Below are 71,754 nucleotides of genomic sequence, written 5' to 3'. Positions count from 1 at the left end.
TATAAAAGAAGAGAGAAGCAATGAAAGAGAGGGATCGAGAAACTAAGAGAAAAACATTGTATTATCAATAACTGACTTTGTAATCAAATTTGAAAGAAATATATAAGAACAGATCACCTCGGACTTTGCCGATGATGATTTTCTTCAACGTAAACCTACCTATTTACATTTTCTTGTCACCTAAGTCTACTTTAGTGTTTGTTTGATTCATTAAATCCTAGTTTTCCAACTCACTCTCTACAAATTCATTGTTTTGAGTTTTTTGGGCCTAAGTCCATCCACCTGTTGGTCTAGGGACTCAAATCTGGTCCTTACATATATATATATATATATATTTACAATTCTCTTAGGGAGCGTTTGGTTTACTGTGATATACCTTTGATGTGATGTACATTACAATAATATGACATTAAGGGTATGTTTGGTAACTATTTTTTCCCATTATTTTTATAAAAAAAATAATTTTCTATTTTTGAAACTAAAAAACTTGTTTGGCAACTCAAAATAGATAGAAAACAAAAACAATTCTCAACACTCAATTTATGAAGGAAACTGAAAACTTGTAAAATGTTGTTTTCAGTATCTAGTTTTCAAAATTCAAAGAAAATACGCATTTGATTTAATGAATCTGTCTCATAACCTAAGGTTTTTGGTTTATTTTATTTTTTATAACATCATCATAATTTTTAATTACAAAATAGTTCACATCACCTTAATTTGATCAAATTCCTAAACAGTGTAATATTGTATTCTTATATTGAGATTACATTAATGTAATATTACAATAATAAAATATTACGATTTAATGTAACATCATGCTGAACCAAACGTCTCCTTAGAGTCTTATCTATCATTTTTTTTTTTTTTGAAGGATAGAATATATAATTTTTTTTTTCATTTTAGATTAGATAGCATAAATTCTTCTTAAAAAAAAGATTAGATAGAATAAATAGTTACTATATAATTATAATTATAATAAATGTCAGTTAATAACCACTATAATTATCAAATTCCAACATTTAAAAAACATAATAATAACACATAGAATATCTTATTATTGACTAGTTAAAATGTATTATCAACGAATATCTTAGTATGATGACAAAAAGCTATTATCAGAAGCAAACGTCATAGGTTGAAACCCTCTAAAATATATATATATATATATATATTTGGGCGTTACTTGAATTGAGGAGGAATTGTTGAAATGAAAGAATAATACTTGCTGGAAAAAAAAAAAGGAAAAAAAGAAAAAAGAAAAAAAGAAGAAGAAATTTCACATGTTTTCATCAAAAACCTATCAAGAACACAAATCCAACACAAATGTATAGCACAAACCCAATTTCATCCCCCAACCCAAAGTTCCAATGAGAAAGTCAAAGAAAATGTATAGCACAAACCCAATTTCTCAAAAACTTTTTATTTTTTTATTTTTATAAATTTTCACACCACACATTAAGTAATCTACCAGCAATTTGTGAAGAAAAAAAAAAAATCAAGAACCCTAACTATCAAGAATGTACCTGTGGTTTAACTCGAGAGAAAATCTTCAAGATCCTTCGCATGGGTTTTGATTAGACTGCCAACTTCTCTTGATACTGAGAGTTTCACATGTTGATCTTGATGGAGTGGACCAAAATCTTGAAGAGAGTGTGTACGGGTAAAGGGCAGCTTTGTTTTTCTAAGGAAGGTGTTTTGATTCAATTGCTATTATGTTTTTTAGTGAAATGGTGTTAGAGTAACGACAGGTACACAAGTGGGTAACATTTTGCTAACGGATCATACCACAACGGGGAAACGTGCCATTTTTTAAATTACGCGTGGGTAAAATGTTTTTTGGACAAACTATAGGTAGATAAAGTGTAATTTTCTCAAAACTTAACTCACCTGTGATTAGGCCAGTTTTGTCACTTAAACCACCTATGGAGCCCTTTATTAGTAGCCTTAATCAACCATACTCCATTCTATTTGTAAACCTCATTTACCATATAAGTCAACATCTACAACACTCTCTTAAGACACATTTTGAGGAAATTTTTTTGGAGAAGAACCCGAGACAAAAAATTTGGCCAATATGCTATTGAAATCGCATTACGTGATCAAAATAATGTGAGATCTGGTTTTGGTTACTAATTTCAAGCAAGGAGATACAAGTTTTCACCATCATTGTCCTCTCACATTGGTAAATTGGTGTTCTAGGGTTTAAAACATTTTTTGAAAAAAAATTATAGTGATTTTTAGCACATTTTGATGTTGCTGAGCATGATTTAAAGATTCACCTTAGTTACAAAATATATCATATCACCTTAATCTCATTACCTTTCTAAACAATACAATATTGTATTCTTGTATTGAGATTACATTAATGTAAGATTATAATAATATAATATTACGGTGTAATGTAATATCACGATGAACAAAATGCCCTTTTGGAGTCTTATCTATCATATTTTCTTTGAAGGATAGAATATATATATATATATATTTTATCATTTTAGATTAGATAGAATAAATAGTTACTATATAATTAGAATTATAATAAATGTCGGTTAATAACCACTGTAATTATCAATTTCCAAAATTAAAAAAAAAAAACATAATAATAACACATAGAATATCTTATTATTGACTAGTCAAAATGTATTATCAAAGAATATTTTGGGCGTTACCTGAATTGAAGAGGAACTATTATCTCAACTAGTTGCTAACATGTGTTATGCATGGGAACCTTCCTATTTGGAGGTAGACTAAAAAAATTTTATAAAAAGATTTAAGAAACTACACTATTGCATGATTTGATCTTATATAACTTCAATTTGTGTTACAATTAATATGATGAAGAAATCATTGCTTGAATGTGCAATGACTTATAAAAAAATTGTCACAGTGTTTGAAAGACCAAAAAATATTAAAGAATTAGATAATTCATTGCTTAGAAATTATTGAAACAAAACAAAATATATATGACTAAATAATAGAGAAATATAAGAGAAAGATGAGTTACATTCAAAAGAATAAATTATCAACATTTGATTTTGAGTTTGAGTTGTTAGAGATATAGAGAAAAATAGTGATTTTAATTAGAAAAATAGTGTTTTTAATTTTTTAAATATTGTGTTGTGCTGACGTGGAAAATTGTGGTGCCAGCAGAAGCTTCGGTTTTATATAAATATATAAATGATGTAATTTCTGCTTCAGTTAATGAATAAAAATGAAAAATTCCCATAAAAGAAAGGAAAAAAAAAAATGTCCTGGGCACCCAAAGGAATACTTCCTGTTAAGCTGTTAATAGTAATAGATTTTTCAAAGACACTTTCTATGGTAATATATTAAGTGCAAAATCCATCTGATAAACTCTGATAGTACATACATAGGCTAATTCACACCCTTCGCGTTTTTCACACTAGGTAAACCGGTTTGCCTTCTCAAAAAAGAAAAGAAAAAAGGAAGGTAAACCAGTCAAAGCTCACACGTCACACCGACCATAGTGTGACGCATCAGTAATTTAGTTTAGGTAAGACAATCACTTAGCAGCTACGTTAAATTGGCTAATCTTGCAATCAGAATCAAAATCATGGGAACAACCACATTGAGCAGAGTGGGGGGCCTTCTGTCTCTGTGGCCTATAGTTGGTATGTCAATTCACATCCGGCTCCAACAAGGGATCATCTATGAAATCTTGATTTTTGGAAAAAAAAAAAAAAAAACCATAGAAGGCATGCCTCTTAAGATATGAGTATTAAATGCATTTTATCAACTCTTAATATATATTTCCCTCAAAATAAATTCAAATTTGTGCATAAATGGGGTTAAACTGCTTAAGTGATAATTCAACAGTAATGATATTCTTTGTTTGTGAGATAGGTTTACATTTGTTGTGGCAACATGATTGGCCTTTAGGAAAATTAAAATTCCTGCTCACGTGATTGATAAAAGAAATGCTATGTACACAATTTTTTCACAATAAATTTTATGTGATAAGCGTTATTAAGTATTACTAGTGGGTAAAAAAATAATTTTATTAATGAATCTATATTTGAACCTTTATCAACTTGTCACCTAGGATAATTATACACAAAAAATTTGACAATATTTTTCACACTAGTTGAGTTGCCAAGTTTATGCTGATTTTTATTTAGGTTTACCACTAATATAAGTTTTTTATCTACTACTAATGATTTGCCACATCAATAAGTATCGAATTATTTATCATAAATTTTCTCCATAAACTTCACAAGTCCAGGTGTTTTTAGTTAAAAAAATTTAATACTGTAACTTTTTTGTCACAACTTTGTTGTGACTGATTATGAGTGGTGAAGGAAAAATGATAAGTCTATGCGTAATTTTCTTTTAGAAAGTTTCAACATATGAAATCTATTTTAGATAATTACTCTTTATCATTAAATCAACACTCTAATTAATTTTGGTGCAGACGAGAATCGAACTCCGTATCTCTTATTCGACCATAATAAACTTTACCAATTGAGCTAACTAAAATTCATTGGGCTGACAGTAACAGATAATCACCCACAGTTTACCGTGTCAAAGTTGTGAAATAATTTGCGTTACTCTGCACCAGTGCCCCGATAATTTCGCCACTGCAATTACTTGAAGAAAAAAAAAAAACAAAAAAACAAACCAAGAACGGCATTTTGGAATTTGGGAAATGGGGGAGAGGAGAAAACGACGACGGATCCGATGCAATCAATGATCTTTTTGGTTGCGTTCTTACTCGTGTCATTTTCGTTCCCAAATTTCCCTTAAAACCGAACTGGGGGCTGTAACCACTTACCATAAATGCCCGAGGGCTCATAAGAATTATAAATCCCACCAGAGTGCTCTTCCCAGGAAAAGGCCTCTCACGGACTTCGCTTTCCACATTCCCAAACGGTGACACTTTCTCTCTTTTCACTTTTCCTTTTCTCTCTCTATCCCGAAATCCAAACGTGTTAGCAGATCTATTTTGATTGATATATTTATAGATCCAGATATCAGATTGAAGAGAGAGAGAGAGAGAGAGAGCGAAGATGAGTGAGAGCCAGAGGTTCCAGCTGGGGACCATTGGGGCTTTGAGCTTGTCAGTGGTGTCGTCGGTCTCTATTGTGATTTGCAACAAGGCCCTCATTAGCACGCTTAATTTCAGTTTTGGTGAGTTCTGCCACAGCCATAGAATTTACTCTTTTTGTTTTGTGATTTTGCAATTAATATAGCGTTGATCATTGCTGCTTAGATCTATGTTTTTTTTAATCAAAAAACAAATTGTTTGAATCGATGCCTTTCTTATGGAAATAAGAAATGGTGCGCAAAACTTAGGTATAGTTTCTACAATGTTGTTAGGTTCTCTAATTGAATTCGAACCATGTGGTTGTGTTGGCGAGTAGAGTGCATGGTTGAATTTTAATTGTTTGTGTTTTATTGGTCGATGCAGCCTTGTCTTTGAAAGACCCATGAGCTCTGCTTGTGGCTGAGTGGCTCAATTGACACCGCCTCTCGTTGCAAGTGCTAGGTGGAGGTTGAGGTCACAGGCTTATCAATAACAAAAAAGAAAAAAAAAGATTTGCCCCAATAAGGCTTTTGTTTATTCGAAAATGTGTTGGTGTTGCCACTTTATTTGTATTACTTATTTTTTAATTAATAATTTTGTGGTTTCAATGGTTGTCGAGGTTTCCAAAAACCGCCATGTGGATGTGGGGTCATTGAATTTGTATCGGGGAATGTGTTACAAAGTATATATTCATTTCTCAAAAATGGTGGTTGCTATCAATTTTTAGTGTTGTCGTCTGTATTTGCTTACCATTTGGGTCTTGATGTATAGTTGAGAATACTAACCTATGATATGGCTTGGTGCAGCCACAACCTTGACAAGTTGGCATCTTCTTGTCACGTTTTGTTCTCTTCATGTGGCATTATGTTTGAACTTGTTTGAACACAAACCTTTTGATGCAAGAGCTGTTATGGGTTTTGGCATACTAAATGGAATCTCCATTGGACTTTTAAATCTTAGCTTGGGTTTCAATTCTGTTGGTTTTTATCAGGTAACCTACTCTAGCTTATGGTGATTAATTCTGTCGTTTTAAGATTTAACCTCATTCTTTTATCAATGGGATGATTTCATGATTGGTTTCCCATAATGTGGTGATCCTATTCTAAATCAGTATAAAAATTTATGTGTTGGTAGTGTTTGTGTTTCAATAGATTAGTTGCATGAGATATGTCAAATTACAAAGGTTTTTATTTTTATTTTTTTTGTTTCATGGAATGTGCATATGTGCTATGTGATTCATGCAGTATAAATTAGTTGAGATCAATCTTTCTTGCGCGCAAACTTTGCCATATCTCAAAATTTGATCCTTATGGATACATACTTCTAACTCTTTGTGTCTTGATATATTATGTAGTGCAGTAGCATGATTTTGTCCTTTTTTGAAAGTTGTCCTGTCTATTACTTTACTCTGCCACACTTTTTATATTCCTAAATCTGTCACACTACTGTTTCTTCAATTTTAAATACTAATTTGGACATTGATTTCTGAATATATATCTCTCTTGGTTTTGTATATTAGATGACAAAACTGGCGATCATTCCCTGTACTGTTCTTTTGGAGATTATTTTCTTTAGGAAGATATTCAGGTAAGTTCAGCACATGATGTGATAGATTTTTTGTGCTTTGTTCAACATTCTTCAAATGTATATATGACTTCTACCTAATTTTAAAAACAATCACTTTAAGCTATCTGCTTTGGGGTGAATTTGACTTTGTTAGCCCAATGTATTCCTAATTATTTGTTTTGATATTTATACATCTGCTTTTAAAGCTCCTCTTTTTAACTTGACCTTGTAGCTCACTAGTAAAAATTTGTCTGGCAAGCGCATCATCCTACTTAATGGGGTTGTCAATTGTGTTTATTAATGCCCTATTAATTTGTTCTTGTTTCTTGAACTGTTTTTCTTTGTTTTGTATCTGGTATGTAGAGTTTCAAGTTTCTTGTGCAGCCTGATATTTAGGTGGTGTTATTACACTTGTGAACACAAGCATATAGACACACTTGCACATGTCGAAATGCATGTGCTTGATTTTCTGCATTTTTATGCAATCTCCTTGTGAAAAATGTTAAACATGCTCATATGTGAAAGAGAAAGTGTAAAGAGCTGATCGATATAATTTCATTTTCTCAATGGAAAAAAATTTGAGAAAAAGATGCCTTGTGGTTGGTTCTCTTTAGGGGTCAGAATTCTGGGTCTTGAAGCAACAGCCAAGAAAGAGCCTTGACTTTGCAAAACACGTTAGGGACGTGTATTGATTATGCTGAGAGGAAACAATTGGTGCACAGAGAAAAGGTTGAGTTTGGTACAATAGAATCTCTAATGTAGATTAAAAAACCCCAAATATTTTGTAGTAAAGAAATCGGTATTAGTGACCTTCAGCCTCTTGGAAAATACCTAATCTGACTATGAAACATTTTTTATCATTGACATATCTTGGCCCGGAGGAAATGGCATTTGCACGTTGCTAAGAGTCGGGTTTTAGTAGACCAACTGGCTTGAAGACATTTTGCTACCAATAGACAATTTTAGCTTGGGAGTGAAGAAGTCAGCCATGAAATACTTCTGTAGTACTTCTAGAATGCAGACATACACAGTTTCTTGGTCATGATATCTAATCCTCTTTGTTTTATTTCCTTCTTTTTATTTCTTTTTTCTTGGGTGAAAATCTATGTATTTCTTAGGTAGCTTGTGCATGTTTATTGGCTAATGCATGCCTGCCTGTCTTTGTGATTGTGTTCATCTGTGATGGTTTATCCATATAAAGTGGTTTTCTGCTTTCATAATTCTTGGTGGGGCTATTCTGCTCTGGATTTACTCTTTATGTATATTAATATTTATTTACAAATGTGTACTGATGCTTCTTTACCTCTATTACAGTAGGAGCATCCAGTTTTCACTTGCCATCCTTCTTCTGGGCGTTGGTATTGCAACTGTGACTGATCTTCAACTCAATGCCCTCGGCTCCTTCTTGTCTTTTCTTGCAGTTATCACGACCTGCGTTGCTCAGATTGTATCCTAAGCTGAACTGACTTTTTACTATGTTGGATTTTTTTGTACCTTTGATATGCATTCATGTAACTAGCAAAAGGAAGAAAGATATGCATGCATGTATGTATATTTGTGTGTCTGTGTTTTATGTGTAATGCTTGCTTTTGATTCTGCATTGCACAATTAATTGTCATGTGTGTTACTATAGGGCCCAATATTTTGTTGTGGTTGGTGAATCTGTCCTTGTTTTGTAAGAACTTAACCAGTTATTTACAGATGACTAATACCATCCAAAAGAAGTTCAAAGTATCTTCAACCCAACTTCTTTATCAGTCTTGCCCCTATCAGGCAATAACTTTGTTCGTCATTGGCCCATTTCTAGATGGGCTTTTGACTAATAAAAACGTTTTTGCTTTCAAGTATACCCCTCAAGTGCTGGTAAGAATTGAAACACTCACCAGAAACTCCCCACCCCCCTCCCCCCAAAAAAAAGCTTCTTCACCCCTTTTTGTAACTTTGTTTTCCTTTTTAATTTAACTATCCTACGTGTGGTCTTTATTGCAGTTCTTCATTGTTCTATCCTGCATGATTTCTGTCTCTGTAAACTTCAGTACATTTCTGGTTATTGGAAAGACATCTGCAGTCACCTATCAGGTCCTTGGACATCTGAAAACTTGCCTAGTTTTGGCCTTTGGCTATATTCTACTTCATGACCCATTTAGCTGGCGCAATATTTTAGGGATTTTGATTGCTGTAGTTGGGATGATAGTGTATTCTTACTGCTGTACCCTTGAGAGCCAGCAGAAGGCTGCTGAAGCATCTGCACCATTGACCCAGGTAACTCAACTTCTTTCCTTATCTCATAATATATATATATATATATGGCTTTCATATAATTTTTCTTTAGATAATTATTGGTTAAAGATTTTCCTGGATAAATTGGTTAAAGAATTAAGCAAAAGGTGGATCTCCCCACCTCCCCAAAGTCTTTGTTTCTACTTTTCTCAGTAATCTCCATATTTATTGGTTCCCTTATTTCATCATACATTTCTTCTCTCTCTTTGTTCTTGCGACCCTGTAATACTATTTGCATGTGTAATGAATATGCTAAACCTCTTTATTTTCTGTTGCAGGCAAAGGAAAGTGAATCTGATCCTCTTTTAACCGTAGAAAACGGAACAGGGATTTTAGCTGATGGTGTTGTTCCAAAAGCCCCTGTATGGAAATCAAACAAGGACCTACATGCGTAAAGCCTTTGCAATCATTGATTATTATTTTTCCATAGATCAAAATTGGTAGATAAAATAGTCCAGCGATGAAGATGTTGCTGGAAAGGCCATCCATGTGCTGCCTAGCGATGATTGATTTGGCTAGCTGAGGACTCTCTGTCGAATTTTCAGAGTTAAAAAGAAATTGTGCCTTCTTATATAGCAGTTTTGGTTAATAGTTCGTTATGATCAGGCTTCTCAATGGAACTCATACCAGAATTAATATGTCAATTGTATACTGTTATTTCCAAATACTAAAACTTTCTTTATTTCTTACAGTTTAAAGTTCTTATTTTATTTATTTTTAATCTCTAAAGACTATAAAAACCTTCACCAATTTTATATGCTGCCCATACCCAGCATTTTTTAAGCGTAATGGATCATACAGGTCAGTTGCCTAGTATCATTGTCTCCAGAGCAAATTGAATGGGAAGACATTTTAAGCTCTAAATACTATGGCTTTTATCATTCACTGTTTTGCACTCGTCCTAATGGTAAACGAAAGCCTGTTTGCAATCCAAATGGTATGAGAATACAGAATAGCTGTAATGTTAGTGGCAATTATTTTCTTAAAGAGTAATAATTTTCCCTGCCTGGTTTGACAGACAGAAAAGTGCCAACATCAAAGGAATATATCTATACCCTGCTCATTGTAATCTAATTGGCCACTCCATTAAGACTTGAAATCCCAATAATAACTCGAAAGCATTTGGAAGGATAATGAATACAAACACTACTTGCTCATGCATACATGTGTTCCAAGACGGTTGTTCACCTTTTTTAAGTTTGATGTAATGGTCGGTTTATGCAAATAATATGCATGGGGTCAACTGAAATAATGAGCTTAGGATACAACATTTTTAACATTAGCTGATTTTATCCCAATTGGATAGTTACAATGAGAGCGAAAGGATTTGAACTTATGTCTCCGTTGAAAATATCAAACATTAATTGATATAATTTATTTGTAATTGGTATTCCATATCACAAACTTGTAGTTATAAAAAGACAAAAAATGAAAAACTTTTATAAGTTTACATTGTATTAGTGATATAAACTTACATAGTAGACACACAAAAATGTATACAATATTGTACATATTAAAAAAAAAAGTACAATATTATAATAATAATAATAATAATTTTTTATGTTTACAATGTATGTTACATTTTACAAAGTATATTAAGAATTTTTCAAAAAAAAAAAAAAAAAAATTGTTCGTCACTTATCAAAAGTGATGAGAATCCCTCCATTGGAGTAGATAATGAAAAATGAAAAATTAGAGGGGAGGCAAATGCAATATCTTCAAAGACTCGTACGAGGTGTCACTCCACTGCTACTTCAAGTACCTCGGAGTTGGTAGTAGGTATAGTTTGTTTAGTTGTTACCCTTCACACAAGCGCGCAGAGAGAGAGAGAGAGAGATTCTGGATGGCTCTTCGGAGTGTGAGCAGAAAATCCCTATCTCTAGGGCTAGCGGTTGGCCACGTTCGTGGGTTGCAGAGCTTCTCGCTGCCAGAGCTGCCTTACGACTATGGTGCTCTGGAGCCAGTGATTAGCGGAGAGATCATGCAACTCCACCATCAGAAGCACCACCAGACCTACATCACTAACTACAACAAGGCGCTCGAGCAGCTCGATCTGGCCCTCGCCAAGGCCGATTCCTCTTCCATCGTCCAATTGCAGAGCGCCATCAAATTCAACGGCGGAGGTTTCACTCTCACTCGTTGCATTCATGTTGTTGGAACTCATTTCTTCCATTGATGATCAAATTAAGAAAGAATGTCTGATACTTTCAATTTAACTCAGGAAGCTTCTTTATAGATAAAAACAGAGCAAGTATATTAGACATTCTTTTGAGGGGACCTTCAAATTCCAAATCCAAAGTCCATTTCCTCTGCTTTTGTTTCTCTAAAATTGAATCCACTGCCAACACAATTGTTTCATGTAATTTGTGGCAATCCCCACCTCAGCCAAACGTTTGAAAAGTTTAAATATGAAAAAGTCAAGTGCCTATGAGCCCAGGCTCAAATGACACTTCTTTGTTTAACCAGTAACTAATACTTTCCTGTACCAGGTCATATAAATCACTCGATTTTTTGGAAGAATCTTGCACCCATTAGAGTAAGTGCCTTTTTTTTTCTGGGTTCCTTGTGCAAGCTCTTGATTATTTAGTTTCATTAAATGTCACCCTTTTTAGGACTTTGATCATATTCTGAATGTTATGACAGGAAGGAGGTGGTGAACCTTCAAAGGCTTCCCTAGGCTGGGCCATTGACGCACAGTTTGGCTCTCTGGAAGCATTAATTCAAAGAGTCAATGCAGAAGGTGCGGCTTTGCAAGGCTCTGGATGGGTGGTAAGTTTCCGAAGCTTCTTTGAGCTGTTGTGTTAAGTCCATGAGTTTCTTTGAATGGATATCAGAACTCAATTACTTATAGCTATACTTTTATTTGAAATCTTGACAGTGGCTTGCTCTGGATAAAGAGCTGAAGAAGCTTTCAGTTCAAACCACTGCAAATCAGGTATGGTGATCAGAGCTTTACTATTTTTAAGTCATTAGACCATTCAGCCTTCTGATTGGTGTAAACCCGCCTGATTTTTGTAACTGAAATATTCATACCGTATGTAAGATTGTTTTACCTAGACAAGGCTTTCTTTTGTCCTTGATCAAAATTGAATGCCTCTCTGGACTGGCCATAACAATGTTTGCTTCTGTTTTAAAGTAAAAAATGTTTGTTCAGGGGTGGTTGATTCTTCTTGTAGTTGAAATTTTAAGCACATTTCACTAGTGTGAAGTCACTATCAAATTACTAGTTCAATGGTTCAACCTTAATCCTTTGTTTTAGGATTTGCAATGATTATAGTAACCCAAATAAAAAAAAAAAAGGTGGTATGCAGTAGACTGGATAAAGTATAAAACATAAAAACTGATCTGTTTTCCATTATTGTTTTCAATGTGGGGAATTCCTAAACAATAAAACCAATGGTCTTTGGATCAAATTCCATCTCCTCCCTTAGAAACGAGGACTGGAGGGTGAGGTCACAAGTTTGATGCCATATGGGAGTGCGATTGCATTTACCTATATTTAGGGGGGGACGGGGGAACCTAAGGATATGTTGGGGACAGAGGAAGATGAGGTGAGAGGAGTATATTCTGAACATCTTATCCTCTCCTTTCCTCTTCTTTTCCTCGCTCCAAAATTAGGATAAAATTGCTGTGAAAAATTGATTGCTTTTATTAGCTAATTTAGGAACTTTGTCTTCTGCAGTTGCTAGTATCTTCTACAGTTTATTTAATGTGGACATTGTAGCGTATCTTGTTGATAACTGTGAGGGTGCTCTCAACTTTTTGATAAAACGATATATTTTTGTTTGTTGAAAGTCTTTCTTGATTGTAGTCTTACTTTTCAAAGACTTTAAGATGCTCTAGATTTTTTTTTTTTTTAAATCTTGTTTATTTTAGACTTTACATGTCTAAAATAATATTTTTTTTTCCCTTGATAAATGACATCTGAAATTTTTTGCTAACATAAATTTTTTTTATAGGATCCACTTGTAACTAAAGGATCAGCTTTGGTTCCATTGTTTGGCATAGATGTTTGGGAGCATGCATACTACTTACAGGTGAATTTACTGTTTTTGGTTTAATTATATGCTAGTTATAGGTTGAATTTGGTTGTTTTCATAATTACAGGATGATTCCCAAGCATCCAATTACATGGTATCTTTGAAATTTCTTAATGGCCTGTTTGGATCCCTTAGATTTAGATTTGAATTGGGATTTGAGGGGGCTTAAATCCAAATTCTTTGTTTGGGAAGTTTAAAAAAGGTCAAGAATTTGAATTTGACAAATCTACCAAGAATTTTCAGTATTTAAAATTCTTGGATTTGAAATGCATTTGGATAAATGAAACTGCCATTATGATAGGTCCACATGAAATTTCACTGTATTGTTCATGTAGTCTGACCTTATTTGACCTAGAGCTGAATAATGACACACGACTTTAGTCTGGGAATTAAACCATATGAGTATGGCAAAAGGGCACCTCATCTAGGTTTATTAGAGACCTGAGCTGCTTTGAATGGATATTCAGTTGGGTAAGGGTGCCCTGCCGCCCTGACCATCCCAATCCACCCAAACGTGGTTGCCTTTTCGTATTGTTTATTGTTTCAAATGTAGTCTTCTTTTTGCCCATATCGTGGCATTGCTGATTAATGCTTCTTCTGTCTCTCTTCCTCTGAATATATTAAGCAGCCTTCTGAAGCCATCTTGGAAGTAAAATATAAAATTATCTGCTGTTTTCTCCCTTGACATTGTTCGTAATTTGCAATTAAAATTGTTGTCCTCATGCAGTACAAAAATGTGAAAGCAGATTATCTGAAGAACATATGGAAGGTTATAAACTGGAAATATGCAAGTGAAGTTTATGAGAAAGAAAATCTTTGAGACAATAAGAGCATATTTCTGTGAATAGGTTTTTACTGAATGCAGGGTCTGACGATGTTTCTGTAAGAAAAAAATAAACGTCAGTGTAAATGGGAGTCTGGAAGTTTGTAATGAGAGTTGCTGTCTTTTGGTAATCTTTCCAAGTATCGGATGATTTTCCTGTCATAAGATTTACTATCTTTTGGTGTTGCTTGTTCTCTAATCTTCTTTTCCAAATTAGGTGGCCCTTTCTTATGATTGTTTGATATTATTGTATGAACCATTGCTAGAGAGGTATCAGACCCATGCCAAATGAAGTTCTGATACCAAAAGTCGAGGCAGCACAAAATTCTCAAATGAATTTTAGAAGAGAAAAGCCTTAAAAAAGGGGATAAACTTATAATTTTCTAGCATTTATTATGGTTTCTTGGAATCATTACCAAGCTAGAAAATAAAACAAGCCTAGAAATAAGCACTTTGGATTACTTGGAATCAAACTCAAGCTATTAGGAGAACAATAATTCTAAGACCATGCTATTGTCACAACTTGCTTGAGTGTCAATTGGTGATTGGATTGTTTTTTTTTTTTAATTAAGTATCAATAGTGGACTCCTGTGTAAATCCAATCACAAGTTTAACACTCAGGCAAATTGTGGCAGTGTGGTCCCAGAATTCTTGTTAGAAGAATGCTAGCAGAAATTTTATTAAACAATGAAGCATTAAATACTGAACTTCCTTAGATTCTATCGAAGGAAGAAAAGGAAATAAAAAAGAAATACTTCCTTACCAAACAAGTACATGGGTTATAAACCTATAGGAAGGAAATAACTTTTAATTATTTACAAAATGAATTCTTAAATTAAATAAGATCTAATATATATAAATAAGGCCCAATTGGTAGTAGGCCTGCGTGGTCCATCCATGTGAACAGGGTCTAAATATGGTGTCCACATGAGCCGTTAAATTTTGATCTTTTAAAGAAGAATTTACCGTTAACGCAAAATTTCAAGTTTAGGACTCAAATAGTTGAAATTGATTCACAAATGTAACTTATATTAACGAGGGGAGTGTCTGTTACAAACACTTGCACACATGGTACACACACTCCCCAAAAATAAGGAAAATTATGACTTCAAGTCACCATTTTGAAGTTCGAATTTTCTCTTGTTTTTGGAAAGTATAAATACTATGTGTGTATTGGGTGATATGTACTAGACATTTCCCTATTAATTAATGGCATGGTGCTTGTTAAAGTTAAAATAATGTAGGTCCTATTTAATAAAAAAATTGGATAAATGAGAGAAAAAGGGGTATACAGTTGGCAAAAATAATTTTTCTTCTTTGGACAAAATTGCCCTCTTAACACATTTTCCTTTATTTCACTTTTTATTTCCCACCAAATCTTATTTTATCAATATTTTACTATTCCATTTCTTTCACTTTACCAATATCAAACTCAATTTTTTCCCCTTTATCAATATCAAATAGAAAAAGAGATGAAGAAATGTTAATGAAGGACTGAGAAATTATTAAACAATGTACCACTATTGTATTTTATTTGATTCATAGTTATTTTTTTAAAATAGGTTAAAATTAATATAATGTTAATTTTTATTTTTAATACATATATATTGTAGCACCAATGGATGGTAATGTAGTTACAAGTGAGACTCAATACTTTGCTCCAAAAAATTGTTTTGACTTAAATGAACCACTTCAAGAAGGTATCATAATTTTATTTTATTTGTGATTTACATTTTCATTTATCATAGAATATGATGTTAATTTTTATTTCTAATACATTTATGTTATAGCATCAATGGATGGGAATGTAGTTGCAAGTGACTAGCTACTTTACTCAAAAAAATTTGTTTTGACTTAAATGAACCCATTCAAGAAGGTATTATAATTTTATTTGTAAATTTACATTTCATTTATCATAGAATTTGATGTTTATATTTTAAACTCTTGTTTTAATATAACACCAATGGATGACAATGTAGATGCAAGTGAGACTCATCAATTTGTTTCAATGAATTGTTTTGACTTAAATGAATTATCTCAATAAGGTATTATTATTTTCATTTTATTTGTAATATATAATTCATTTATCATATAATATGATGTTGATTGTTTTTTTAATTTTTGTTTTAATATAGCACAAGTTGATGATGATTTGATTGCAAGTGAGGTTCATGGAAGTGTTTCAAAGAATTGTGTTAAATTAAATGAGCTTCCAAATGATGGGAGAAAAAAAAAACTTATGGAGAGGAAATAATTGATTGGAATGAATGTCCAACAGATGAAATGGGAGTTATTGAATAGCATGAAAATATAAATTCAAAAGAAAATGAGTTTGAGCCTTTTGTTGGTCAATGTTTTCCTAGTGAAGAAGAAGTTTTCATTTTCTATAGAAATTATGCAAATCAATATGGTTTTATAATTTGAAAAGGTTGTACTGAGTAAAAAAAAAAAAAAAAAAAAGGAGAAATAGCAAGATGTAATTTCTTTTGTTATCAACAAGGTAAACAATCACTAAAAATGGCGGATTCATCTAAGGAGCAACGAAATAGGAAGTCTTTAAAATGTGAATGTAAAGCTCATCTAGGTATCATTTTACGAAAGTCATTTGATATTTTTCCTTGAGAATGGCATGTCACTAAGTTTGTTGTAAACCACAATCATGATTTGTTCTCCCCTTCAAAAGTGGGATTTCTTCCGATCAATCGAGTTATCACTATAGATGATGAAATTTCTTATTGAAAGAAGCTGGACTTTTCAAATTAAAAAGGTAATGCGTATCATGGAACTTGAGAGGCATTTGAAACATGGACAACTTCCATTTTTTCAAAGGGATGTTCATAATCTTTATGTGAAAATGAGAGGGAAGAATGCAAAGAATGATGTTATGGATCTCCTACAATTTTGCAAAGTTGCTAAAAAAGAGAATTATATGTTTCAATATGCATTTACAACTGATGAAGAAAATAGGTTGGAGTATATTTTTTGATCACCTACTAATTGTTTTGATTGGTACAAAAAATATGGAGATGTGGTTGATTTTTATACTACTTATAAGGTGAATGTTTATAATATGCCTTTTGGTATTTTTGTTGGTGTCAATAATCATGGAAAGACAATTCTTTTTAGTTGTGCACTTCTTCGAAATGAAACAACAAGTTTCTTTCGATGCTTAATGAAGTTACATTCTTTGTTTTATAAATTTGTACAATTATTTTTTAAACTTTATTTGATTAGTTAGTTGTCTTATAAATTTATGCAATTATTTTTTAAACTTTATTTGATTAATTAGTAGAATAGTATCCTATGTCCTTTGAAATATTTTCATGCTTTAGTAAATTTGTATTTGATTAGCAGACTTTTGCATGCTTAATGAAGAATTAACATAAGGAAATTTTAATGGACCAAGATCCATAGATTACAAAGACAATATCAAAAGAATTGCTGGCTACAAAACATGCCTTTTGTATATGGCATATTACTGCTAAATTTAGCATTTGGTTTATCAATTCTTCATAATCAATATTTAAATTGGTGCATGGACTTCTATAAGTTATATAAGTTAAGAGTCATGTGAAGAGTTTGACAGTTAATGGCTTCAAGTTATGACAAAATATGACATGCTTTCTAACAAACATGTAATTGGTTTATATCAAATCAAGCACTTTTGGGTATCATGTTACCTTCGTGGGCATTTTTTTGGTGGAATGACAACAACCGGAAAATTGAAAAGTATAAAATTATAAATGCATTTATTAAAGGCGAAAAGCCACTTTTAGTCCCTACATTTTCAGGCGATTTCTATTTTAGTCCCTGTCATTATTCATTTAACAGAATTATCCTAAGTGGCAAACGGTTCAACAGTAAATGCTGACGTGTTCATTAAAATAATATTAAAAAAATTATTTACATTTTTAAAAATGCCACATCAGCAATTTAATTTTTAAAAAAAAAGCCACGTCAGATAAAAATAATATAAAATTTTTTAACCTAATTACTTTTTAAAAAAAGAAAAGAAATTAGTTAAATTAATTTTTTTTCTTTTTTGGGAAGAACATGAAGAACTCAGAACTCAGAACCACCCACCAGTAACCATCAACAAAACCCACAAACTCTTTCAAAAAAAAAAAAAAAAAAAAAAAAACAAAACCAAAACAAAACCCACAAACCCAGCAGCAAAACATCAACAACGGCATCAACAAAACCCACTCACAAACATAGGACCAGTGACCACAGACCACCGGCATCGGCATCGGGCTCGACGACTTTGGTGTAGCTGGATTCGAGAGCGAGAATGACAGGTTGGAGAACGCAATCGTTTCCAAGTTTGAAGATGCAATTGTTTCTTGTCTCTTATCTCTAATCACTATTTTCACTCTCTTCTCCTCTCTATCTTCGACTTTGTGGTGGTGGGTTCGTTGATTTCTTCTCTCCCTTCATCTTTGTTGTGGCGTCGTGGTGGTGGGTTCGTTGATTTTTCCTCTCTTTTCGTTTTTGCTGTGGCGGTTTGTGGTGATTTATGGGTTTTTTTTAGGCCGGTGTTAGAGGATTTGGGTTTTGGTTTGGATTGGCGTTAGAAATCTAGGTTTTTCGTGGGTGTGGAGGAGTTGTGGGTTTTAGTTTGACATGTTTGTTTGTTGATGCCAATGCCGATGTAGATGCCGATGCCGGTGGTCTGTGGTCACTGATTCTGTGTTTGTGAGTGGGTTTTGTTGATGTCGTTGTTGATGTTTTGCTGCTGGGTTTCTGGGTTTTGTTGATGGTTACTGGTTGGTAGTTCTAAGTTCTGAGTTCTTCATGTTCTTCCAAAAAAAGAAAAAAAATTAATTTAACTAATTTCTTTTTTTTTTAAAATAATTAGGTTAGAAATTTTTATATTATTTTTATCTGACGTGGCTTTTTTTTTAAAATTAAATTGCTGATGTGGCATTTTTAAAATGTAAATAATTTTTTAATATTATTTTAATGAACACGTTAGCATTTACTATTGAACCGTTTGTCACGTAGGATAATTCTGTTAAATGAGTAACGGCAGGGACTAAAACGGAAAGCGTTTTTCAGAATAGGGACTAAAAGCGGTAAAAATAAAATGTAGGGACTAAAATAGAAATCGCCTGAAAATATAGGGACTAAAAGTGGCTTTTCGCCTTTATTAAACGGTTTATTAGTTCTCACACAAACTTGATCCAACTTATCAAACAAGTACGTCATTATTTACCATTAATTTCTTTTGTTGTTTAATTAATTAATTAATTTATTTGTTAATATTTGTAGTCTTCATGTGTCATACAAAAGCTTTTAATTTATTTTACTATTTGGAATTTTAGGTTGATCTTACCATTGAAGATATTGAGCAAATACAATCATATTATACGATGTTGGAGACATATAGAGGTTCTTCTTTAAGATCAATGTGACCTTTAGAAGACCATGCACATAATGTTTTGACGCCCTATGCTTTCAAGATTTTCAAGAGGAGTTTGGGTGAGCAACACAATATTTGGTGCTTCAAGAAAACGGTATTGAATTTGTGTAACAATTTTATAAAAATGAAACTAGTCAAAGACACAAGGTATTATGGGATTGTAAGATAACTAATTGTAGTTGCAAGAACTTTGAATTTTGGGCTATAATTTTGTGAGAGTGCTTTTTTTTTTAGCACTATGGCCCAAGGATCCTGGGCCGTGTGAGATGTTCTTGGTGGACTGGGATCAATTCTCCGCAGCTAACGGGCTGTTTTAAGAATAGATTGGCGCACAGAACAAACTTCCTACAATTACAAACAACTAACAAAAGTATTCGCATTGAATGACATTTAACAGTAAAGGAAATGCATAATAAATGAAATATAATGCAAAGAACACGTTAGGGATCCTCTAATTAGTGAGGTATGTTTCATTAGTTTCTTTTTAATTGTGATTACAAAGCTCACTAAGACATGATGCAAGGTTCAAATGAGTTCAAAAATTACAGACTTTGATAGCCATTCAAGCTTCAAAGACTTGCAAAGTTTGAATTCGTTGAATCCGAGCGTGTACTGTAGTGGCTGCCTCTGGGATACCGGGAACAGATTCCTCTGTTTTCCCTTTAGTTTTACAGAGTCTTTCTTACGATCTTTTTGAAACTTTAGAGAAATGACTTTGAATGCCTTAACGAATGATCTAAGCATCCCCAATCGAATGCCCTATCCTTTTTCCTTCCCCCCCTTTTATAGCACAGCTTCGGGCTCCCAGGGTACTACCGATTTTTCCTTTTTGCCCTTTGAGGTCGGTTCCGTGCCTGGTTGCTTCAGGATCATGTCGTTTCCCTTTTCTTCATAGCTTCTTTCTTTTTGTTGCGACCAGATGAAAGTCTCCCAGCTAGCTTCCCATTTCCAGATTTTCCCGTTGGTTGACCTGAAGCCTTTTGGCTTTTTTGCTCCAGCTCTCCCAGTTGTACTTTTCCTTGTCTCTTTCTTCAAATGGTTGGAACCAAATGTCCTGCATTTTTGCTTTGTACTTCGACTGTGTGCTTGGTTCATAAGGTCCGCGTGCCTTTTGTCTCTTTTCTCTCTTCAAATCTGCTTTAGTTTCATCTCACGCGTCCGAGGATCCTCTGCCTCTGGTACTGCTTCTGGGCGTCCCGACCCAACTCTTCCTTCTGGGCTTCCTTTGGCTTGCTGTTTCCTTTATCTGTTTTCTTGGGCTCCTTTCTTCGTGGACCTCAGATCAGATCCTCTGGGCTCCTTTTCTTTCTTTTCTTCTTCCTTTTCTTTATTGTGAGAACCCACCCTTTATTTTCTCTCTCTTTTTTTTGTGTGAAATGGGCCCAAAGTCTCTTTTCATCTCTCTTTTTTTTTTTTTGGGCCTATTTGTGGCCATTTAATTATTTTGAACCTCAACAATATGCGTACGCATGAATAGGTCCGCATACACATAAAACCTGGCCATGTACACATGAATGCAAGCCACGTACAAAGGCTTGAGTTCACGTTCTCATGAACACAGATAATGGGTCATTCTGACATTTTTAAGCATGCTTCGATCAAAGGCCATCCTAAACATGTTCCTACCCCTCCTAAGGTATCGGGTTTTCATCTAAACCCACTCCACAGCAAAACCCAAGCATTTACATATCCAAAAATGAATTAAAATTGAAGATTAAAGAAAAACTTGAAAATGAGAAAAGTTTGAAAAACTTACTGATCTAGTCCTTGCACCCTCTGAAAGATGATCTTGCGGCCCATATGTCAACGGATAGGACTCATTCAGCCTCACTGCTCCATTCCAACGCGTGAGGTTGAAGGCATCACTAGAAAATGCGTAAAAGGTTTTCTTGGACTTGGGTGCCATGGAGAAAATGAGAGGGCTTGGAAAGGGAGAGAGTTTCATATTTAGTGAGAAGAATCAGATTATGAGAGGAAGTGAGAGAGAGGTAGGGATTTTTGTAGAAAGAAAAGATGGAAGTTAGAGAGAATGTGAAGAGATGAGGGAGATGAAGGAAATGAAAAGAGAAGAAACGGTTGGTAATCGTTGGAGAAAAATGAAGAGGCAGGAACATATCTGGTGGCTAAACCCCCCACTAAACTACATGTAGTTTAGTAATAAAAAAAATTTCAAATATCCCCAGTGGATTCCCAGAAAGTAGGAAGTGAAAAAGAAAATTCAAGAATGTGCCAAAATGACAAAAATACCCTCAATTGGGTAAAGCACACAAAGACCCTTAAAGCATCCCTAATGAAAGGAAAGCATCAAAAGCACCCCCCCACGGATCAGAAGCTACCAAGGAAACTCCCCCATGAATTTAGATCATCAACCAAATCCCTAATAAAGTACAAGTATCATAAAAGGACTCCCTCGTGGATAGAATTAACACAGGTTCCCCAGTAAGACATGAAGAAAAAGAAGAATTTCCCCTAGTGAACCACACATTACTAAAGATTTCCTAGTAGGTCACAATCACCAACATACTTCTCAGAAAGTTACCAACCTTAGCAAACTACATACCAAGAAGACTCCCCCGTGAGTCACCAAAACTTCTCAACAGATCATACTCCCCAGTGAGTCTTTCATTATCCCTAGTAGATTCTTCACCTGAGACTCCTTCGTGAGTTGGAACATTAAGACCACTTATGCACATATCCTACGGGAATTGAATATGTAGGCACCAGCCATATACCAGTCAAGCAAGTTAGAATATAAAATTTTTGCACATATCCCGAGAGAATTGAACATGTAGGCACAACAAAAGAGGTAGAGATAGAGACAGAGACCAAGATCACCCCAAGGCAAGAGCCTTACCAAAACGGGTAGAGATAGAGATGGAGAAGACAAATTTTATCCAGAGGTGCAAGCCACCCAAAGAGATTTGAGGCAAGAGCCCTAGAAAAATTAGATCATTTTAAGCTCGTAAGAGCACCTTGTTTGTTTGGTTGATGGTTGCAGCCGTTGGCCTTTTTTTTTTTTTTTTTTTTTTTTTTTAAGTGGCTCTAAAATAGTGAGTCACTCGCCTTTTTGCTTGCAATTGGCAAAATAGGTTCTGGGATAGTGAATCTGTCGTTGCTCGTTTCCCGTGTAACAAAGGTGGAAATTCGGACATATGAATCCCACGTGACTTTGCGAAGTTGCACCTCGCCCCATGTATGCATGTTGTGTGCCGTGTGCATGGGTAGAGCCGGAGCTATACATCGAGACAAAATTTTTTGTCTCATATTCTTTTGATTCCATTAGCGAAGCTCATGAATCAAAAGAGGGGCATCTGTAAATACTACATTTTGTACCCTTACGACTCGAGCCCTCGTTCCACAGTGATGCTGAAATTATAGGGCCAAAGGTTTGTTTAGGGCCCAATCAGATTACAAATTGACTTGAAAGGTGTTAAAATAGAAAATTTAACTTTTTATGAGCAAATGAATCTATTTTTGAAAAATAAAAAGCCAAGGAAACCCTCGGCCTGCGTATGCAAGCAATGACCTACGTACGTAGGATTGATGCATGCGTACGCAGGCACGGACCTGTGTATGTAGCTGGGGTTTCAAAAACCTATGAAAGACAAGTTTTCTGCATTAAAGACTGAGTTTTGGAATGAATTCCACATCGTTTGGGAGTCGTTCCAAACCCCCATTTTTCAACTATGTAAAGCCTTATATGGTATATTTCAAAAACACATAGAAAATCCTAAGAGAAAACTTAAGATTCATTAGAAATAGTGAATCAAAGAAGGAGTTTTTCACAAAACATCCTTAAGTCAATTTTATTTTGATTAGGACCTTATAGGGTCTTGATCCTCAAGTTTTGAAGTTTACTAATCATTTTTTTTTTTTTTAATTGTGAATAGATTGACTAAAGGGAAAGATCAAAATCAAGCTTGAAAAGCTTTTTATTTGAGGTATTGAGTTCTAAACTCTTTCCTTTCATTTCTAATTTAATCTTGTTTTTAATCTTGTTTCCTTGCTTTGTTTATGTTTAGATATGTTTGTTTAGCTTAGTTTTAGTTAGTCTTTATATTTTAAAGCATGTTAGGTTGTTAGTTTCTTCGTTTTAAGTTTCTGCTCTGTTTTTTTTTCTTTTTTTTTTCTCTATTTTGGGTTAGGGTTCCTGAGCAAGTCTACGTACACATGCTTTCTACATGCGCACGCAGGCCTATGTATGCATATGCATACTCATGCCCAGAAACCCTAATATGAGTTTTTCTACTTCTATTTCTTTATTTTTTTTTCACATCAAATGCTTACATTTTGTCCTTTTCTTGTGCTTTCTAAGTCTTTGGTCCTTTGTTTAGTTGTTTGTTTGTCTTTAACATGCTAGATTAGGGTTTTTTCTTTGTTTTTTTACTTTAATACCACAAACATGTATTAATATGATCATGCATTGTTGCTATAGGTGCTATGATGTAGTGCGGTAAGTGAAGGTAAGTCATGCATACAAATATGAACATGCATCTTTGAATATGATGATTGGTCTTCTTGATTGATGAATACCATGATGCTAGGTTTGAATGATTGAATATGCCTGATTAAATGCTTGTTAATGATATTGCCTTATGATTTGTTTGCTACCTTGGATGAGATGACATGATAGGTGTATGCTAGGGCTTGTAATGTGATGATTTCCATGATAGATGTATGTTAGGGTTTGGAATAAAGTGTCATGTTGTTTGCTTAGATGCATGCTAGTATGTGTGTGTGTGTGTGTGTGTGTGTGTGTGTGTGTGTGTTTGTTTAAAATGCAATGTTGAATGTGCCTTTAATAGGATTAAGACGTAGGACACAATGAGCGGAAACCAATCCATGGGTCAGGCAATTTTAGGTGCCTAACACCTTCCCAAAATTGAACCTAAACTCCGAACTCATACTTTGGTAGTAAGATCAGTCTTTCCATATGAGGGCGTTATATTCATGGTTCCTAGACCATAAAACTTGGTGGCAACTTCTTGTTTCTCCACCCCGATCCACTTGGCCAAGGCCTACTCCCCCAAAACACAAACAAAATGGCACCGACTGCGCGTAGTGCCCACAAGGCATACAACAAAGAGGCCCAAGATTAGGGAATTTCATTTTGACTTGTAGGATGTTGGATGCTAAATCCGTAGCATACTTGTTACCTTAAGCCCAAGGTTCTTTTTTTCAAAAGGCCTTTTAATTTGGGTTTATGAAAGCAATTAAGCTATGGTCTTATGAACCTTTCAAGTTAAGATATACCTTCGGAATTTGGGATAAGCCTCTTATATGTGAGAACTTCTTTTCTTTTATCCCAAACATCTTAAGGTATGCCATAACTTTTGGGTCATCCTTCAATTTTACATCTTTTATCTTTATTTGTCCTTTAGAATTAGGTGAACACAAGATATATGGTTGAACAAACAAGAGATATAAAGGGTACCCTCTTTTTGATAGGATCAAAGATCTTTTTAAGTGTGGGTAAGCTCCTTAAAGCTAAAGGAACAGATTAGTAGCTCACTCACAACTAGGTGGGCCATGATTCCAACCAAGGGCCTAAGTGGACTTTTGTAGATTAGTGGTAAATCATTAACTTACTCAAAACCCATCATAGGCAATGGCACACATTGTGAGTTGGTGAGATGAACTTCGAAAGATTTTGGCCCAAATGGAGCGTACTTATCTTCCCACTCATCACCAACTGAGGTAAAGGGACAAAAGAACCAAGTAAAGTGTGTGCAAACAAGTATTGAACAAGCCTTTATTAAGTTTAAGAAATAGGACACATTGGAATCAAACTCTCTATCTCCAGTGGAGTTGCCACTGTGGCGCAACGCAAGGTACGTGGGGAGCACGCCTTGGCCGATTGGACTGGGGCGGAGAAAATGAGTCGCCACCTAGTTTTATGGTCTAGGAACCATGAATATAATACCCTTTCGTGGAAGGGCTGATCTTACTACCAGAGTATGGATTCAGAATTTAGGTATGATTTTAGGAAGGTATTAGGCACCCAAAATCGCTCAACCCATGTGTCGACTTTCAATTATTGCATCTTACATCTTAATCTCATTAAAGGCATGTTCAATATTGCATCTTAAACTCACACACACACTAGCATACATTTAAGCATATAACATGGCATCAATCATCCCCAAAACCCTAACATACATCTATCATGGCATTTCATCACATTGTAAACCCTAGCATACTTTAATCATGCATATCATATTATCTCATCCAAGGCAGCAAACAAATCAAAGGGAAAACGTAGGCATGACAACAAGGTATTAATCATCAAATATATCTCAAACATCTAGACATGAAATCAAGCGTCAAACGAACATATTCATCATCAAAATGCATGTTCATGTGAATGCATCACTTACCTCACTACATCATAGCACCCATGTCATCAATGCATGATCATGTTATATGCATGTTCATAGTAAAACAAAGAAAACATAAGAGAAAACCCTAATCTAATCATGTTAAAGGCAAACAAGTAATTAAACAAAGGAACAAAGACTTAAAAAAGCATAAAAAGGAACCAAACAAAAGCATATGATGTAAAAGAAACAAAGAAATAGAAGCAGAAAACTCAAATTAGGGTTTCTAGGCACGAGTATGTGCATACATAGGCCTGCGTACGCATACAATGAGTCTGCATGCGCACACAAAATCATGCATACGCAGACACACCTGATGAACCCTAACCCAAAAACTTAGAAACGCATAAAATAGAACAAGACTTAAAACAACAAATCTAGCAACCTAACATGCTTTTAAACATACAAACTACTAAACCCTAGGCTAAACAAACATATCTAAACACAAACAAAGCAAGGAAACAAGATTAAAGCAAAAATGAAAGAAAATATTTTAGAACTCAATACCTCAAAACAAAAGCTCCTAGGCTTGATTTTGACCATTCCCCTTAGTCAAATCTATTCACAATATAACAAAGAAGTGATTAGTAATCTTCAAACTCAAAGATCAAAGCTAGAAAAGGCCCCAATCAGAAAATATTGACTTGAGGATGTTTTCTGAAAAACTACCTCTTTGATTCACTATTTCTAATGAATCTTATGTTTTCCCTTAGGATTTTCTATGTTTTTTAAATATACAATGTAAGGCTTTATATAGTTGAAAAATGGGGGTTTGGAACGGCTCCCAGACGATGTGAGATTCATTTCAAACCTCAGTCTTTAATGCAGAAAACCTTCCTTTCATAGCTTCTAGAATCCTAGCTACGTACGCAAGTCCATGCCTACATACATATGCGTCAGACTTGCGTATGCAGGTCCTTGCCTGTGTACACATGCCGAGTGTTTCCTTGGCCTTTATTTTCAAAAAATACATTTTTCTGCTCATAAAAAGTTATATTTTTCATTTTAATATTTCTCAAGTCAATTTAGAATTTTATTGGGCCTTAGAATTTCAGTATCATTGGGAAACAGGGGCCCGAGCCGTAAGGGATACAAAATGGGGTGTCTACAATTATTATTATTATTATTATTATTAAAAGTAAAATGATGGAAAAGTGGGAGTAATTTTGATATTTCATTTCCTTGAGTTTTCTCTCATATTCTTTCTCTAATTTGGAGAAAGAAAAAGATTTGTACGCCCGGTGAGATAAACTCCCTTGACCCATTTTTCTTCCCCGTTAATTTCTCTCATACTAAAGATCTGTTTAGAATCCGCTTATTTTGCTGAAATTGAAAACTTTTTACTAAAAGTACTATAAGTAAAGGTAAAAATTAGTTGAAATAGTACAGTGGGACCCATGAATAGTATCAAAAAGTGTAGTGGGACCTATAAATAATAGCAAAAATGACCTGAATAGTAAAATAAGCTGGTTTTTTAAGCAAAAGCCAAACGCACACAAAATAAAAGAAAATAACACTTCCTCTACTATTTTCCATCCCCTATTTTCCTCACTCCTCTACCAAACACATTTAAATTTCATTATTTTATTTATCCTGCGTGGCTGTTATTTTCAAACTTTCGTATGTGCTTTCATCACCAACTTCTCCTCGTTGCAGCATCATTGTCATCAATGAACTTGATGTTGCTTCCATTATATATAGGTCCACTACTACTATCTTTAGAATTATTCTATCTTGGGGGAAAAATATCTCATTACCAAATCTCCTTCTCCTCAAGAATAAAAAAATAAAAAAAAATAAAATTGGAACATTCTTTTAGGTTGGGGTTTAAAGCTTCCAACAATGAAGCCGAACATGAAGCTTTGCTTGCTGGATTGAGAGTCGTTTTGGATTTGGGTGCCTGGGAAGTTGAGGTTTACTCGAATTCCTGGTTGGAGTTCAATCAGGTGCAGGGCAGTTTTGAAGCTAAGGACCCACAAATGATGGAGTACCTACGGTTGGTAAGGCAGATTATGAACCAATTTTTAAAGGCAAAGTTGGTTCAAGTGGCCAGGGGGCAGAACCGGCATGCTGACTCTCTAGCCACTTTGGCGCCATCACTGACGGAAGAGGTACCTTGGCTAATCAAGGTAGAGCTGGTGGTAAAACCAAGTATTAATGTAGGGGTCGGTGTTTCAGTGGTAGTAATGTATGAGCCGTGCTAGGTGGATCCAATTATCGACTTTTTAGCTGAGGATCGAGTGCCAGATGATGAAAAAGAAGCAGCTAAGGTGCGCATGGTAGCTACTCGGTACTGGTTATCAGTAGACCGTAAGCTGTACCGAAGGTCTTTTAGGGGGCCGTATCTTCAGTGCTTGCGCCCTAATAAAGTTGATGAGCTCTTGGCTGAACTCCACAAGGGGGTGTGTAGTAGTCATGTTAGGGGAAGTTCATTGGCACACTGAGCAATGACCCAAAGATTTTGGTGGCCACAAATGCAGAAGGATGCTGCCAAGTACGTGTAGAAGTGCGAGCAATGTCAAAAGCACGCCCTATTGATCCATCAGCCAGTAGGAAGTCTGAACCTTATTAGTAGCCCATGGCCTTTTACGCAGTGGGGGCTGGACATTGTCGGTCCATTCCTCCGGGCTACAGGAAATCGCAGGTTTGTTCTAGTGGCCGTGGACTACTTCACTAAGTGGGCAGAGGTTGAGGCATTGGCAAATATCCAGGACGTAGATGTCAAGAAGTTTATGTGGAGAAATATAGTAACAAGATTTGGAATACCAGAATCCGTGGTATCTAATAGCAGGTTGCAATTCGATAGTAAAGCCTTTCGCAAGTTCTGTAGCAATCTTGGTATCAAGAACAGGTATTCCACCCCGGCATATCCGCTAAGTAATGGCCAAGCTGAGGCCACTAACAAAGCAATTGTAAACAGATTAAAGAAAAGATTAGAGGGCACTAAGGGTAGGTGGGTTGAAGAGCTGCCCAATGTTTTGTGGGCATATCGGACAACTCCCACAAGGTCTATGGGAGAAACTCGATTTTCTCTAATGTATGGAGCAGAAGTAGTCATATCGACCGAGGTAAATTTATGCAGTGCTTGGGTTTCAAGATTTGTCCCCACTAAGAATGATGAATTAATGGTGAAGCAGTTGGACCAGTTAGAAGAATGCCGGGAATTGGCAACCATACGACTAGCTGAGTATCAACAAAAGCTTGCTCAGCGATATAATAGGGATGTGAAAAGGAGGGAATTTAGCATCGAAGATTTGGTGCTCCAGAAAGTAGTGGGAAACACAAGGGACATCAATGCAGGAAAGTTATCCTCGACCTAGGAAGGGCCATATAGAGTTACCACCATTATTGGGGTAAGAGCATACTATCTGGAAGATTTGGATGCAAGACCACTTCCCCAACCATGGAATGTACACAATTTGAAAAAGTTTTACCACTGACTGTTGGAATGTAGTGACTTGGGTTGAATGCAATGTAATATGTGAACAATGTATATGCATGCATGTGTATTCACACTCCTGACGTTGTCATTATTGATTCGTTAACTAGTTAAGGATAGAAACTTGTACCCGGTTCGATCCTTATCACCGGATAGGTGGAAACCTCAACTCTATTTTATCTAAGGACATAAATATGTACCCGATTCGATCCTTATCACCAAACAAGTGGAAACTTTATCTCTATTTTATTTAAGGACAGAAACCTGTACCTGATTCGATCCTTATCACTGGACAAGTGGAAACCTAATCTCTATTTTATTTAAGGACAAAAACCTGTCTCCGGTTCGATCCTTATCACCGGCCAGGTGGAAGCCTAATCTCTATTTTATCTAAGGACAAGACTTGTCCCCAATCCGATCATTATCACTGGACAGGTGGAAACCTAATCTCTATTTTATTTAAGGACGTAAACCTGTCCCCGGTTCGATCCTTGTCACCGGGCAGGTGGAAGCCTAATCTCTATTTTATCTAAGGACAAGACCTTTCCCTGGTCTGATTATTATCACCGGACAGGCGGAAACCTAATCTCTATTTATCTAAGGATAGAAACCTGCCCCCAGTTCGATCCTTATCACCGAGCAAGTGGAAGCCTAATCTCTATTTTATCTAAGGACAGAAATTTGTCCCCAGTTCGATCCTTATCACCGGATAGATGGAAACCTAATCTCTATTTTATCTAAGGATAGAAACCTGCCTCCGATTCGATCCATATCACCGGGCAGGTGGAAGCCTAATCTCTAATTTATCTAAGGACAAGACCTGTCCCCAGTCTAATCATTATCACCAGACAGGTATAAACCCAATCTCTATTTTATCTAAGGCTGAAAGCCTGTTCCCAGTTCGATCTCTAACACCGGACAAGTGGAAACTTAATCCTGACCCCTATGTAATTCGAAAGCAAAAGCCTTTTTGATCTTGATTGCCAGACAAAAGAGCATCCTAGTTCAACTCCAAATATATCACTAAAAATTGTTCACAAAGGCAAACATTAATAAAAGTTGTCCACAGATTTAAACACAACTGATGTTTTGTCACCATATCTCGATGACTATAAGTAAACTACACAAACCGGGTAGAAGATAAAATAAAGCAAGTGTTCTATCACCACATCCCAGTGACCATAGGCAAATCAAGCAAAATAAATTTAAAAGTAGATGAAAGAAATAAGTAAAATCTATTAAATGGCTAGATCATTAAGCTGATTGGGAGCAGTGTTGGCGGCGTGCTCACCTTGGACATCCCCGGAGGGTTGAGTAGTAGTGTCTGGATTGGAGGATGGAGCACTGTGCGGCAGGGCATCCGGGTTGCTAGTGATCTCGAGGTCAACCAACTCCATGTGAGAGTCAATTACCTCCACTAGCGCCCTCATGCTGGGGGTGTCTCCCTCTTCGTTGACATCTATAGGATTTTGAACTGGAGGGGAAGGAGGCTTGGGGTAAGGTATTTGCTTGGGGTTTCTTAATGGTGAATCATCTGGCACCCCCATCACTTATAGAGCAGCCACCCACCCCTCGCTGAACCTATGGCACCGTGATTGGTAAATGATAGGCTCCACAGAATTTTTGACATCCATGAAGCTTGTATTGTACCATTTGTACTCGGCCGCTACAAGGGTTGCCTTCAATTCTACGATCTCGGTGGCCTGCACCAAATTTAGGCTCTTCGTCTCAGCCAGCTTAAGCTTTATCTCCCCCCGGCTTTTCACCTGTCTCTACCAGGCTCTGCTCGGCCAACGCCCTTGCCTTCTCAACTTCCTATGCTCTTCTTTCGGCATCCTCGGTAGCCTTATCCCTGTCCTTTGTCGTGGCCACTGCTACGTCCTTCAAAGCTCGCTTTCTGTCAACGTCCTCAGCAACCACTTTTAGCCAGTCCTTGAGCATGTAAGCCAGTTGCATTGCTTGTAATCACAATGTCAACAAGCGTTAGAGAAGAGTATAAACAATTACCTGTGAAACAAAAGAAAAGTAAAGTGCATTACTGCTATGGTGTGCCACTGAAGTCGAGAGGATAAGGATTCATCTGCAACACCTGAGAAGAAGTGCACAACTTCTGGAAGCTGTAGGTTCTGGCCCAGGCTTCACGTGACCCGAGCACCCTCACCTTGAGCCCAGGTTCTTACACTGGCTGTCACGGGGATAGGGTTAGTTCCCAAGCTTAAAAATATTCTGCCATCCCACTGCCGGGTGTGTGGAGGAAAATGCCACATTGGATTCGAGCTACCGGGTAGGGCGAGCTCCACCAGTAGGCTCCTATTTAACCACACTGCCCATCGCGGCAACTGAGGGAGTCCTCGAGGGGGCTTCTTCTTGTAATCGGGGAGGGTCTGTAGTGCGCTGCCTTTTTCGAGTTTGGGTGGTTGGAGGATGCTGATCTCTGCTTGGGGCCAGCTGCTGTTGAGCTGATGGGCGTGCACTGGGGATGAAACTTTCCATTGTCATTGTCCTTCAGGTCACCATATTGCCCTCTTCTTGTTCGGCTTCTACTTCGGAAGAATTTATTGACTCAACCTTAACTTATTCAGCTGGTTGAACCATGACACCGGCCTCCTCAACGGATCTATGGATAGCACAGCCTTGGAAAACAATGTTGGCTGATGCGACCTTCACGGGAACTAGTGACTCCGCTCTTGTCAGTCGGGGGCTGAGATCCCAAGCTTCACCTACAGTTAGGTCAGGGGGGAGGAAGTTCGGATGGTGTACGTCAATGTAAGATAGTAGCAAGCTATCTACTAGTAAAGGTTACCCGAACGATTGCCAAGTGGAGTAGACTGAAGTGCAACCGAGTATGAGGTGAGACGCTCAAAGCTGTTCGTCAAAATTCACAAAAAATTTTGACCGGAGAATAAAATTCGAGTCCCTTACATGTACAACTCTAATGTCTGGTTTGAATCTCTTACCATTTGTGTTAAAAAAAAAAAAAAACAAATACAAATACAAAAAACAACAAAAAAAACAAAAAAACAAAAAAACAAAAAAACAAAAACAAAAACAAAAACAAAAAACAAAAAAAAAAAAAAATACAACAACAAACAAACAACATGTTTTAGACAGTAATAAAGATAAACAAAATACAAATACAAATAGTTAGTTATGCACGGTACAAACCAACGTCTAGGCCAAGGTTGGGCAGGTGAGCTCGTTGGCATGCCAATTGTCGCTCACTCGGACGTATTCTCCTGTTGAATTTCTATTAGAATCAGGCAGGCATGATATAAGCTGTACCCTACATCCTTAACTTTCAGGTAATAATCTGTCCTAATGTTACCATAAAGACTATACATGAAATTGACGTCATGGTGATCTAGCTGCAATCCATATAATTGGTTTAAACGGCTGACGCAACTCACTACTCGGTAAAAATTGGGAGTGAGTTGGTCAGGACTCAACGCGTAAAATCTAAGTGTCCTAAGTATCAGAGGGTCCACGGGAAACTTGACCCCCCCTTCTAAGATGGCCATTAATTGGAAAAACACTACATGAGGGTGCTGCTCAAGGGCGATTTTACCCTCATGACAGTAAGCTACCTCTACATCATCAGGAACCCCACAAGTCGCTCTAAAGTTAGTTAGAGACGCCTCAATGTTAAGAAGGTGAGAGTACCCCATTTTTGAATCTAGAATTAGAGAAGGAAAAAAAGCAAAAACTGTGAAAGAAAAGAGGGATGGGCGGAGGAACTTACTGTAGGCTCTAGGAGTTGGAAATCTTGTTGAAAATCTATGCTTGGAAGAAGTATGCTCGACAAAGGATGAAATTCAGAGAGTAAGGGTGTAAAGAGTGGTGGGATGGGTCAAAAGGTACTATTTATAAGGGGAAGGCATTTAATGAGAAGAAGCGGGAAAAATCCTTTTAGCTTCTTTTTGTAACTCCCACACGCGTAGCCTCAGTTCACGAACCGCCAAGCCATGAATACGCTCAAACTTGACAAGCCATCATAACGCTACTTTCAAGGGGGCATTAATAACCATCCTACTTATTTAATGATTGATGGTTGAACTTCCCGAGGAGTCTCTGGCACCTTTTGGGTTGTCCTTGATTCGCTCCAGGTGATCAGACACGAATCAGGGGGGAGGGGGGGCTATTGCACGATGTACGGCATCGGGCCCAATGGGACTTGGCCCAAACATTCTCAAGAGTTGAAGTTGGGCCTAAACCTCATAGTAAGTCCACATCAGTTTTGAGTGCGTGATGGATAAGCCCATGTCCAGCCGTTTGTGATTTGTTCGGGATTGCATATGCCTGGAACAACATACCTCCCTTGTAGCTCAGTATTGCCTTAGGGAGTATCGCCGTCGAGCAATCTTTTGGAGGCAGAAATCAATTCCAAAGCCACTACCACCATTTCCAACCAGATATATTCCATGTCAGGAATAATCAAATCGGACCCCACCCACACGAGTGAGACTAGAACACAATCATGAAACCCCCACAAACCTCAAGCTAAAAATAGAAGAATTGAGTAAAGAAAGGGGGTTGGGAACTCTGGAAAGAAAAGGGAGTAGAGAGAGAAAGAAAGCAAATTAGGAGAGCTAAGGAAGAGAGTAGCATAGAGAGGAAAGCAAGGGTGTTTACTAGGGTTAAGGGAAGATTAAAATGTCACTCGGAGTGGAACTACCCTTAGTAGAAAACACTAGACCCACTCTATAAATAAATTGTGAAACCCAATTCTAGTCGCGTTCCTTAAGCCAGAGTTTGGGTGCCACAGTTGTCATATCCAATTTGCTTTTCCATGTAAATTTAATAATAGAGTGTTTCATGTATTAGTATCTTTTGTTGGAAGATTAATATATCTTCAACAATGTGTAAATTCTAACAATAAAACTAAGCTCTTAAAAGTAAAAAAAATCAGTCGATGGAAATTATCCCAAAAACACAATTGTTTCTATGTTCTACACTTCTACTACTCTTTTTGACAAAGTATTTAAGAGTGGGTTTTAGTTGCAACTTACATATGGCCTAGCCCATTAGAAGTGTTACACACTTGGAAGGACTGCCATAGTCAGCCCAAAACAACCATTCATTGAACCTGGACACAAGCAACAAAGAAGCAGCAAAGGCTCTTCACTAGTTTTCCCACCAGGGTTCACAGAGTAAACAAACAGATTCACAGAAAAACAAATGAACAGAACAGAACAGAGTGGACCATAACCATGTCGGAGACATTCTTGGAATCCCAAATCCCACACCAAAAGCTTTTCAACGGAATTCAATTCCCTTTAGTTCTATCACCCAACACCAAGTCCCAGACCCCTCCTTCCTCTCTGTCTCTTTTCACCCAAGCGATCAAAACCGAGAAAACATTTCTCGACTCTGTTCTTCACAAGTCCGGTGCTGTACTCCTCAGGGGCTTTCCTGTAAATACAGCGGGTGACTTCAACGACGTCGTTGAGGCCTTTGGCTTCGAGGAACTTCCTTACGTGGGTGGAGCTGCCCCTCGGAACAAAGTTGTGGGTCGGGTCTTCACCACCAATGACTCCCCACCAGACCAGAAGATTCCTTTTCACCATGAAATGGCTCAGGTATATTCCGTAATTTCGTCCCTCTTTCGGGGCAATTTGCTATTGAGCTTTTATATTGAAGGTGTTGTCGTTTTTATATTAGTACTCCTAGTACAGAGTTTATGTACAGTTTATCGTTTCACCATGTGGTCGACATGTCGCCGTTAAATTAAATATCATTTTAGGATGAGTGTGGTCCACAGGGTGCCAAAACCCTATTGTTTTTGTATCACCTGGTTCTAGCAAAAGACGGTATTGAGTGGTGATAGTTACGTGGTATTCGAGTTTTAACTTCATTGTGTTAGATATTTTTATCAACATACCTTCTTGAGCTTTGTTTAGGACTTACTTGGGTTTATTAATAGGTTACTACATTCCCTTCCAAGCTGTTTTTCTTCTGTGAAGTGGAGCCTGGAAGTGGGGGAGAGACTCCTATAGTTCTTAGCCATCTTGTCTATGAAAAGATGAAAGAGAGACACCCAGAATTTCTTGAACGACTAGAAGAGCATGGATTGTTATATACGCGGGTAATAGGAGAAGATGATGACCTGTCATCTCCGATCGGGCGTGGGTGGAAATCAACATTCTTGACTAAAGACAAGAGTGTGGCTGAGGAAAGGTTTGATATTTGAAATGATTTTTATTCCAAGCATTTGTGCATGACAAGCTGCGGTTCCTTATCTGGTAGTTGATTCTTATAAAACATGAACAAACCAGACATGGTCCTGTTTTGATTGGGAATACATGCAATTAGATAGGTGAAACAAGTTAAAGCGCAATTTACTTTGGACACAAATTTAGCTCTCATTAATATGATCATAGTTCCTACACCATAACAACTTATTAATGTTCTTTACAATAGTGTTATTCCAAGACTAGTTGAAACCACTTCAGTATATGTTTCTTTTGAAATCACAAGTTGTACGGTGATGAGGGATAAAAAGTTGCCATGTTGCAAGCTGTGATGGCATTTTTTCAGCAGAATTATTTGCATATGACCTGCTATATACCTATGATATGCCAATGCTCTAGATTTTATCTTTATGGTGCACAGGTTCACTGTAATATATGATCAGTATAGGTGAACTTCTTGTGTTCAAACTCATTACAGCAACAACTATATTGTTGCACACGTTCTATTTGCTGAACTGCTTTTCTTGTATAGCTTCTACTTGATAGATATTAGCAGGCTCAATGCCTTGCAAAAAGTATTGCATGAGGCCATTGTTCAGGACATTCAGGACTAATCATCTTATAGATGTCCCATATATTCAATTTAAGTTCTTGCAATATCTATATAGCTAAGATCATCTTTTCATTCAATGGCTTCAAAGTAGATTAGTATGTACAATTACAAAGCGTTAAAAGGCTTATCATTTGGACCTGGAGATAATATGGCACTACCAACACATTTGACAGGGCTGCTAATTTGGGGACGAAGCTGGAATGGCTGGAGGATTCGGTGAAAACAATAATGGGTCCACTCCCAGCTATTAAATTCGACAAGACAAGACAGCGCAAGATTTGGTTTAACAGCATGGTTTTCGCTTATATAGGCTGGGAGGATGCCAGGAATGATCCTGTAAAAGCTGTTACCTTTGGAGATGGCAAACCCTTGCCAGCTGATATCGTCAATGACTGTCTAAATATCCTTGAAGGGGAAAGTGTAGCCTTTCCTTGGCAGAAAGGTGATGTTCTTTTGCTGGATAATTGGGCTGCCCTTCATTCCCGAAGATCATTCGATCCACCTCGCCGTATACTAGCTTCACTTTGCAAATAGTGTCAGTGCATCTTCACCCTGCAAATGGTTTTATTGGTTGGTACGAAATTATATAATTTTAGGCTGCATTATGGAGATGTATAAATGAAGTCTTGCAATAGCGTACAAACTATATTTGCAGTTTATGCCACGTTTGTGGTGAAGAATCAACAGTATCAGTATGCATAAACAAAACCTATTACAATAGATCCACAATAGAAATTTGGTTGAATATTTAACCTTCCTGTCTAGTTAGACCCAAGCCATACATGAAACTAAATGCATACCCTTTTTTTGTTTGCCTCCACGAATTCTTCTCCTAGGATATATCAAATTATCTCGGTGCCATTACCTCCTTACTTTTTGAAAAAAATACTAGTTTTGTGGTCAAATGCCCCACCTCGTGAGAATTGTGGCAAATTTTAGAAGAATGTTTACATCTTAATGTCGAGCATGGATTATGCAAATTCGCTACCAACTTGCTACCTTGAAGAAAGAAAGCTCCTCTATAACGGACTATTCTCATCAATTTACCAGCTTTGCCAACCCTCTTGCTACTATTGATCAAACACTGAATGATTTTGGGGTTTTTGGTTTCTTATTGGCTGGCCTCGAATCCGAATATGACTCCTTTGTGTCTTAAGTGTCACCGTGATTGAAGCCACAAAGCAATCATATTTGTAATTGAGGCCAGCCAATAAGAAAGAAAAGGCTCAAAGTCATTGAGCGGTTGATCAATAGGGGCAAGACTTATAAATTGATGAAAATATTCTGCTTAGAGGAGTTTCCCTTGAAGTCGGTAGTGGATCTGCATTATCCTTACTTGACACTGAGATGTGAATGTTTTTTCTAATGTCTGCCATGCTTCTTATGAGGTGGTGCATTTGACCACTTGCTAGTATTTTTCAAAAAGTGAGGAGATGATAGCACCGAGAATTATTTGATCCTGAATTCATCAAGAATTGATTTTCACCATCTGTTTTGAGTAGTGATGGCTTGTGTTGGAATTGGTATTGATCCATCAAGGTAGCCATAAAGGTGTTGCACTTTCAAGTAGGGAACAAATTGAGCCTTCCATAGAAGATAGTTGTCTCTGTAGGTTTGATTGAGCGTTAGTGGCGGCTCCATGAATTTTTTCTAGGGTGTTCCTCAACGAGCATAAATTACACAATCTAATAGAAAGAAAATTTTATACATTGACAACAAAAACAATAAAAAAAAACACGCAAATACATAAAGTTTTAGAAGATAAAGCTTGTGGAGTTCAAGTGTGGTTGTTGTTAGTGTTGCTGAACAAGGATAGACTGTGATGGCTGTGGAGAGAAAGTGAGTTTCTTATTTCCTTTTAGCCTTTAGATTTGATTTAGTTTTTGTTTAAATTGTTTAATGACTTGTGAATCTGCGAGGCACTAAGGCAGTGGGTTTTTTTTTTTTTTTTTTTTTAATATTTGTTGAATTAAAAACGTAATCGTGTTTGTGTTGGAGTAGTGATAGTCTTAGTCTGAGATGTTTTTTTTTTTTTTTTTTTTTTTGGGGGTTTTTTCCATGGTTTTATAAACCAATATAGTGAAAGAACCAGAAAATGGACTAGTTACTAGCTTTTTGGTCAAATCGAGATCTGACTAATGGTCGAAACAATGACATCATAAATAATATAATTAATAAAATTTTAAATTATATAAATAAAAATATAATAAGTTTATTACTAATAATATGAAAGCAAAATGTAAAAACATAATATTTAGTGACACTTTTCATGTAAACTTTATCAAATTTTCTTAGAATGGACAATCACGTGTTTAATTATAATCATAAAAATAAAAAGTTTATTATTATTATTATTATTATTATTATTATTATTATTATTATATATAATGAATTAATTGATGCTATATAAAAATTAAGTAACTTCTTAAGTTTATTCACTTAATTAACTAAAACTACTATTTTTTTTCTAATCAAAATTATCGGAAAAAGAAAAAAGAAAAGTAGTTGTACAATGAAGAAAGCTAAATTTACGTGACTTTGACCAATTAGTTGTATAATATATATTATAATGTTTTTGAGGAAAAGTAATCGTACAATGACAGTGTGTCAGGTAAAGCAAAAACTAAAAGTAAAACCGTAGTATAAGCTTAAAAGAATATAAAAGCATGTGATTCTTTTTACTTGAAAGACCGTAATATATTGTTAAGTTGCTCAAATTATAGACCAAAATTTAATTTTATTGGCATAAAAAAAATTCAAGGTGTTCTAAGGTGGTGCCTCCCCTATTAAGGGTGAATGGTGTTAAGATTGGTGAGAGAGATGTGTATGGAAGATGAAGAATTGGTGATGCTGATGTTATTGTTGGAGGCAAAAGGAAGAAGTAGCCTTATATCTAGGGGTGTTCACCAAACCGCAAAAACTGCACCAAAACTGCCAGCAAAATAACATAACCGCACCACACCGCAAGTAACAATACACTGCACCGAATGGTATAATGCAGTTTGCGGTTTTATAATAAGAAAACTGTATCACACCGCACCCTCTCTATATATATTAATATATTTATTTATTTTAATATTAAATATATTATTAATAGTTTAATAACCCTAATTTTCAAAAAAAAAAGTTTGATAATCCTAGTAAGTGTTGACTATAAAAGCCAACCCAAAATAAAGAAAAATTAGCTAAATAATTTAAAACTTGGTAAAAAAAAAAAAGGGAAAAATTAGTTTTGGGATGGGTAGAAAATGCCCAAAATTTGAAAAATATACCAACTTCAAATCTCATCTTATATATAGTACCGTACATGTGACTGCAAAAATAAGGTGTGGTACGGTTATGATTTTGGTTAAACTTTAAACTGCACTACACCACACCGCACCGCACATGTGACTGCAAAAATAAAATGCAGTACAGTTATATTTTAGATAAACCACACCGCAAAGTGCGGTGCTAAAAATGGTCCAAAACCACAATGCACCATACCGCAAACACCTCTATCAAACAAACAAAAAAGAAGAACGAAGGAAACAAAAAAGAAGAAGACGTACGTCAATTATTGGCTTGATGCCATGCAATATAATGTGTCGCCTTACCAAGAATGATGGTTAAGGCTACTTTATATATAACTCAATGTTGATTAATTTATGGCAGGGAAAACCAAACAATAGAAATTTTTGGTAATGAGTTGCAATTGTAATAAATAATTTCTAAAAAAAAATCCTATTTATATAATATAGGGTTTTGGATTCCTAATCAAATTTGTTTATTTTTGCCAACCGACATACTTGAAATACAATGGGCTAGATACTCAGGAGTATGATGGGCCAATTGGGCGTGACTCGATGGGCTAAGTTGGGCGTGACTTCGAGTAAATCCACTTGTGGGCTGGGTTAGGTGTGACTTTGAGCAAATCCATCCGTGAAAAGTTGTAATGGTGTTGTGGCATCGATATACAGAAAATTGTGAGAAATTTGGGGGAAACCCAGCTCCAATCTCTCTCCGTCAATATCCCCTTTCTCTTTGCGATACAGTGTTTTAAATTGAAAAACAAATCGGAGGAAGCTGATGTAGAGAATGGCATTTGAGGAAAGGGGAAAGAGAATGGTGTTCGATGTTTCCAGTCTTATTTTAGGATCTGATAAGTAAAAGATGGATTGCAAAATACCTATCATGAGTATGTGGAATGCTTTAAATCTTGAAGCCTCTAATTGAATGATGCTACAGTGTGTTTGGGGCTTCTTTCTAGTGTGTAAAGAGAGATAGTTAGAGGTAGATAGGCGAATATAAGGATCATCCTATAGAACTGTTTCATTCATCAGTCTACTTTTCGAACATGAGAGAAAGGTAGGGTCTGCGAGAGGCAATTGAAGAGAGAAACAGGATGATAGTCGAAGGTTTGCTTAGGGAATGAGAAGCGTAAAGAAGATAGAGGAGGGGGAGAAATAGAGAAGAGAGAGGAGAAGGAGAATGGTGTTTGGCATTTGGGATTGAGGAAGGAGTATCGGGTTTGATTTTCCCAATGGTGGAAAAAATTTCGAGTTTTAGCTTCTTTTTTTTAAGCTTAAATTTTAGGGTTAGAAATATATATATATATATATATATTAATAATGCTAATATGTAAAAATATGGGAGCTCTAAAAAAAGTCAAACATTGGTCAAAGGTTTCAATTTATAGTATATATAAATTAGCTAGTTTTTTTTTTAGTAGTTAAAGATTATAAATAGGCTTGTTATGTAAGAGAAGAATCAGTCTTTTTTTTTTTTTTTTTAAATGTAACTTTAACCTAGTTTTATACCTGGACAGAAATTCTGTTTCTCCAGTCTCTCTGTAATTTCAATTTTGATTCTTAATTCTAATGCTGATTGTTAAATACTATTATAGGAGGAGAAGATTAAAATAATAAAATCTCATTACCATTTTTTTTATTATGTGAAAATCTCATTACCAATTGGGTGTATTGTGTTTAATATAAGAGACATAAGTACATTATTATTGCAGAAATTATGGCTCTCGTTGTCAATAATTCTAATAGTCCCACCAATTATTATTAGAATCTGTAGTGTGTTCAATCCTACGATTCATTTTGAATGAGAACAATCAATTAATTATGCCTTTCTTTTCCTCCTAGAATTTTTTTTTTTTTTAGGAACATCCCAAAAACAGCTAGAAATCTTTGGTTTTGTCTTTTAAGTATGTGATGTGAATGCGTTCAAGTTCATCCTTTATTTATTTAACCAAACCCACCCCCCCCAAACTCAACTTTATCCTTTATTTATTTACTTCTACTATTGCATCTTTTAGATATAGTCACCCTATAGCTAGTTATTGCAGTTTTGTTTATGTATGTCCGTTAATTTCAATTAAACTCCCACTTGGCATTTCCCTTCCAATTGTACAGAATTACACGTTCTATCATCTATACGCAACATTCAACTAACTAAAAACATTAAAAGCATAATTATATAGGAGTCCAAGCAAACACAAAAAGACTCAAACCTACTATCATCATTTCCCTACCCATTATTCTTTAAAAATTGAAATCAAATGATAGCTCACTCTTTCCAAATTCACAACACTCATTGTTTATATTTTTCAATCTAACTTCTTCTTCTTCTTTATTTATTACTATTCCATATTTCTATAACTATATCTTATAGGGTCATGCTAACGAGTGCCCATTAATAATTCATGTAGGGTTAGGATTTGTGGCCCAAGCCCAAAACAATGAATTTGTAGAGAATGAGTGAAAGAGCTAGATTGATTATGGAATCGACAACAGTTAATCACAACCCCCAAGCATAAACCAGCATGAATTTACATGTAAAAAATAATTGATGTCCGAAGAGGCATATTATTGATTATGTGGTGATTACAGTTCTTAGGGTTACAGTAAAACCTTTTTCTTTTCTCTATCGTTCTCCCTCTCCCTCCCCCTCTCAGGAGCTTCTTTCCTTTATATAACCTCCTTCCCCATCATCCCCATCGTCCACTTGTTCCTCATCTGTGAACCTACTTGAGTATATGTCACGTCAAGTATCTCCTCTGGCTCTCTGTGAGTGGCGGTAGGTGAGTTTACACTGTTCAGAGGTCTTCTCCACATAAATGAGGCCAGAGAAGTTGCTGCAGTGCCTTAAATGTGGTGGTAGCAGCTTTTCTTTTAGATATTTCCTCATTCTTATCGTCTCCAGATATGCTCAGAGCTTATCTTGATCAGTAGGAGTGCTCAAAAGATCATTCTGAGCTTTTATACGCTCAATCGATCCATACTATTCGCGTCCGAGGAATAAAATCTCCTCGGACGTATGGCGGTCTCCTCGGACGACAACCATCTTTCTTTCTAGGGATCCTTCTTCCAGATGGGCCTTGCCCTTACCATCTCCTTCTCTTCGGACGCACAGTAATCCTCACATGGGGTTCTAGGTCCACTATGTTAGATTGGGCATTTTCCCCCCACAATTCATTTTAAAAAAGTTTTGATACCACTTTTATGAAAAATGAAAAAAACTGTCAAAATATTAATTACTTTTTTTTCATTTACCATAAAAAAATTTTGTAATAGATTATTAACCAGTGCCCTAAAGGCACTCGTTAGCATTTTCCTATATATGATTCATTCCCTTATCGCATGATTATTCTATTGAATATTATTTTTTAAAATATATAATATTTATCTTATAGTTTTTATAATGCCCCAAAGATTGATATTATGGTAACAAATTTCATAAAAGAATTTTGAAATAATTTTGAATATATTTTATTCTATTTAATACTCCGTAAGACCATAATTGATACTGAAAATAATTTTAGTACGAATTACTGTATTGAATATCTTTGTTGATTTAATCATGATGATTATTTCAAATTAAATATTTGAGAATTTTCCACTTTATATAAAGATTATTATATTTATCTTTTAAAAAATTATATAAATCTTACCGTATTTTTTATAGTGAAGTTTTTAAAAATAAACATATTATACCCTTATTATACGTGTACCACTCTTTCCCCATTTTCATATTTTTATGCCGAATTTTTGAATCATAATTTTCATGAAAGATACCGCATAATACCCATCTATATACTTACTGTATTATATGCGTACTGCTTTCTACTTACTGTACCTTCAATAGTCACCTTCTTTAAATGTTTATTGTTTTTGTTTTTAAATAACGTATTGGTAAGCTATCCCACAAAGCGGAAAAGAGAATATAGATTACATAGCCTCTTATATCACATAATCTGCAGAGAATGTAATTATAGCTTATATAGCATTATTTGTTTCACTAAGTGTATACTCGTTTAATCCTCTACTAGAAAATAGCAAAGCAAAATCCCGTACAGGGTTTCTTTTTATTTTTATTTTTATTTTTTGGGAAAAATCAAAATAGCTTCAATCATACATACAAAGATTACAATCTAGAGCATCTCATCACCAATATTAGAATATGTCATTTTCTTACTTTCCAACTTTCATTCAAGTGAGTGTAACTAGAATCACTAAATTTTAATAGTGTTTCTTTTTTACAATTGCTAATATTTGAGAAACATATTCAGATTTAAATTTGAAATTTGATATCATGCAAAATTTGTGTTTAAATCTAATTCTTTATGCAGAGCCCTTTCTCTTGGGCGTTAATTTTACAATTATCAATGAAGTAGTACATATTCTATTTATATGCTCTCTATTAAGCTAATTTTATAATAATATATAGTTTGAAGGCATGTACTTGGCAATTTGATATGTAAATTTGTAAAATGTTCTGTGTACAAAGAAGATTTGAAAGCTTTATAGGGGATACATTTTTTTAATTAAATATTGACGTGGATGGTGGTACTCTTTTTTTTTTTTTTTTCTTTTATGTTGATGTCTATGATTTCTTAAACATTGTAAAATGTATTTGTCAATTCATGACAAAGCACTACATGACAAAAGATACCAACTTTGGAATTGGAAAAAATGGCTAGGAACTAGAGTTATGTTTGAATTTAATTTTACTAGCAAAATTCTAAGAATAATTATGACTAACAATAATAGTATTGATGAACTCAATGGGTTATAGGATAATTTCTTACAATTTTTTTAAGGACTTGGTTTAGGTCCAATGCATTCAGTGCATTGGACCTAGTCAGATGGTGATACATTTCCAAAAGTGGACACATGTCACCATCTCAATGGGTCCAGTGATACTGGACCTAAGTCTAATCATTTTAAAAAAAATTCATTGCAAATCACTTAGAATATCAGCCCAATTGTCAATAATTGATGGTGCCATATGTTAACAATCTCTACACAAACTTCCCCTGTTTGTGGGGGCTTTTATTTTATGTGAGGTCTTGTTGAATTTGCTAGCATCTCATAGTTGTCATATCCAATTTGCTTTTACGTGTAAATTTAATAATAGGGCGTTTCAAGTGTTATTCTCTTTTGTTGGAAGATTAATATATCTTCAACAATGTGAAAATTCTAAAAATACAACTAAGCTCTTAAAAGTAAAAAAATCAGTCGATGGAAATTATCCCAAAAACACAATTGTTTCTATGTTCTACACTTCTACTACTCGTTTTTACAAAGTATTTAAGACTGGGTTTTAGTTGCAACTTACATATGGTCTAGCCCATTAGAAGTGTTATGCAAACTTGGATGGACTGCCATAGTCACATCTAAAAGCCCAAAACCACCATTCATTGAACCTGGACACAAGCAACAAACGACCAGCAAAGGCCCTTCACTAATTTTCCCACCAAATTAAGTTGACAGAGCAAACAAACAGATTCCCAGAAAAACAAACAGAACAGAACAGAACAGAGCATAACCATGTCGGAGACATTCTTGGAATTCCAAATCCCACACCAAAAGCTTTTCAATGGAATTCAATTCCCTTTAGTTCTATCACCCAACCCCAAGTCCCAGACCCCTCCTTCCTCTCTGTCTCTTTTCACCCAAGCGATCAAAACCGAGAAAACTTTTCTCGATTCTGTTCTCCACAAGTCCGGTGCTGTACTCCTCAGGGGCTTTCCTGTAAATACAGCCTCGGACTTCAACGACGTCGTTGAGGCCTTTGGCTTCGAGGAGCTTCCTTACGTGGGTGGAGCTGCCCCTCGGAACAAAATTGTGGGTCGGATCTCCACCACCAATGATTCCCCGCCAGACCAGAAGATTCCTTTTCACCATGAGATGGCTCAGGTATATTCCGTAATTTCATCCCTTTTTTCGAAGCAATTTGGTATTGAGCTTTTATATTGAAGGTGTTGACGTTTTTATATTAATACTCCTAGTACAGAGTTTATATACAGTTTGTCGTTTCACCATGTGGACGACATGTCGTCGTTAAAATTAAATACAGTATCATTTTAGGGTGATTGGGTGAGTGTGGTCAACAGGGTGCCAAAACCTATCGTTTTTTGTGGATGAAAACGGCACATAGTTTTTGTATCCCCTGGTTCTAGCAAAAGACGGTATTGAGTGGTGGTATTCGAGTTTTAACTTCGTTGTGTAAGATATTTTTATCAGCATACCTTCTCGAGCTTTGTTTAGGACTTACTTGGGTTTATTAATAGGTTACTACATTCCCTTCCAAGCTGTTTTTCTTCTGTGAAGTGGAGCCTGGAAGTGGGGGAGAGACTCCTATAGTTCTTAGCCATCTTGTCTATGAAAAGGTGAAAGAGAGACACCCAGAATTTGTTGAACGACTGGAAGAGCATGGATTGTTATATACGCGGGTAATAGGAGAAGATGATGACCCGTCATCTCATATCGGGCGTGGGTGGAAATCAACATTCTTGACCAAAGACAAGAGTGTGGCTGAGGAAAGGTTTGTGATTTGAACTATTGTTTGTTATTTGAAATGATTTTTTTTTCCAGGCATTTGTGCATGACAAGCTGTGGTTCCTTATCTGGTAGTTGATTCTTGTAAAACATGAACAAACCAGACATGTTCCTGTTTTGATTAGGAATACATGCAATGAGATAGGTGAAACAAGTTAAAGCACAATCTACTTTGGACACAAATCTAGCTCTCAATAGCATGATCATAGACTCATAGTTCTACACCATAACAACTTATTAATGTTCTTGACAATAGTGTTATTCCAAGACTTGTCGAAACCACTTCAGTATATGTTTCTTTTGAAATCCCAAGTTGTACGGTGATGAGGGATAAAAAATTGCCATGTTGCAAGCTGTGATGGCATTTTTTCAGCAGAATTATTTGCATATGACCTGCTATATTCCTATGATATGCCAATGCTCTAGATTTTATCTTTATGGTGCTCAGGTTCACTGTAATATATGATCAGTATAGGTGAACTTCTTGTGTTCAAACTCATTAGAGCAACAACTATATTGTTGCACACGTTCTATTTGCTGAACTGCTTTTCTTGTGTAGCTTCTACTTGATAGATATTAGCAGGCTCAATGCCTTGCAAAAAGTATTGCAGGAGGCCATTGTTCAGGACATTCAGGACCAATCATCTTATAGATGTCCCATATATTCAATTTAAGTTCTTGCGCTATCTGTATAGCTAAGATCATCTTTTCATACGATGGCTTCAAAGTAGATTAGTGTATGCAATTACAAAGCCTTAACAGGTATAATATCTATTATTTGGACCTGGAGATAATATGGCTCTTCCAACACATTTGACAGGGCTGCTAATTTGGGGATGAAGCTGGAATGGCTGGAGGATTCATTGAAAACAGTAATGGGTCCAATCCCAGCTATTAAATTCGACAAGACAAGACAGCGCAAGATTTGGTTTAACAGCATGGTTTCTGCTTATACAGGCTGGGAGGATACCAGGAATGATCCTGTAAAAGCTGTTACCTTTGGAGACGGCAAACCGTTGCCAGCTGATATCATCTATGACTGTGTAAATATCCTTGAAGAGGAAAGTGTAGCCTTTCCTTGGCAGAAAGGTGATGTTCTTTTGCTGGATAATTGGGCAGCCCTTCATGCCCGAAGATCATTCGATCCACCTCGCCGTATACTAGCTTCACTTTGCAAGTAGTGTCGGTGCATCCTCACACTACAAATGTTTTTTTTGGTTGGTACGAAATTATTCAATTTTAGGCTGCATTATGGAGATGTATAAATGAAGTATTGCAATGGCATACAAACTATGTTTGCAGTTTATGCCACGTTTGTGGAGAAGTATTTGTTGAAGATGATGGTGTTTCTAAATTTGAGAAATTAGAAAAGGGTTTGAAATCGGAGAAAGTTCGAGGAAGAAGATGATTTGGGAGTTACTGTTGGGATTTTTGAATGATGATGAAATGAACCATATCACTAAAGTTGCTGTTGTTAAATGCATCATTTCACTTATATTGGTAGCTGAGTGTAATAGACTAAAAATGGTGTCATATCATGAGTTCAAAGATCAGTTGGCAGTGGCGCGAAAATCAATTGAGCTTAGTGTAGGGAATTCAATATGAAATTCCAACATGTGAGAAACAAAAAAAATAGAGAAAACACATACCAAGGAAAACAAACACACGCACAAGACAGTATTTACGTGATTGGGCAATTTGCCTATGTCCACGGAGTTACAAGGATTTTACTATTATCAAGGAAAAATTACAAATTGTGGCTACAATGTTTCTCTCTCTCTAAAAACATGACAACAACAGAAACCCTAATCATCAAGCTGCGTTTTTTACATCCTGTGCATAGGATACACAATGGGCTACAAAACGGGCCAAAAATTTTTCTCCATGGACTAAGCCTCAATAAATCTCCCATTAAAAACCACGTAACATTATTCGGATCGGGTTGGATCATCAACCGAATCAAACATAAACTAGGCTCCATAAAGCCCAACACTTAGTTGATTTCATTCCTAGTTTTACGGATCTGATCCGCATAATATGGAGATAATTGTTATTCAATTATTGATAGGATTTGTACTATAAATAGAACTCTGAGCTACAGATTGAAATTAAGCAAGAAATTAAATACAAGTTTATTCAGTTTCATTCTCTTCCTCTATCTCCCTCTCTCTCAATCTTTGTTCTTAGTTCTTCAATATTCAATCACAGTTTCTCTTTTGTTCTTGCTTCAATACAAGCTACTGCTTCTATAGTTTTTCTTCATGGTATCAAAGCCAACGCTTCCTGCTCAAAGTTCATCTATGGCTTCCTCAGGTTCAACAATGGCTTCCTCAAGCTCAACAATGGCTACCTCTTCGACTTCTTCGATTTCTTCAACAAATGTGATGAATCAGCCACTCCTTCTTTCAAACATGGCCAATATGATGACTGTCAAGTTAGACAACACAAATTACATAGTATGGAAGCAACAAATCTCAATGGTTTTGGAAACCTATTCACTCTTTGAATTACTGGAAGAACCTCAATTGATTCCTAAGAAGGTCTTGAAAGATCTTTCTGGTGTTACCACAACAATTCTGAATCCAAATTACTTACTCTAGAGGTCAAAGGAGAAAGCTTTGCTTACATTCATAAGCTCCACTCTATCACCTTCCATCTTGGCTCTTACAATAGGTTGCTCATCTGCTATGGAGGTCTGGAAAGTCTTGTAGAATAGGTTTTCATCCATTTCCAAATCATACATAATGAATCTCAAAGGTAAATTACATAACCTCAAGAAAGGAGCAAACACTGTGGATCTTTATCTGCAAAAAATCAAAGTAGTTAGGGATATACTACTAGCTGTAGGTGTGATTATAGATGTTGAAGAGCTTCTTCAGATCACAATCAAAGGTCTGCCTAAAGAATATAATGCTTTCAGGTTTGCAATAAGGACCAAGAGCACTTAATTAAGCTTTGATGAGCTTTCAACCATGCTGAATGCAAAAAAGAAATCACTCAATGAAGGTTTGGATGTTAAAGATCCAATCTTTGCTTTGGTAGCTACTTCCACCTTAAAGCCTAATGGCAACTACAATCAATACAATAGAGGAAGGGTAGAAGAAATACAACAATAGAGATGGAAGAGGAGGTAGAGGCTCAGATAATCAATCACCTCACTTCAATCAATTTTCTCAATTTCAGTCAAACCAATCCAATACAACTGTTGCAAGTCCCAGATCAGGAAGGCCAACTTGTCAGATCTGTGGCAAGCTTGGACATTTAGCCATTAATTGCTATCATAGGATGGATTATGCCTATCAAGGCAAACATCCATCTTCCAAGCTTGTAGCAATGGCTACAACTTCTAATGCTTGCCTTGCACAGGAGCAACCTTGGCTAGCTAATAGCGCAGCCGTTGATCATGTCACTGCAAGCCTAAATCAATTCAACTTTCCAAAACCTTATACTGGCCAAGATCACCTCACTGTTGGCAGTGGGTAGAATCTACCAATCACTCACATAGTTAAAACACTCATGCCTTCTTCATCTTAACAATGTTCTTAGAGTTTCATCAATTTTCTCCAATCTTGCTTCTATTCACAAAATCTGTCATGATAACAAGTGTTGGTGTTATTTTGATGAGAATATCCTTTCAATTCAGGCTTTGGCCATGAGGAAAGTTTTCTACCAGGGCAAGAGTGAAGATGGAGTTTATCCCATCTATCCTCATAAGGCTACTCAGCTTGCTTTGTCTTCCAAGGCCTGCAACAATGTTGCTAAGTCCACTAGTTTCAATAAAACACTTCGGCACATGAGACTAGGTCATCCTAATGATCAAGTTCTCAAGCTTCTTTTTCCTCATTTCAAATCTGTTCTAAATAAATGTACTGATGTACCTCACTCATGTAATCACTGCTTATATGGAAAAATGCATAATCTTCCTTTTCCTAAGTCTTCATTTCTTGCATCTTCTCTTTTGAATTGATACACTCTAATGTGTGGGGTCCTTCCCCTATGCAATCTATTGATGGTTTTAGATATTATGTACTGTTTATTGATCACTTTACACTTTTCACTTGGATTTATCTTCTTAAGTAAAAAATCTGAGGTCTTTTCCAAGTTTATAATGTTTAAAGCCATGATTGAAACACAGTTTTCCTCCAAAATAAAAACACTAAGGTTTGATGGTGGAGGTAAGTATACCTCTTTTGCCTTTAAATCCTATCTTCAACAACATGGCATTACTCATCAACTATCTTGTCTTTATACCCCACAACAAAATGGCCTTGTTGAGAGAAAACATAGACATCTTATTGAAACTACTATAACCATGTTATCTCAAGCATCTGTGTCCACTACCTACTGGTCCTATGTTGCTTTCACAGCAGTTTCTCTCATCAGTTTACTACCTACATCTATCCTAAACTTTGTCTCACCTTGGTTCAAGTTTTATTCATCTCACCCAAATTTGTCACAATTGAAGGTTTTTGGTTGTGCCTGCTATCCCCACCTTAGATCTTACCCCACTCACAAGCTTGAACCAAGAACCAAAGAGTGTCTATTCTTAGGTTATTTCTTCACTTCTAAAGGATATCTCTGTCTTGATGTTCAATCTCAACACTTATACACTTCAAGACACGTCTTATTCAATGAGACTAAGTTTCCTTTCCCTACTCTTAGCAACTCTCTACACTCTTCATCTTCTCCAACCTTAGTGTTATCTGATTCCCTTTGGTTGTCAAATCTTCTTTATCTTCACTCTTTTAATCAACCATCTCTATTGGATCCTTACACATCTTCAACCAGTTCATCAGTTCCTCTCAATTCCTTTATTGCTCAATTTGCACCTCTACAGCTAGATTCTGCACCATTGCCTTCTCCCTCCACACCTGCCAATCCCTCTCAACCTCACCCTATACCTCCATCCATGGCCACTAAACATTTTCTATAAGCTTCCTTTCTTATCCCAATTCCATCTTCAGTTCCTCCCCTTGTTGCTCCTAATTTGCATCCTATGCAGACTAGGTCCAAAAATGGCATAACTAAGCCTAACACCAAACTATGCTATAAGACAGTCCTAGATTACACCTACACAGAACCTCCTACATACAAAATAGCCTCTAAATATCCTAAATGGTGTGAAGCCATGGATGTTGAATATCAAGCCTTACAAAAGTAGCACACTTGGACTTTGGTTCCAGCTCCTCCTCATGCCAATTTGGTTGGATGTAAGTGGGTTTTCAAGCTTAAGCTAAACAATGATGGCACCATTGCTCGTTACAAAGCAAGGCTTGTGGCTAAAGGGTTCCATTAGCGGTCAGGTATTGACTATTCTGAGACCTTCAGTCCAGTCATCAAGCCAGCCACTGTCAGACTTGTCCTTCCTATTGTAGTAAGTTGTAATTGGCCTTTGAGACAGTTGGATGTGTCTAATACTTTCTTACATGGAACCTCAAGGAGGAGGTCTATATGCAACAACCTCTAGGGTATATAGATGCTGCTCATCCTTCCTATATGTGTAAACTACATAAATCACTCTATAGACTCAAACAGGCACTAAGGGCATGGTTTGAGAGGTTTACCTTTCATCTCCTTCATCTTGGGTTCACTGCCTCTATGGCTAATAGTTCTCTATTCATTTTCCATTCCGCCAGCACCATCATCTACCTTCTGCTCTATGTAGATGACATTATCATCACTGGGAACAAGTCCAAGCATATCTCACATCTCATTGCTGCCTTTAGTGCTATTCTTGATATTAAAGATCTTGGTTCTCTACATTATTTTTTGGGCATCCAGATCACTAGAACTCAGTTTGGCCTCTCTATCACACAGTCCAAGTTTACCTCTAATGTCCTTTACAGGTTCCACATGGAGAACTCTAAGCCTACTAAGACTTCATGTTATCCATCCACTAGATTGCTCCCTCATGATGGTGTCTCTCTATCTGATCCCACTAAGTATAGGAGTATGGTTGGGGCACTTCAATAGTTGACCTTTACTAGACCTAATCTTGCCTTTAGTGTGCATCAATTGTACCAATTCATGAGCAAGCCTACTTCCACTCATTTAGGAGCTACCAAACGGGTTCTCAGATATATTCGTGGTACTTTACATCATGGCATCTCTTTCACGCCTAACCCTTTGACTCACTGCATTTTCAAATGTAAACTAGGCTGGTGATCCTATGGACTGTCGTTTCACCACTGGTCTTCTTGTATTCCTTGGTCCATGCCCCATTTCCTAGTCTGCAAAGAAGCAAGCTATTGTGTCTCGCTCTTCTACTGAGGCTAAATATCGCATCTTAGCCACCATTGCTGCAAAACTCTCTTGGTTTCGCATCTTGTTTAAAGAATTGCGAATCTCTCTCTCATGTTCCTGTCATTTGGGGTGACAATGTCTCTGCTATTGCCTTGTCTGTCAATCCAGTTTTTCATTCTCACACAAAACATATAAAGGTCGATTATCACTATGTGCATGAGAAGGTTTTACGCATAGATTTGTGTATTCGTTTTATTTTTGGTAAAGATAATTTGGCTGACATTTTTACCAAACCCTTGTCTACCCCTTCTTTTCTTCATCAACGACGCAAACTCCTAGTTGATTCCTCCCCCTGTCATTTGAGGGGTGATGTTGAAGATGCTAAATCTGAGAAATCAGAAAAGGGATTGAATTCTGTGAAATCAGAGAAGCCTTGAGGAAGAAGATGATTTGAGAGTTACCATTGGGATTTTTAAATGATGATGAAATACACCGTATCACTAAAGGTGCTGTTGTTAAACGCATGGTTTCACTTATATTGGTGGCTGAGTGTAATAGACTGAAAACGGTGTCATATCATGAGTTCAAAGATCAGTTGGTGGTGGCGCGAAAATCATTTGAGCTTAGTTGATTTCATTCCTGGTTTTACGGATCTAATTTGCATAATTTGAAGATAATTGTTATTCAATTATTGATAGGATTTGTACTATAAATAGAACTCTGAGCTACAGATTGTAATTAAGCAAGAAATTAAATACAAGTTTATTCAATTTCATTCTCTTCCGCTTTCTCTCTCTCTCAATCTTTCCTTATCAATCTTTGTTCTTAGTTCTTCAATATTCAATCACAATTTCTCTGTTGTTCTTACTGTTAGGGTTTGTGCCCTAAAATCCAATTTATTGGCATGTCATGAATAATTATGTTGTTTAATTGTATGAGACCATTTATGAACTAATGGGACATTATCTTAATCTATGAGATGCATAGTATGTGATTTATGTGAAAAGTCACAGAAAGATATAAATCACAAGTTCTTTGTAAACTCAGAATTTTAGTTCGTAGTCGGTGATGAAATTGGGCGTTTTATCTGCGAAGACTATAACATATCAACTAAGATGATTTGTCTTGATCATGGAAGTGGAGACTTCTAGTTGGTATGTTGATATGTTTTAAGAGTTAAGACATATTGAACTGGACCGCTGTGAGATTTATTATTCTCCTAATGACTGTCAAATGAATAATAAAGCTCACGACTTCTATTTACATCAACTCTAAATCCTGAGAGAATAATGGACCTGATCATGAGATGTAGGTTGCTTTGATATATCAGGAGTGAGATCTATAAGTTATGGTCAAAACCTCAGTATGTTAGGCAGCCGCATTTAGTGTTTGACTATAACATATCAACTAAGATGATTTGTCTTGATCATGGAAGTGGAGACTTCTAGTTGGTATGTTGATATGTTTTAAGAGTTAAGACATATTGAACTGGACCGCTGTGAGATTTATTATTCTCCTAATGACTGTCAAATGAATAATAAAGCTCACGACTTCTATTTACATCAACTCTAAATCCTGAGAGAATAATGGACCTGATCATGAGATGTAGGTTGCTTTGATATATCAGGAGTGAGATCTATAAGTTATGGTCAAAACCTCAGTATGTTAGGCAGCCGCATTTAGTGTTGATAGAACATGTATTCTCAAGATGGAATTCATAATCTCTTAACGGAGATATAAAATATTCCCTTGAGATAAGTTTAATGGGTTTGGTTATTCAGAGTGTTGGGTCCAACCACTTTAGTAAAGAGTTACTAAAGTATATATTTATGGAATTGGATTTCATAAATATATAATGAATAACAATAAGAATTAAACCGGGTACTCAAGGATTAAGATGTAGTAACCTTCAAAGTGGCAGTCAATATTAATGACATTGTATTACTACGAATATTTTAATGAAGGGGTTGAATGTATAAAAAAGTCTTGGGAAATAATTTATAAATAAGGCATAGAGTGCAATTATATTCTTATAGTGGTATTGAATATAATTAATGGTAACTTTGGACTTGTCAAGAGTTGACGGAAAAGCCCAAGGCCCATTGGAGCTAGTGTCTTATTGGTCCCTTTGGTCCCATCTCAAGCCACAAACTAAAGCCCAATTGGATAGGCCCAAAAGGCTAACCCAATTAGAAATCAGTCATTATTTAATAAGTGTTATTAAATAAAGAAACGATGAGAATGGTTTAACGTACGTAAGATGAAAAGAAAAAGAAATCAGTTTTTCTCCACAAGGAGAAGGAGAAGGATTTTTCTTTGAGAATCTATATACAAAAGACTGATTGAGAGACCACACATCTTGGGCACCATGTGGAATTGAGATGAAGATTTGATGTAGAACAGATAGCACATGCCTTCTTGGAGCAGCAAGAGCGCAGGAAGTCACAATGCAAGATCAAAGGGGGGTGCCAGTAGGGGCCATCAGAGGTAACAGTGTCGGAATTGCATGAAATTTGGCAGGTTGAAGGGAAACGGCGTTCTGATCCAGATTCATGATGCCATGAATGTCTCCAAATTTTAGGCAAATTCCTTCGTTAAGGCCCCGAAAACAATGTTTTTGCTATTAATAGTAATATTTGTTTTTCCTTAATAACTTTTAGTTTAAAAGTCAGAATAAGGTCCCGTCTGTTTTGGGACGACCCTTAAGGTCAGTAGTTTATGATTTTGCGTTTAACTCAATTTTGCCATTTTTGGTAAAATTCGGTAATTTTGTCACCTAATCGCTTAATTAGTGCGAATTAGGGTTTTAAACATTTTTGCTCAATATTTATATGTTTTGTAGCCGTCAGAGGCAAAACAGACTATTATCAATAAACACAGACATTTTGTCAAATTTTCTTCTAGTGGATTCCAGTTTTATCTCCTTGTGGATTCAGGGAAACCCCTCGTGGATTCGAGGTTTACTACCAGAAACTAACAGTTTAGTTTCTGTTTCATCAAGAGAGCATCGTGTGTGCTTCTCTTCAGGCTTCCGCGACATCAAGATTGAAGGTATTCTCAAGTTTGGTTTTGAAATTCACTGCACCAAGGTACGCTTTCTATTCTTTGATTCTAGTAATTCATGGTTACATGTTTATCTTTCATGATTGAAGTAGATCCGTTTTTTTGTTGCTTCCGCTGCGTGTGTTTTTGTATGAGATAAAAAAACCCAACACTTGCTTCAATACAAGCTACTGCTTCTATAGTTTTTCTTCAGTATCAACAGAGTATCAGTTTGCACAAACAAAACCTATTACAATAGCTCCACAATAGAAATTTGAGTGAAAATTTAACCTACCTGTCTAGTTAGACCCAAGCCATACATGAAACTAAATGCATACCCTTTTTTTGTTTGCCTCCACGAATTCTTCTCCTAGGATATATCATATTATCACGGGGCTATCACCTCCTTACTTTTTGAAAAAATACTAGTTTTGTGGTCAAATGCACCACCTCATGAGAATTATGGCAGATTTTAGAAAAATGTTTACATCTTAATGTCGAGCATGGATTATGCAAATTCACTACCAACTTGCCACCTTGAAGAAAGAAAACTCCTCTATAACAGACTATTCTCATCAATTTACCAGTTTGCCAACACTCTTGCTACTATTGATCAACCACTCAATGATTTTGGGGTTTTTGGTTTCTTATTGGCTGGCCTCGAATCCGAATATGACTCCTTTATGACTTAAGCGTCGCCGTAATTGAAGCCACAAAGCAATCATATTTGTAATTGAGGCCAGCCAATAAGAAAGAAATGGCTCAAAGTCATTGAGCGGTTGATCAATAGGGGCAAGACTTGTAAATTGATGAAAATATTCTGCTTAGAGAAGTTTCCCTTTCTTCAAGGTAATAAGTTGGTAGTGGATCTGCATTATCCTTACTTGACACTGAGATGTGAATACTATTTCTAATGTCTGCCATGCTTCTCATGAGATGGTGCATTTGACCACTTGCTAGTATTTTTCAAAAAGTGAGGAGATGATAGCACCGAGAATTATTTGATCCTGAATTCATCAAGAATTGATTTGCACCATCTGTTTGAGTAGTGATGGCTTGTGGTGGAATTGGTGTTGATCCATCAAGGTAGCCATAAAGGTGTTGCACTTTCAAGTAGGGAACAAGTTGAGCCTTCCATAGAAGATAGTTGTCTCTGTAGGTTTGATTGAGGGTGAATGTTGTTAAGATTGGTGAGAGAGATGTTTGTGGAAGATGAAGAATTGGTGATGCTGATGTTATTGGAGGCAAAAGGAAGAAGTAAAGAAAAAATTATTGGCTTGATACCATGTAAAGATAATAACGAATGTAATATAATGTGCTGCCTTACCAAGAATGATGGTTGGGGCTATTGTATATATAACTCAACGTTGATTAATTTACAGCAATTGGATAACAACTGTACAGATAATAAAATTGAATTTAAACAATAAGATCAGTAGAGATAATTTCAACTAGGATTTATCCTCAGATTTCTGTATGCCATCTCTTCCATTTGAATGCGATTATGATCCCTTATTAGTCTTTGAATATAAGTGTGCTGACTTAACATTATCTGTAACAGTTATAAACCTACGCTGCTTGACCTGGCTAGGTCCAACTATAAATGTATAAAGGAATTAAGCTGGTAATGGAATTGAAAAATATTAAATAGTTCAAATAAATCATGCATTCAAATCCAAAGTGATGGCTAAGTCCTATCCCTTCTCTTTGGTTTTGTTTTTAGTTTTTCTCCTTTCTTTGGTAATAGAATGTCTTATTCAGCCAAAAAAGAGATAATAGGCCATAACCATGACTAAAGCACAACAAAATATTTTGTAACCATGCTTTGTGATAATTCAAACTGTTCATATCAGCATCTATGAGGTAGAATGTTTTAAGTTGCGTTTCATCCAACACAATTTACATTTGAGAGTTTCAAAGTTTGTGGCAGAACAACTATGAAGAAAAGGTCAAAATATAATGACTGATGTAAAGATGAAAATGAGCCACTTAAATAGCTTGTATTACAAAACGACGTACACCCCTCAGCCACATTTTACATCAAAATTTTCTCACATTAACTTCAAAAAGAATACCACATTATAAAGATTTAAAAATGATAGCAGAAGACCAAAAATGATGATGCATACTGCCATCTTACTACCTTACTAGGGTAACTCAGCTACTGTACACAAATAATTAATATGGATATATAGGCCATAAGTTGGAAAAAAAATAAATAAATAAAGAGTAGTAAGTGGGCTGAAAAGAAACTTGCCCCACTATGCAATCTTCCTTGGACAAGGCCACTGAATACTTGGCTGTTCCCAGCAAGAGTTGCTTCCCACTCCACAGAGGACAGGAGAATCTGAGACACAGATATCACAACTTGCTTCATGTCAGGACGAGGAATAGGATCCTCATCCACACATTGCTTTGCCAGCATGGCCAACTATGCAAAGAGAAGCAAAATCAGGAACAAAATAATGATGAGGTAAGTCACTATATAGTGCAACTTCCTAGGCAGTTTTAAAAAATCAATGAAAGGGCTTATTTCCTTATAGAGACAATAATGAGAATTTCTTTGCCTGCAAGTTGGTAATATAGACATCAACACCCAGTTTTCCTTATCATGATAACTAGATATAGAAATAAAGCTTAGGATCATATCGGCTTGGTTCCAAACTATTGAAGATATGTTGAATCACCAAGGGTATATAGACTGATGTCTCTTTCTTGGGTGGGATATCATGTGAAAAAATACCACCAGAAGTCCCATATTCCAATTGCTTGCGGATTTATACAGGCCAATATCACTATATTGGTATAGATCATGCTTCCCCTTTGCTTCTATCCAAAGAGAGAATAAGGGCTTCTTTCTTGTACAAATCAATATATCAATGTACTTTATACATAAAAATATTATCAATTAGTAAGAATTTTCTTTTTGATCATTTCCTCGTTGGCTTCCCCCAACACCCCGATCCAAAAAAGAATCATTTCCTTGTAGTGGACAAGGTTTAACTGTAACCAAGTATTGTCCCAAAAAGGCTGTGGAAAAACTTTTAAGACTCTTATTGTTAAGGCAAATAATAATAGATAAAATCAAACATCTGCAATAAACATAAACTAAAAGAGATCAAAAGGTGATTATAGATTACCTTAAATAGGCAGTCATGAGAATAAAGATCCATCGTATTTGGATCAATGTAATCCTTCATGCTTGACATGTTCATGGAGTCAGGGGAGTTCCTTAGAGCTCCTAACATTTGCAATTTCAGGAAAGCTTTAGAAAAAAAGCAGCACCCAACATGCATGCTTGCACAAGAAAGCAGTTCCAACATAAAAACACAGCCTACGGTGCAACAAATAATAATTAATACAGGAAGAGAATTTATGTGCAAGAAATTAATTAAAGTAAAAAGTGAACCATTCACAGGTCTAAGACTTTACTGAGCCTGTGAATCAAAGTGAAGCATAAGATAAATATGCATGAAGAATTACCCCAATTTATCTTTTTTGTTTTTGTTTTGTTATTATTTTAACACCATGTTTAAGCCCTTAGATTGGAATTGATGTGTCTCCTAGATATGATAGTTCTGAAATGGGAGCAATATGGTTGGGGAATATTTATTTTTTAAACACCCTTCTCAAATCTTAATCTTTGCCAAAAGAATTGGAAACTTAAGTCCTCAACCCACTTCAACATAAGTAGTAAGCATAGGATTCGGATTACAGAACCAAGAATTGAATTATCTATGAGGCAATTCTCAAGCTAGCCTACTACATACCCTATCACCTGATCATATTCCAGATTTAGTAGAATGAGCACCTCAAATACATAAAACATTAATTTTAAAGGAGAAAACCATTTCATGAATCAAGACAATATTATGTATTGGACAAATGTTGTCACATTGGCAGAACTTACAATGGATGCCAGTGAGCGTCTTTCAATATTTTTCATCATCATACCTTCCGTTAGTATAATTGCCTCCTTTCCAGATATAAGCTCAAAAAGAACAACACCATATGCGTAGACATCACTTTTGGTTGTGGCAAGACCATTACTCAAGTATCTGTATCAAAACAAGAAAACAATTGATCCTAGATGAACTACTTGTTAAGGACCATAGTAGCCAGCTATAAGTAGTCACTTACCCTGGAGCCAAATAACCGTATGTGCCAACAACTTTGGTTGTCGAAGCTTCTCCCTCACCTTTTTTTTCAACAAGTTTTGCCAAACCAAAATTTGAAATCTAGATGCAGAGAGGGGATAAAAACATATTTAGCAAGATGGATTACATGTATACAAAGAATATACATATTACATCAATGGATGCACTATGTTTGAACCTTTGCCCTGGAGCTACTATCAAGTAAGATTTTGCTTGTCTTGATTCTCGATGTACATAATGACTTTTGGTGTCTTATGGATGTATTCAAGACCTCTATCAGCATCAAGGGCAATCTGAACTCTCATGATCCAAGAAAGTGACGTATGATCTACAAGTGAATTGAACCATACACTGATTTAAGTAATGCATATATGTCTTATCAGATATGGCATAATATTGCAAATCAATCAATCAATGAAAAAAAAAAAAAATATATATATATATATATATATAAAAGCAGAAACCACATGTGGAAGAACATGAAATTTTGCCAAATGGCGCATTCTATGCAAAGTTGAAATATTCTCAAGTGCCATATCAGAGATAAGAAGAAATTAAATATTGAATTTTTGTATCATTTGGTCCAATGTTTCATGACAGTTCTAATTAAAAAATAAATATTCTTTGTATCATTTAGCTCAATATTTCAAGACTTTTCATCCCTTACACATACACACAAAACTCTTTACTTTTTAATTCATCATTTTCACCTCTTGCACTTCTACCTTTTTATATATACCTACCCATAACCCTTCATGCCATCCCAGATCAAATACACACAAACCAAAATTGATGCCATTTACCTTCAATCTTTCAACGATACCTACCTAGCTCTAACATTGTTATTTCATCTAATTCTAACATGTATAAGTTGGCTACAACCAAGGAAGGAGGCTGCATTTTATATTTAGTGAGAATGACAATTACGATTTTGATGTTAAGTTCGGATGTTGTGAAATTGTGGATTTTGTAAATGATGTAATTAACTGTGGGTGTTTAGGATGTATGTTAGGTTCTAAATGTTTAGAACAATTAGCAAATCATGAACACAAACTTGTCTAGATATAGATCTTAGAGTCTATAGGTTTTATTAGACAATGCTCAAGGCGATTCAAGTCAAGATTCAAGAATATATAAGCTGCAGGAAGAAGACTTCATATTTTGCCTGGTTCGATCGATCAAAGGACAGGCTCGATCAATTGAAAATCGTATCTGCAGAATTTTAAGTCGGCCCAAACAGCAGCTTAAGCCCATGAAGGATTAGAGTTTCAGATCTACTTCTCCCACTATATAAAGGAAACCCTAAGCTATGTTTTTGAGACTTTTGAGAGAGAGAAGAGAGTGCCTCTTTTGTATCTAGGGTTTTATACCCAAACTTCTCTAAATTATTGTTGCTCATACTTTGCTATTTGTGTGAATCTCTTGTGAGATCTTTGAAGAACTTTCCTTCACATAAACTTAGGGTTTTCAAGGTAAAGATTATATCAACATCTTGATGATCAACTCGGTTACTGCCTTTGGAGCTTAAAGAATAACAAGCGTGGGTGCTTGTAGCTGATTGGAGAATCCAAGAAAGAAAGAGTTCGTGGATTCAAAGCTTGCACGTAGTCGTGTCAGTAAGTTCTACTGGTGGGTAGCATTAGGAAGTCAAGCAGGGAGCTTGTAAGTCCTTTTGTATAAACTTCGATTCTTTCGCATAGTGGATTCAGTTTACCTTGAGGAAAGCTAAGTTAAATCCTCCTTAGATTTTTACCGTGTGGTTTCCTGGGTGATCATATCATTGTGTTAGTTATTATTCCGCTGCTTTATATTCTTGATATGATTGTATGTTTGTGATAACCTAGATTTGGATAAATTGACTAAGTTAATCATTTGGCTAATTAACTAGGTTAATCCAATTGTGTTTTAAGGGGTCCAAAACCTAACAAGTGGTATCAGAGCGGGTAGCTTTTCTGTTTTAGATCTTTTGATTTAATAGCTGATCATTGACCCCTGTTGTCATGGATAATTTGAAGTGTCTTTTTGCTTATGCTTCTACTGATTTTATTGATGCCTGTGATGTTTTGAATAAAAAGGACACTATTGTTTCTGTTGATTTTTTTGATGCTTTTGAAACTCTTCATAAGGAATTATCTATATCTTTGAAAATTGCTAAGCAATTTAAAGAAGAGTTAAAATTGGCTAATCTTGAAAGAGATGATTTAATTGTGAGATTAGATGAGTCTAATAAAAAGAATGAATTTTTGAGAAATCAAATTTCCTCTAAAGTGAGAAGATGAAAAGCTTGGAACAAGAGTTAGTTGAATCTAAAACTAAAATTGAAAATTTGAAGAGTACCAAGCCTGTTGTTGATAATAAAAGTGTTTCTGTTTCTCTTAAACGTAAAACTGAGAAAGTTTATATTCCTCCTTTCAAGAGGAATAATAAAGAAAATGCTTATTTTGCTAAGTTAAACAAAGGTAAAGGTTCTGAAGTAAACGTTGAAGTTCCTAAATCTAAGTCTAAACCTACTGTTAGAGAGCATAATAAATTTGTTTTTGTGTCTACCTGTCACATTTGTGGTGTTGTTGGTCATATTAGACCAAACTGTTCTTTGTTAAGGCAAAAACCAAAATCTGAGAATAGGTTTGCTGTTAGGAATATTGATGTTCCTAAATTTGTTCCTGTTTGTCACTTTTGTAGTGTTCGTGGTCACATTCGTCCTAATTGTCATAAGTTGAAATTTAAGCATTCTGTATGTCAATCTAGGATATGTGATGATATTTCTCCTGTCATAAGTCCATATAAATTATTTCATATTCTTTTAAAAAATTTGAGCTTGTTGGCATGTGAAAGAAATTTGCAGGATTTTAGTCTCTCTCAGAAGATTGGCGTAATTCCTTAAATACACACTGCTTCACATGGATTTTCACCTACAAAGCCGAAGACTCATGCTATATGGGTGAGAAAAGATTCTCCAAGGTGAGTGTTGCTAACTTGTCATTGATCTAATTCTTTCAATTAATTGTGAACATGTTTTATTTTTGTTTTTGGTTGTTTTGTTTTTTTTAGGTTGTTTTTAAAAAAAAAAATCCAAAAACATTGAAAAATTTCAAAAAGACAAAAATATTTTATTTTATGTCTTGTTTTATTTGTTTTGAGGATTACATGAATTATGATACATCTCTCTTGATTTAGAACATGCTTGACATTGTGGAGAAACTTGAATAGTTTGTGCTAAGCTATTTCTGATTTTGTGTGAGTATGTACTAGTTTGTACATGTACTCAAAGGTTAATTAAGAAATTAATATTTCTTATTTGTATACCCTCTATAGCTTAGTTTTGCACTATCATGCATTGCTTTTGCATTGTTCATTTAGCATAATATGTGCTTTTTGTTTTTGGTCATAAAATTTGTTTTTTAAAACCAAAAAGATTTTTGTGTTTTATATTTCACACCTTGGATTTATAATCAAGGATTGGCCATATTATCTTTACATAACAAGCTTGTGTACCTTGTTTAGTTTTGATGAGTTTATTTATTGCACTTGACTAGTTGAAACTTTGTAGTGCATGTTGTGTGGAAAAGATATTTATGGTGTTTATCACTTTGTCTTAATCTTGAAGTCACATGTTATTTGACTGTCGGACTTGATCCTTTTGAGAAAGGCATAAATAACCATCTCACTACTGTTCACTAGCCAATCATGAACACTTTAGTGCATATCATAAGATTTTGTGCTCGAGAAAGTGCAGCACATACACAAAAAGAACATAAGATGTAGCCTCGGTTTAATTGCTTAATGCTTAAAATTGGTGTGTACTATTAGGCTTGATGCCAAATCACATAATTAAAATTGGTGTGTACAATATGAGGCAAAAATTCAAGAAACTTACATGATTGCAAGCTTATGTTCTAGGAGATGTAGGAGTTATATGATATAGCTCTTTAGGTGATAGTCTCTTTTGAATTCTATGTGATGGATTTTGTAGATTTTGTGATTGATTGCTATTCACATATCGCTTCACATGTATCTCAAGGTTTTGCTAGTTGCACACACTACACAAGTTACTCTTTCCTAAACACTGTACATGTTACTGTGTGTGTTTTTGGTCTTACCAACCAAGTTTGAAAATACCTTGAGTATTATGCAAAACATTTTTTTTTTCTTGAGAATTTAAAGGGAGAATGGCTAAAATTTTCTTTGGAGAAACTGGGCTTAAAACTTGGGTTTTTGAAAAAGCATTCCATCTCATACTCATGCATTTTGTTTCAACAATTTTAATGCTTTGAGGAGTAGTTTTCAAAATGTGGTTTGTGTTTTTTCAAAACTGTAATTTTTCTCAAAATGTTGTGAGCCGCTGCTTGTTTCAATCGATCCAATCTATTTTTCGATCGATCTAAAATTACTTAAAATTCTTATAGAAATCTTGGATTGATTCAATCGATCGAATGTAATTTTCGATCAATCGAATATCGTGAATCATGTTTTTAAAAACTCAGATCTGACTTTTTCAAAGTCACTTTTCAAAAAAAGTTTCAAACTTTTCTTTTCTCTCTCCGACTCGGCAAGGCTCCACAACGATTTTTTTGTTGTTTTCTTCCAAAATTTTTGCAAGGTTTCTCTCTCCTTGAGCCGGTATGTCTATATTACCCTTTCTTTTGTAATTTTGTTCATGATTTCATGCATTAATTCATGGTATTTGGGTAAATTTTTGGACTATGCATTAATTGGGATTTTTGTTTAATCAAGCCTTGTTTTGTGAAATTGATCAATGGGTTTTGTTGCTATATGGATATATTCATGATCTATGATAGTTAATTTGATCAATTTGGAGTTTTGTGAAAAATTGAAAATTCTAGGGTTTGAAATTGATCCGATTTGGGGATTTTGTTCAATTGGGTTTAATTGATAAAATTGTCTTGTTGTTTTGATGAAATTGGTCATTCTAATCTGTTTTTCAACCATGTGTGATGACCAATTTATCAATTTGCTTCAAAACATTCAAGTGGTTTTTCAAATTTTTTGGGGTTTTTGTTAGAAACTCTATGCTCAAGCCAATTTTGTGAATTTGAATTTATATTAAACTTAGTTTCATTACAGTTTTGCAGTCATATCTCTCATTGTTTTCACACATGCATACACTTTGCTAAATTGGGTACTCAACTTGATTTAAAAATTGATTGATTAATTTTTGAGTCCTTTGTACATTCTAGTATGTGCTATTTTTATGTGTTAACTGTAGAAAATTATTTTCTTAAGAGATATGATGGATAATCAATGTGCAAATATTTTTCTCTATTCATGCAACTGTTTATGGGTCACATAGTGTTAAGTTTGCATTTATTGAAAGAGAGAATTTTTTTTTTTCATGCATATCCTCACCTTAGTTTTTAACTTTGGTTTGTGTGTTTTTATTATCCCCACCCCCTTTATTTTTTCCCAAAACTGTTTTTTCCCAAAACTTGTTTTGTTTTTCCTATTTTTATAGGGGGAGAAAAGTTTTTTTTTTTTAACCTTTGTGGTTCTTATGGAGAGTTGTTGCTCTTCGGAGGGGGAGATGTCTCTATTTTCTATAGAACTTGTTTTGTGTTCCCTTAATTCTCTATTTTCTCTTACTCTATTGCGTATGTTTTCTGTCTACCTTCTGATTGGGTAGTCTTTGTCAATACGTGACAAAAAGAGGGATAAATAGTTGTTATGTGGGAATCCTGTCTGTTTTGTTTAGGGGGAGTTGAAATTGTTTTTGTTGTATCTAACTTAAGGGGAGAGTTAGTTTACTTTTGCTTTTTATATTCTGTTGTACTTGTATTTTTCCACACATGCGTTTATGCGTTTTGTTTAGTATTTCAGGAAATATACAGGTTGATTCAGTTGTGCTACTGTCTACACTTACAACTGATAGATAGTAGTTAGGTTGAATTTGGGCAACATTGTGTAATTGGGCATTTTATTGTATTAGGTTGTTCTTGTATTTGAGCATTTCATTGTTTATGTAAGTTTTGTCACGAATTGCCAAAAGGGGAGTTTGTTAGGTTCTAAATGTTTAGAACAATTGGCAAATCGTGAACACAAACTTGTCTAGATATAGATCTTAGAGTCTATAGGTTTTATTAGACAATGCTCAAGGTGATTCAAGTCAAGATTCAAGAACATACAAGCTACAGGAAGAAGACTTCATATTCTACCTAGTTCGATCGATCAAAGGACAGGCTTGATCAATCGAAAATCGTATCTACAGAATTTTAAGTCGGCCCAAACAACAGCTTAAGCCCATGAAATATTAGGGTTTCAGATCTACTTCTCCCACTATATAAAAAAACCTTAAGCCACGTTTTTGAGACTTTTGAGAGAGAGAAGAGAGTGCCTCTTTTGTATCTAGGGTTTTGTACCCAAACTTTTCTAAGTTATTGTTGCTCATACTTTGCTGTTTGTGTGAATCTCTTGTGAGATCTTTGAAGAGCTTTCCTTCACATAAACTTTAGGTTTTCAAGGTAGAGATTATATTAACATCTTGATGATCAACTCGGTTGCTGCCTTTGGAGCTTAAAGAATAACAAGCGTGGGTGCTTGTAGCTTATTAGAGAATCTAAGAAAGAAAGAGTCCGTGGATTTGGAGCTTGCACATGGTCGTGTCAGTAAGTTCTACTGGTGGGTAGCATTAGGAAGTCAAGCGGGGAGCTTGTAAGTCCTTTTGTATGAACTTCGATTCTTTCGCATAGTGGATTCAGTTTACCTTGAGAATAGCTAGATCAAATTCTCCCCAAGTTTTTACCGTGTGGTTTCCTGGGTGATCATATCATTGTATTATTTATTATTCCACTGCTTTATATTCTTGATATGATTGTATGTTTGTGATAACCTAGATTTGCATAAATTGACTAAGTTAATCACTTGGCTAATTAACTAGGTTAATCCAATTGTGTTTTAAGGGGTCTAAAACCTAATAATGTATATTTTGTTTTAGAATTAAGGAGAAAGAGAGACACATTTTATATTAACTTTTATTCTATAATATTCCTCCTGTAAACGTGTAATAGGTTGTGGGTCTTAGGCCCACCTTGTTTACTTGTATATCACATATACTTGTACTACATACTCTACTTTCTATATAAAAACACTCATGTATATTTTATTACTTAAGAAATACAATACATTCATGCAATATTTCGAACATGGTATTAGAGCCACTACTCTAACTTTCTTGTGTCTTGCAATCTTGTCTTTGTTGGTATTCTCCGCTGCATCATCTTCTCCGGTCAGTAAACATTTTCGGTGCCCTTTCCTGACTACTCCACCTCTGTCAGAGGTCCTTAGGTTGAATCTCCACCACCAGAAGCTCACTCTTTGCCACCAAGAACATTGCCTTCGTCGTATTTGTCCCTCTGAACCTTTGATTAAGACATAAGACATATCGCCATATAGATCGTCAACCGATCTGCTCAACACTATAAGAATCATCCTTATCGAACACCGCATGCACCTCCACGTGCCGCCCAAACATTCAGTGAGTTTCGTCCACACGCTGCTAGAAATCTTGCTAACGTCATCTAGCTCATCCGCTAACGTCACCTACTGACATCATCTGCCACATTAACCCTAGTTGACTCACATGTTGTCATCATCTCCCACGTCATTTGCTGATTCTGCTGATGTCATCTTCAGTTGACTTGGACTGATGGATGACCGTTGACTTTCTACTATTTGACTATTGACTTTTTACCAGAGTTGACTTTTTGCAGTCCGAGTTCTCTTTACCCAATATTTCGCGTAGATTTCATTTTTGCATATTTTGCTTCTAAATGAAGAATAAGGACATGTCTTCTTCTTATTACCACAATCGTTGCTGACAATCCAACAAAAGTTTTTGCAATTTTGCAAACGTCTTGGTCATAATATTGAGACTTGCTATTGTCGCAACAAATCAACTGGTTGCATTTCTACTACTACTATTACTTACATTGAGAGTATCCAACCAATGTCTCCCATCTCCGCAAAGTCCGCATCTTCTGGATCCACTATCAGTATTTCCACAGCTGACCTTCAAAACATCATCACTAATAGCATTCGTATGGTTGGTAATGCATCTTATTCCTCTTCTATCTCAGTTTTATCTGGTTTGTCTCCTTCCTCTTGGCTTATGGATTCTACTTGTTGCTTCTGTTTGTTGCAATCACATGACACCTCACTCGTCCTTATTTTCTCATCTTGAACCTGCACCACATCTTCTTAATATTCCACAGCAAATGGTGCCACAATGTTTGGTCATAATATAGATTCTATCTCGACCTCCAACCTCTTGGTTCCTAGGGTCTTTAATGTTCCAAACCTTTCTTACAATTTATTTTCTGTGGGACAATTAGTTGAGTAGTTTTATCACATTACTTTTGGTTATTCTAGGTGTACTATGCAAGATCCGAGGATGGAACAGAAGCTTGGGACCGGTCCCAGAGTTGGGCATATGTTTCCCGTGGACAACCTTCATCTTCTACCTATTACTCATGTTTCTGTTGCTGCTGCAATTTCTTTTATTCCTTCCCTTGCACTTTGGCATGCCCGACTTGGTCACACATCTTCCTTTCGAGTACAACACTTAGCTTTTTGAGTTTTGTTAGTGTAAAGTTGTTATTTACAACTATTTTGTGTTGGTTTTAATTCTGTGCCAAATTTGATTGTAATTTTATTCAATCATTTTTCCCTATATTTATGTGGGGAATTTAATTATAAAGGTTGAGTGCGAAAGAGTGTAAAGACTCAAGCTTAAAAAAGCACACGTGGATTTTGCGAGAAGCTAACCCGCAAAGTAGCCACATGTAGAGTACACGACTGGAATACGAAAAGTCATGACAGCTTGGTGTTTTCATAAGTGTCTCGCAGGTAAGGCCTTCCCATGAAATATTCGCAAAACATTCTGTTTGGCTAATTTGTCATGTTTGTTTTACTAAGTCTTTACCCACACTATATATACCCTTATTACCCACATATTGTAAGGAGTGCTTTTTAAAGAGAAAACCCTAGCATACACACTTGATAGTTAGAGATTGTTATTATCATGCCCTAAACCCAAAAGGGTCCAAAGCATGAGAAAAACATCCCAAGGGCACCTGTAGACTTTTCCTTTTTGAAAAATCAAACTATAGGAGATCTTTATCTTCCTTTCTTTTCCAAAGGATAAGAATATACAACCATACTAAAATCTCCACATTACAAGTCAGAGGTCTATAACACATTTACGAACAATAACTAAAAATCATGTGCCTCCACATAATACATGAATATATTACAAAACTCTGATTAAATTACACAAAGTCACAATCTTATCGAGAATAAGGACCTTAACATCGAGTCTAGGCCTACCACGCCAAGGGCTAACAAACCTCAAGTGATCCACCTCTAATAGAATTAATTAAGGTCTTGTTGAACATAGCAAGATCGAATCACCAACTATTTACAACAAAAGTCTCCAAATTTAACATAGCACTCTAATCATCACCAAAGAAGTAAGCTCCATACCCAAGGTATAGCTAATAAATCTGAAAAATTGTTAGAGGGTGGGATAAGCTAACGCCCAGTAAATAGCATAATTAATGAGGGTGGGGGAAATGCAAGTTTCATCTTTAATAATAATAATATGATATGACAAAAATGATTAGATATTGAAACATAAAGTTTCTCAAAGTAAATAATTTGAAATATACTATAATCTGTGAGCACCAACAATATAATTTCCAAAGCCATAATATCTAACATAGGGTAAATTATCATAAATATACCACACTACCACATAGACCGGTCAGGGGATCTACCCATTCACAACTGGCATGATATTGTCCTCTCTGGCATGCAGACTCTTGGCCCTATGGATAGCAGCCTCACTTATACCCTCAAGGTTTTTCTCTCCCTCCATGGGTAACAGAGAGAGTGCGTTAAATAGGACCTCTTTTGCATGTGGTCTCTTGGCCCCATGGGCAGCAGTCTCACCCACACATAATCAAGAAACCTCTTCCCCCCATGGGCAGCAGGGAAGAACACATCATCCAAAGTGAAAAGGCACTAACCTAAATTTGATTCCGTTGTCACAAAGACTACAAAAACCAAACCGAGTGATCACCGAGAAATCACACATGGCATGGTGTTAAAATCACATAAAGCTCACAGGTTACATTACTTTGAAACACATAGTTTATATCTAAGTAGTTTCAGAAAAATCTTAAATAATCTAACTTCTACAAAGTTTGTAAGGTTTTCAACTTCATTCTTGTCAAGAGATTTTCTATCAATTTCCCACATAACAAGACAAGATAAGCATCTTTGAATTTTCTAATATACTATAAAATCCATGATTTCCTTATCAAAGATTAAATAAAAGATACTTATTTTTCCATATCAACAATTCATGCACTTCCCTAAATACAATACCAAATAGGATGCATTTTCATATATAATTATATATATATATATATATATTAAGGTTACGACACAATAGTTTTTAGGAAAATATAGTTTCCATTGGTAGTTTTCAAAAGTGTGTCTAACCTAAAAACAACATTTATGCAATATGGTTATTTTTCGAAAATCCCATTAAAAAACTACTTACCTTGCAACCCGCAAAAAACCTAATTCTCCAAGCTCCAAAGGAGATTAGCTAGAACCTCAACAATATCAAGCAAACCTAACACAATAAGCATAAAGTTTAAAATTGTATCTATCTACAATTTAGGAATTGCCAAATAAGCGCTTAATTAGGTAAGCCTAGTATTTAACTTCATCAATAATAATATATTCCACTTCCAAAGTTTCTCAACAAATTGATTCACAAGGCATAAACTTCAATTTATAAAGTTAACCCATTTAATATCATCTCCAACATCATGACTAGCTTTCAGAAAATTTACACTACATCATTAAAAGACCCATGAAAACAAAATCAAAATATCCTCTAAGATAAGAAATTTAGAACTTCAACTAACTCCAAATAAACCTAATGACAATGGAAAAATTAGATTTACCAAACATCACATGTTATAACTCAAAACCCCCAAATTTTCCACCATACATAAACCTTAGGTAGTCATCATTAGCACAAGCCATAAACCCACTCATCAAATAATTCCACCAATACAAAACTCATACATATAAACACATAAATATTACTTCCATTGCTCATAAATCACATGGGTATCATTATTAAAGCTTAGATAAAAGTAACCTCAAGCAAAAGCATTTAAACCCACCAAAAAGATTAGAAACTTTTACCTAAAATAAAAGATGAAGATGCTTAGAGGTTCCTAAGGATTTTCCAATGACATTGCCGGAAAAATGATGGTGGAGATGGTGGTATGGATGTACTGGTGGGAGAGGATGAACAAGTGATAAAGAGGAGTGTATGAGAGAAAAGAAAATAAGAAGAGAGGGATGGCCGAATATGAGAGGGTGAGGTAGATTGAAATAAGTGGTGGGTAGTGGGGTTAGGTGGCACACGTGGGAACCCAAAAAAATCTGATCTTACACTTTCTTTTTCTTTTTCTTTTTTGACTTACTGGGACGTTACAGTTATACCCACAATCATCTACACATTTCCTTGTGGTTTTCCTCTACTCCTACCTCTTCATCTCTAAATCCTTGAGAGGTTGATAGCCCAAACTCTTACCACACCAAATCTGAGTGTCAAGTGATGTTTTGGTGCTGCTGGGAAGCATTGGAAGAAGCTAATCATTGGCGGATGCAATCGGGCTAAATTGAAGGATCCGGGAAAGCTAGAGAAGACTAGGTTCCAAGAAGCAAGTTAGTAGCAAGAGCTTGAAAGGCTCAAGTACATGGGGTAGACTAGGCTTGGAGGGTCTTTTTTTTATTCATGTACTCCAACTTATTCTCTAGTGGATCAATTTACTGCTTGGAAGGCGGCGGAGAGGTTTTTCACCGAGTTATTTGGTTTCCTCCTCGATAACATGTCTCGGTGTTATCTTGTGTTTGCATCATTCTTCCCTACTCTTTAAGCTTTTATTTTCTTATTAATATTGGATGAATATGGCATAGAGTAGTTTTATTGGTTGTTTTCACGCAATTAATCTTATTTTGTACTTAGTTTAAGTTGGGAGTAAAAGCAACCGAGCCATAATTTTTATTAGGAGTCTAAACAAGCTCTTGTGTTTTCACACAAATCCGAGCTTTCAGTTAGGTTCAGTGTCCACAAAAAATTTTGATTGTGTTTCATGTCAGTTAGGAAAACAACCAACTTTGTCTTTCCATACTAGTGAATCAATGTCCACTTATATCTTTAACCTAGTTCATTATGTTGTTTAAGGGCCTTCCTTTATCTCTAGTATTAGTGGATTTCGATATTTTGTTATCTTTGCTGATGATTATTTTCGCTATAGCTAGATTTTTCATATGAAACATCATTATGATTATTGCAAATATATTTTAATTTTGCAAAAATGGTTAAAACTCAATTTTCTAAGTGCATCAAAATTTTTCGATCTAATAATGCTCTTGAATACACTCAATATGCTTTCCAAGCTATTTTGCATTCCTATGGCACTATTCATCAACTAACTTGTCTAGGTACCTCTCAGCAAAATGGTAGAGCCGAACGAAAACTTCGTCATATTCTTGACACTGTTCGTGCTCTCATTTTCTCTACCAAAGTTCCTACTCCTTTTTAGGTCGAAATTGCTCTTCATGCTGTTCATGCTATTAATCACATTC

The 71,754-nt window shown here is 35.6% G+C and overlaps 5 protein-coding genes across 7 annotated transcripts; 4 read left to right on the top strand and 1 right to left on the bottom strand.

The window, feature by feature from the left end:
* Nucleotides 1-4,616: 4,616 nt before the first annotated feature.
* LOC111988318 (UDP-xylose transporter 3) lies at nucleotides 4,617-9,581 on the top strand. Of its 3 annotated transcripts, none has more exons than XM_024020108.2 (8): nucleotides 4,617-4,890; nucleotides 4,996-5,148; nucleotides 5,851-6,035; nucleotides 6,564-6,631; nucleotides 7,925-8,057; nucleotides 8,312-8,473; nucleotides 8,600-8,872; nucleotides 9,169-9,581. In XM_024020108.2, exons 2-8 carry the CDS (start codon nucleotides 5,028-5,030, stop codon nucleotides 9,283-9,285), a joined length of 1,059 nt encoding a protein of 352 aa, XP_023875876.1. In that variant the 5' UTR covers nucleotides 4,617-4,890; nucleotides 4,996-5,027; the 3' UTR covers nucleotides 9,286-9,581. The 3 variants fall into 3 exon arrangements, with proteins under 3 accessions (XP_023875876.1, XP_023875874.1, XP_023875875.1); XM_024020106.2 differs by having other exon boundaries at nucleotides 4,989-5,148; XM_024020107.2 differs by having other exon boundaries at nucleotides 4,983-5,148.
* A 1,033-nt stretch (nucleotides 9,582-10,614) lies between these two features.
* Nucleotides 10,615-13,939, top strand: LOC111988314 (superoxide dismutase [Mn], mitochondrial). The gene is made up of 6 exons (XM_024020103.2): nucleotides 10,615-11,013; nucleotides 11,380-11,426; nucleotides 11,534-11,659; nucleotides 11,769-11,825; nucleotides 12,850-12,927; nucleotides 13,658-13,939. Exons 1-6 carry the CDS (start codon nucleotides 10,734-10,736, stop codon nucleotides 13,748-13,750), a joined length of 681 nt encoding a protein of 226 aa, XP_023875871.2. The 5' UTR covers nucleotides 10,615-10,733; the 3' UTR covers nucleotides 13,751-13,939.
* Nucleotides 13,940-34,051: 20,112 nt separating this feature from the next.
* On the top strand, nucleotides 34,052-36,544 carry LOC111988334 (clavaminate synthase-like protein At3g21360). The gene is made up of 3 exons (XM_024020123.2): nucleotides 34,052-34,567; nucleotides 34,912-35,165; nucleotides 35,966-36,544. Exons 1-3 carry the CDS (start codon nucleotides 34,199-34,201, stop codon nucleotides 36,324-36,326), a joined length of 984 nt encoding a protein of 327 aa, XP_023875891.1. The 5' UTR covers nucleotides 34,052-34,198; the 3' UTR covers nucleotides 36,327-36,544.
* A 7,850-nt stretch (nucleotides 36,545-44,394) lies between these two features.
* Nucleotides 44,395-47,125, top strand: LOC111988335 (clavaminate synthase-like protein At3g21360). The gene is made up of 3 exons (XM_024020124.2): nucleotides 44,395-44,980; nucleotides 45,355-45,608; nucleotides 46,443-47,125. The coding sequence occupies exons 1-3, from the start codon at nucleotides 44,612-44,614 to the stop codon at nucleotides 46,801-46,803; spliced, it is 984 nt and encodes a 327-aa protein (XP_023875892.1). The 5' UTR covers nucleotides 44,395-44,611; the 3' UTR covers nucleotides 46,804-47,125.
* An 11,202-nt stretch (nucleotides 47,126-58,327) lies between these two features.
* On the bottom strand, nucleotides 58,328-68,953 carry LOC111988306 (probable serine/threonine-protein kinase PBL10). The gene is made up of 6 exons (XM_065765892.1): nucleotides 68,853-68,953; nucleotides 67,007-67,087; nucleotides 66,805-66,892; nucleotides 59,048-59,145; nucleotides 58,862-58,965; nucleotides 58,328-58,344 (listed from the first exon to the last, which is right to left on the bottom strand). The coding sequence occupies exons 1-6, from the start codon at nucleotides 68,951-68,953 to the stop codon at nucleotides 58,328-58,330; spliced, it is 489 nt and encodes a 162-aa protein (XP_065621964.1).
* Nucleotides 68,954-71,754: the final 2,801 nt, after the last annotated feature.

The sequence above is a fragment of the Quercus suber genome, unplaced genomic scaffold (assembly GCF_002906115.3).
Source record: "Quercus suber isolate HL8 unplaced genomic scaffold, Cork oak 2.0 scaffold_23, whole genome shotgun sequence".
NCBI lineage: Eukaryota > Viridiplantae > Streptophyta > Magnoliopsida > Fagales > Fagaceae > Quercus > Quercus suber.
Note: the sequence above shows the minus strand (reverse complement) of the source record. Positions and strands in the feature narration are given on the sequence as shown.

Coding starts and splice junctions, on each gene's coding strand:
- LOC111988318 (XM_024020108.2), top strand. CDS start 5,028: ATGAGTGAGAGCCAGAGGTTCCAGCTGGGGACCATTGGGGCTTTGAGC. Junction 6,632..7,924: donor TTCTTTAGGAAGATATTCAG/GTAAGTTCAGCA, acceptor CCTCTATTACAG/TAGGAGCATCCAGTTTTCAC. Junction 8,474..8,599: donor AGTATACCCCTCAAGTGCTG/GTAAGAATTGAA, acceptor TCTTTATTGCAG/TTCTTCATTGTTCTATCCTG.
- LOC111988314 (XM_024020103.2), top strand. CDS start 10,734: ATGGCTCTTCGGAGTGTGAGCAGAAAATCCCTATCTCTAGGGCTAGCG. Junction 11,427..11,533: donor AGAATCTTGCACCCATTAGA/GTAAGTGCCTTT, acceptor ATGTTATGACAG/GAAGGAGGTGGTGAACCTTC. Junction 11,660..11,768: donor TGCAAGGCTCTGGATGGGTG/GTAAGTTTCCGA, acceptor AAATCTTGACAG/TGGCTTGCTCTGGATAAAGA.
- LOC111988334 (XM_024020123.2), top strand. CDS start 34,199: ATGTCGGAGACATTCTTGGAATCCCAAATCCCACACCAAAAGCTTTTC. Junction 34,568..34,911: donor TTCACCATGAAATGGCTCAG/GTATATTCCGTA, acceptor GTTTATTAATAG/GTTACTACATTCCCTTCCAA. Junction 35,166..35,965: donor AAGAGTGTGGCTGAGGAAAG/GTTTGATATTTG, acceptor CACATTTGACAG/GGCTGCTAATTTGGGGACGA.
- LOC111988335 (XM_024020124.2), top strand. CDS start 44,612: ATGTCGGAGACATTCTTGGAATTCCAAATCCCACACCAAAAGCTTTTC. Junction 44,981..45,354: donor TTCACCATGAGATGGCTCAG/GTATATTCCGTA, acceptor GTTTATTAATAG/GTTACTACATTCCCTTCCAA. Junction 45,609..46,442: donor AAGAGTGTGGCTGAGGAAAG/GTTTGTGATTTG, acceptor CACATTTGACAG/GGCTGCTAATTTGGGGATGA.
- LOC111988306 (XM_065765892.1), bottom strand. CDS start 68,953: ATGGAGGGAGAGAAAAACCTTGAGGGTATAAGTGAGGCTGCTATCCAT. Junction 59,146..66,804: donor AAATCTACGCGAAATATTGG/GTAAAGAGAACT, acceptor CTCTGCATCTAG/ATTTCAAATTTTGGTTTGGC. Junction 58,966..59,047: donor TACGGTTATTTGGCTCCAGG/GTAAGTGACTAC, acceptor GTTTTGATACAG/ATACTTGAGTAATGGTCTTG.